The 70,330-nt window shown below is 45.6% G+C and overlaps 3 protein-coding genes and 2 non-coding genes across 5 annotated transcripts; all 5 read right to left on the bottom strand.

Moving 5' to 3' along the window:
* Positions 1–4,604: 4,604 nt before the first annotated feature.
* On the bottom strand, positions 4,605–4,677 carry TRNAE-CUC (transfer RNA glutamic acid (anticodon CUC)). Its single transcript has one exon. It is a non-coding gene; the product is annotated as a tRNA-Glu (tRNA).
* Positions 4,678–20,364: 15,687 nt separating this feature from the next.
* Positions 20,365–21,616, bottom strand: LOC121031346 (small vasohibin-binding protein-like). Its single transcript, XM_040476460.1, has one exon. It carries the CDS (start codon positions 21,044–21,046, stop codon positions 20,846–20,848), a length of 201 nt encoding a protein of 66 aa, XP_040332394.1. The 5' UTR covers positions 21,047–21,616; the 3' UTR covers positions 20,365–20,845.
* Positions 21,617–35,733: 14,117 nt separating this feature from the next.
* Positions 35,734–43,404, bottom strand: EIF5 (eukaryotic translation initiation factor 5). The gene is made up of 11 exons (XM_040478306.1): positions 43,291–43,404; positions 42,134–42,413; positions 41,946–42,027; positions 41,501–41,673; positions 41,079–41,190; positions 40,114–40,256; positions 39,702–39,860; positions 39,016–39,177; positions 38,569–38,733; positions 38,166–38,300; positions 35,734–37,821 (listed from the first exon to the last, which is right to left on the bottom strand). The coding sequence occupies exons 2-11, from the start codon at positions 42,203–42,205 to the stop codon at positions 37,732–37,734; spliced, it is 1,293 nt and encodes a 430-aa protein (XP_040334240.1). The 5' UTR covers positions 42,206–42,413; positions 43,291–43,404; the 3' UTR covers positions 35,734–37,731.
* LOC121032520 (small nucleolar RNA SNORA28) lies at positions 40,624–40,747 on the bottom strand. The gene has a single exon (XR_005791342.1). It is a non-coding gene; the product is annotated as a small nucleolar RNA SNORA28 (small nucleolar RNA).
* Positions 43,405–56,083: 12,679 nt separating the features above from the next.
* On the bottom strand, positions 56,084–63,915 carry LOC121032420 (thioredoxin-like). The gene is made up of 2 exons (XM_040478450.1): positions 63,835–63,915; positions 56,084–56,589 (listed from the first exon to the last, which is right to left on the bottom strand). Exons 1-2 carry the CDS (start codon positions 63,913–63,915, stop codon positions 56,236–56,238), a joined length of 435 nt encoding a protein of 144 aa, XP_040334384.1. The 3' UTR covers positions 56,084–56,235.
* Between the last annotated feature and the right edge of the window lie 6,415 nt (positions 63,916–70,330).

Genomic DNA, 70,330 nt, shown 5'->3' with positions numbered 1-70,330 from the left:
GTGGGTCTCTGTAGCAGGTCTTCTCTCTTGGCCACTCCGCTCTAAGCTAGGAAAGCCCACTGTTTGGAATGCATGCAAAGGTCTGTGGACGCAATAGTTGCGGAAGAGAAGTGCGGACTCTGGAGTTTGAGCCTTGACTTATGACCCTGAATGCTGGGTGACCTTGGGCAAATCACGTCATGTCTCTCAAGGCCAATTTCTTAATTAGTCGAATGGGAATAATAGTACCTGTCACTCACTGTTGCTGTGGGGACCCACAGAGGTCATGCGCAGGGAGCAGCCAGCACATGTGTGCAGGGTTCACCCTTCCCGGGCAGCTGCCCTTCTCAGTTCTCCCCGGGATGAGCGCTGGAGGTCAGGGTCAAGTCTTCTTAGGCTACACATGGCTGAGAGGTCAACACTCACTCCTCCTACCAGGCTTCCTCGTCCAATCTTACCCACCTCACCGGGCACCTCATTATTGGAGGCAACGGATGCAAATGCCCTTGGTAAGAGGTCCGGCAACACAAGGGAAGCTGTTAGTGTCCATATCAATGCCTCTATTCGCATTCAGGAACATGGAGACTCCTGAAGAGTGAGAGGCTTGCTCAAGCTCCCCACGCAGAAAGTGGTGTCCTAGAGGGGCGCCTGGGTGGCGCAGTCGGTTAAGCGTCCGACTTCAGCCAGGTCACGATCTCGCGGTCCGTGAGTTCGAGCCCCGCGTCGGGCTCTGGGCTGACGGCTCAGGGCCTGGAGCCTGTTTCCGATTCTGTGTCTCCCTCTCTCTCTGCCCCTCCCCCATTCATGCTCTGTCTCTCTCTGTCCCAAAAATAAATAAACGTTGAAAAAAAAATTAAATTATAAGAAAGTAGTGCCCTAGATCCCAGGCTGGTGGTTCTGACATCATGCTGCTGCAAAGACAAGTGGGCGATAATAGACTAGGGGAGAGCCGGGAAGAGCGGGTGACGAAGATTCACGACCTCTCCCGAGACTGACACGTGCCGCCTCCCTTATGGATGACCTACGGAAGTAAGCACATCTCCCGATACAAATAATAACTTTTTCAGAAACAATTCTAAGCTCTTTTTGAGGAAAACATATTTCCTGTTACTTCAGTTCCTGTGCCATCCTTGGAACCAGCGGACCCCCATGAAAAGCCATATTTGCCTCTAATGGCAGCCCTCTCTCCCTGTCTCCTTTCTGTCCTTTGTTCTTCCCCTAACGAGTGTGTATCATGCACCCACTTTGTGTGAAGCAGTGTTTCAAGCACTAGGGATATAGCTTTGAACAAAGTTCTCAGCCAAGTGTCACAGGACACACATCAAGTAATTCATGAGTGATATAATTTAGGGCACGATAACTTATAAAAAATTAATGAGGGTAGAGTGACAGAGACTAAGCTCTTTGGTTTTAATTCAAATTGTATTCAATTTTTTTTTTTTTTTGTAATAGATGCACATGGTGCACAATTTACAAGGTGCAGAGGGATACACAGTTAAAGGAAAACTCTCCCTGGGGTGCCTGTGTGGCTCAGTCAGTTAAGTGTCCAACTCTTGGTTTTGGCTCAGGTCGTGATCTCACAGTTCATGAGTTCAAGCCCCACATCAGGCTCCGTGCAGTACGGAGCCTGCTTGGGATTCTCTCTCTCCTCTCTCTGCCCCTCCTCCACTCGTACATGCCCTCTCTCGCCCTCTCTCTCTCTCTCAAAATTAAAAAAAAAAAAAACTTTAAATTAAAAAAAGCAATATTCCATTTATGCAAAGCTCAGAAGCAAAAAAATGCAAAACCAACAACATATTGTCTAAGGATGCAAACGTATGGGATAAAATAATTCAGAAAAACCGAAGCAGATAATAAACACAAAAATCAGGGTAGAGGTTCAGTGGTTTGAGGAGACAAGGGTGGAAACAAGCAGCAGGTGTAGGAGCATTGGTATGTCACCATCCCTGACAAATACTTGACATGTTTTTAAAAACAACTCATTGAAGAAAATTCCCCTAACATGATATTAAGCATTTCAATTGAATAATTCAGGGGCGTTTAGTACATTTGAAATATTGTGCAACTACCAGTTCTGTCTAGTTCTAAAACATTCCCAAAGTAACACCCCTACCCACGCAGTAAGCAATTTCCCTTGTCCCCTTCTCTCCTAGCTCCCGGAAGCCACCTAACTGTGTCCTGTCTCTATGGATTTACCTATTCTAGATATTTCACATAAATGGAATCAGACAGTATCTGGCCTTCTGTGTCTTGCCCCTTTCACTTAACACAACGTTTTGAAGGCTCACCGACATTGTAGAATGTGGCAGTACTGCGTTCGCCTTCATGGCGGATGACAGGCCATCGTGTGGATGTACCAGCTGTGTTCGTCCATTCATCTGCTCGGCGACGTTTAGCTCCAGGAGCGGTTCTGCGTGCGGCACCAAGGGAATGCATGCATCTATGTGGGTAACTGCTTTCAATTTTTCTGGGTAAGTGTCGAGGAGGGACATTTCAGGTCCACCCAATTTTTATTAAAAAAATAAAATTAAAATAGTTAACAAACATCGGTCAAATATAAGATAAGAGGGCCCTCCGGCTAGATGTGGAGGTGTTGGGAGGAAGCTGTCGTGTGTCCAGGAGAGAAGGAGGGCTGGAGCTAGGGTTCACGCTGGTTCAGATTTGGGACAGCGTGTCCCAGTTGGGACTGCAGGGCTTGCTGATTGACCGGACACTTGGGAAGAGAAACAAGTAGGAACTGAGGCTAGCTCCTTGTACTATTTACTGAGATGGGAGAGACAGGGTTGGGGGAGGGGACTGGGGGTAACAGCGGAAGAAATAAAAAATTCAGTTCGGTTGTGAACGTGTTGTATCTGAGATGCCTATCAGACGTCACATGCAGTAACTCGGGACCTATTTTGTGTCTTAATTTCCATATAATAAAAATTGGGTGGTGGGAAGAAGAACAATAATACCTCTTGCAATCCTACTATATTATTGTAACTACATTTGTTGTGGAATATAAACTCAGTAGGTGGTGTGAATATAAATCTATTTTTTGGCCCCCTGTTTTCAATGGTGTTCTGTTGAATCCACTTCAGGTTGTTCTCTAACTTTCTGGACATTCACAGTTACTGAAAGTCCTGCCCAGTTTAAAGCTGCCAGATCAAACTCAGTGTAAGACTGGGACTTCCTGATCCCCTGCTGCAGTCGGGCCCCTGGTGGAGGAAGGGGGTGCCCCCTTCTGGGCTGGAGCCCCTGGTGGGGAGGGGCACACAGTGGGTGGTCAGAGGACCCTGAGAGTCAGAAAAGCAGCGACAATTTACCCAGAGCCCATTCAACACACCCTGTCCAACGCCCACAGACACCCTTGTGCCCCATGGAGGGTCACCCTTTCCTTCTACATCCCTGAATATCCCAAAGGAAGTGCTCCTGTGGGGAGTCTGGACCCATGTTCTTCCAGGCACCCCCAGACCCTCCCTGGGCCCTCAGCCCCTCCTTCCTTGGCACCTTCTCTTTATGTATAGACCCTTTCACCAGCCACAAACAGTTGCCTCTCTCTGTATTCTAGGGGACCCTCAACTCCATGTCCTCACCCCCACTTTCTTCTTCTCTTCCACTCTCTGCTGAGGTCAGACTTGTGATCTGTGACACTATGCCCCGCCCCCCCAACAACTCCTGAGTCGCCCTCTCCTATAGCATTTCCAGCTTCATCCTCCCTCAACTGTTTGGTATCTTAGAAGCCATGGGCCTGCCTGTCTTCCTTCTTATCTCTCTGTAATGTATGAGTTCCCATTTTCCAGATGAGAAAACTGATACTCCTAAAGGTGAGGAGGTTTACTGAGCTCCCTCAACTGGTAAATGGTGACACCAGGCCTCTGCTGCAGGCCGTTGACTCCATGTTCTGTGCCCTGCAGACTTCTCAGGGTCTGGAGAGTATCTGAGCTCACCAGCAAAGTAGGGCTCCTGGCCCAGGTCACACGCCCAAACACCAGCCTGCCCAGGCACCAGTGGGCTCACACAGACTTAAGGACCTGGTGCCCCTGAATGTTGGGTGGTGACAAAACGAAAACGAATGATGAGTGATTGACGTATCGGTCAGAACTGGAAGGAGCCTCGGAGTTTTGCCACTCAGTATTTATTTTGTCACTCCCCCTAGCTGATCAGGAGAGGCTGAGGCCGGGCATTGTTGGGGGCAGAGGTTCTGGAGAGGCTGCCTGCCAGGCCTGGGCTTCTTAGAAAGCTCGCTCTGACAGGGGAGGGAGCATCAGCTGGATCTGGCCAGAGGCAAATCCCAAGAGCCCACAGGGCAGAGCAGCTGCTGTAGGTTTCCCACGGGGACCAGGTATACTCCTCCTGGGCTCAGCGTCTGTTTCCTCTGGCCACTGTAACAAATGACCACAGGCCATGTGGCTGGAAGCAACGTAAGTTTATTCTCTCAACTTCTGGAGGTGGAGGACTGAAATCAAGGTGTAGGTGGGCCACACTTTCTCTGGGGGCTTTAGGGGACAATCTGTCCTTTGCCTCTTCCCGCGTTGGTGGCTGCTGGTATTCCTTGATTTGTGGGCACATGGTTCCAATGTCTGGTCACACTGCCATCTCCTCTTCTGTCTTTGTGTCATATAAACACATTTCAGCAGGCTCCATGCCCAACTTGAGGCTTGAACTCATGACCCTGAGATTGAGAGTCACATGCTCTACCAACTGTGCCAGCCAGGCAGTTGTGTCTTTGTGTCTTTGTGTCTTGCTCCCTTCTGGCTGGTTCTCATCACACTTGTGATTACATTTAGGGCCCGCTCCGATAATCCGGGATGATCTCTCCATCTCAAGATCCTTAATTTAACAACATTGGCAAGATCTTTGCCATATAAGGTAACATCCACAGACTGCAGGGATCAGAACCTGATATCCTGGGGGCCACTGTGTAGCCTAGTACCCTTAGACTAACTAACTTGCCCACAGTCACCAACTTAAGTGAGAAAATGATCAAGAAAGTGTGGCTAATATATTCAGGACATTTATATTGGCTATTTTTGCAGTTTTTTTACCACTTGCTGGTAATGGATTTAATTTTATCTTGAGGTCAATGCACTAGGCACAATTAACAGTGACTGACTACCTTTCTGTTGCTCAATATGTAGGAGCCTTGTAGGAACCTGAAAGGGAGTGGTCATCAAGAGAGGAGGTTCACCCTGACTAAGACCCTTCCTGCCCTCCCTGCACTTCCCTTTTCACGACCATGATTCTGATGCTTCATCCTGTCCCCTAGCACACATCAACCAGGAAAGTGGCTGTCACGGTTGCATTTGGAAAATATTTGTTACCAGTGAGTTTGATTCCAGGTCAAAGACAAGGGCAGAATTGAAAGAGTAAAACCCTCAAAGGTCTAACTTTTCCTGATTAATAAATCCCTGACCTCACACACGGAACCCGTTGAGTTGTTAGAACAAGATTCTGTTCCGGCGGGTGTAACCTCAGACGTGAGCTGTCCAGGGCTGGCCTTCTGAGTCAGCCTGAGTCCCACCTACATGCGCTCCCCTGGGGCTGCTGGACTCAAAGGCTCTTTTCACGAAGAGAGCAGGAAACAGATGACTCGATGTGCGTGGCACATCCAAGCCGGAGGGTAACTGATGTGCTTGAATATTAATAAGAAAGAACTGGCTTCTGTAGCCTGGGAACCCTAAAAGAGATTCTGTTAAAGCATTTGAATCTAGACCTACAGCAGGCAAGCAAACGCACAGGTAATTTATAGACCAAATGAATCAAGAAGAAAAAAGTAGAATTGAATAATGTAAAACTTTTACTCATCAAAACTTTGGGGATACAACAAAATGGTATTTAGAGAGAAAATCACAGCCTTATATGCTTAAATGAGAAAAGAAGAAGGGCTAGAAATTAATGAGCTATGGGGGCGCCTAGGTGGTTCAGTTGGTAGAATATGTGATTCTGGGTTCTGTGAGTTCAAGCTGCATATTGGGCATAGGGCTTACTTAAAAAAAATTATGAGTTATGCATTAATATTATGTAGTCAGAAAAAGAATACATTATACCCAAAGAAAGTAAAAAGGACAAATGGAAAGCAGAATTTAATAAAGACAAAATGAGATGGGAGCCTGGGTGGCTCAGTTGGGTGGGCATCCGACTTTGGTTCAGGTCATGATCTCGCAGTTCATGGGCTCGAGCCCCACGTCAGGCTCTGTGCTGACAGCTCAGAGCCTGGAGCCTGCTTCAGATTCTGTGTCCCTCTCTTGCTCTGCCCCTTCCCCACTCATGCTCTCTCTCTCTTTCAAAAATAAATAAACATTTAAAAGTTAAAAAAAAAAAAGATAAAATGAGATCAGTAAAGCCAAGAAATAGTTCTTTGTTGGGAGAGAGGGGAGGGTGGGTGATGGGCATTGCAGAGGGCACCTGTTGGGATGAGCACTGGGTGTTGTATGGAAACCAACTTGACAATAAATTTCATATTAAAAAAAAAGAAATAGGGGCGCCTGGGTGGCGCAGTCGGTTGGGCGTCCAACTTCAGCCAGGTCATGATCTCGCGGTCCGGGAGTTCGAGCCCTGCGTCAGGCTCTGGGCTGATGGCTCAGAGCCTGGAGCCTGTTTCCGATTCTGTGTCTCCCTCTCTCTCTGCCCCTCCCCCATTCATGCTCTGTCTCTCTCTGTCCCAAAAATAAATAAACGTTGAAAAAAAAAAAAAGAAATAGTTCTTTGAAAAGCCTAGTTAAAAAAAAAAAGGCAAAACTCTAGCCTGCCTAATTAAGAATAAAGGAAAGAAATGGGGAGTGAAGTATTAGAAAATACAAGGTAGGAAACGACCACAAATGTTACAGAGGTTTAAAAAGTAAGGAAATACCATCAACAAATTTGTGTCAATAATTTTGAAAGCTTATACAAAACAAATTAATTCCTAGAAACCATAACATCATGAATAACCAAGAATAAATAGAAAATGAATAGCTCCATAACTGGTAAAGAAATTGGGGGGCATCTGGATGGCTCAGTCAGTTAAGCATCCGATTCTTGATTTCAGCTCAGGTCATGATCTCACTGTTTATGAGATTGAGCCCCACGTCCAGCTCAGTGCTGAAAGTGCGGAGCCTGCTTGGGATCTCTCTCTCCCTCTCTGTCTCCGCCCTTTCCTGGCTCGCTCTCTCTCTCAAAATAAATAAATATTTAAAAAAAAAATTGAGGGGCGCCTGGGTGGCTCAGTCGGTTGAGCGTCTGACTTCGGCTCAGGTCACGATCTCGCAGTCTGTGAGTTCGAGCCCCGCATCCGGCTCTGTGCTGATGGCTCAGGGCCTGGAGCCTGCTTCCGATTCTATGTCTCCCTCTCTCTCTGCCCCTTCCCTGCTCATGCTCTGTCTCTCTCTGTCTCAAAAATAAATAAAAACATTAAGAAAAAAAATTTTTTTAAAAATTGAAGCAAGCGCAAATAGCTTCACAGGCAAGTTCTACTGAACTGTCAAAGAACACATTATTTCAGTTTCACACAAATTCTTTCATACAAGAAGAAAGGCTGAAAATCCAAGACCTAAGTAAACATCTCAAAAAGCTTGAAAACAGTAAACCAAATCCAAAGAAAGTGTAAGAAAGGGAATATAATAGAAAGAATCAACAAAGCTACAAGTCTCAGCGCTGGTGAAACTGATCGTGGTAAGAGAAGCACAGGAAACATGGTCAAGAGTGAGAAAAAGACGTTACCAGAGATCCTTCAGACATTAAACAGCAGTAAGAGAGTATCACGAACAACTTCATAAGAACACATTAAAACTTTTAGATGATATGGACAAATTTGTAGAAAAATACCTTACCAAATTGGCATGAGAATAAATAGAAAGTCTAGATAGTACCTTAACAATGACATTGAACCTGCAATTCAAAACCCTCCCGAAAGAAAACCTGAGAGAGACCCTGAGGATTTCACTAGGTGTTCTCCCAGCATTTAAAAGGAAATAACACTAATTTCACACAAACTCTTCTACAGAAAAGAAAAAGAGGAGACACATGTTTGTTTTAGTTGGACACTGTATGTAGCCTTTTTCCCAAGTCTGACGAGGACATTATGAGAAAAGAAAATTACATGCCAATATTATATTGCTCAGGAACGTAGATAAAAATAACTCTAAAGAAAATATTAGTAAGTCAAATCCAGTGATGATTGAAAGATAAAACGTCACAACCAAGTTGAGTTTATCTAGGAATGCAAACTTGGTTTAATATTCGAAAATCAATCAATGTAATTCACCAAAGTAGCAGAATACAGGAGATAATAATCATACAAACACCCCAATACCTGCAGAAAAACAACTGATTCAATATTCCTAGCAAACTAGGAATAGATTGGATTCTCCTTGATCTGTTAAGAATATCTCAACAAATCTGCAGCAAACATTGTCATCCCTAACTTTACAATGTTTCCAGCTTTCTCTTTGCCATCAGGAAAACACAAGGGCACCCACTTTTGCTGCTTTAACTCAAGATTGCACTGGAGCTCCTGGTAAGTGCAGGAAGAAAAGAGAAATAAAAGATAGAAGGATTGAGGGGGTTCTGGGTGGCTCAGTCAGTTGAGTGTCCAACTTCGGCTTAGGTTTGTGAGTTCGAGCCCTGCGTCAGGCTCTGTGCTGACAGCTCAGAGACTGAAGCCTGCTTCGGATTCTGTGTCTTCCTCTCTCTCTGCCCGTTTGCACTCTGTCTCTCTCTCTCTCAAAAACAAATAAACATTAAAAAAAAAGATAGGATTGGGAAGGGATACATAAAACTGTTATTATTTGCAGATGATATGCACATAGAAAATCTAAAATAAATATATGGATAATGATTAGAATTAATAAATGAGTTTAGGGAGCACCTGGGTGGCTCAGTCAGTTACCAATCCGACTCTTGGTTTTGGCTCAGGTCATAATCTCACAGTTGGTGGGATCAAGCCCCGTGTGGGGCTCTGTGCTGACAACATGGAGCCTGCTTGGGATTCTCTCTCTCCCTCTTTCTCTGTCCCTCCCTGCTCACTCATGCACTTGCTCTCTTTCTCTCTCTCTCTTAAAATAAAAAAAAAATAAACTTAAAAAAAAAAAAGAATGACTTTAGTAAGGTTGTTGGGCATAAGATCAAAGTACAAAAAAGAATTGTATTTCTGTAAAGTAGACACAGGAGCTACAGAATGAATTTTTGTAAAAGATACTGTTTATATATAGGATATACAAGGCAGCTACATAAAAACTAAAGAAAATTATAAGAAATCAAAGAATAGGGGCATCTGGCTGTCTCAGTTGGTGGAGCATGTGACTTTTGACCTCAGGGTTGTGGGTTCAAACCCCACATTGGGTGTAGACATTACTTAAAAAATAAAATCTTAAAAAAAAAAAGAAATGAAAGAATAAATAAAAGGTGGAATATACTGTGTTTTTTTGTCTCAGAAGAGTCATTATTATAACATATTCATTCTTCTATAAAATTGGTCTGTATGTTCAATGCAATCTCACAAAAAACATGCCCAAAGGGTTGTGTGTATATATGTTACAATTCTGTGTAACTTGACAAGCTGATTCTAAATTTCTATGAAAACGTGAAGGACCAAGAATATCCAAAGTCTTTTTTTTTATTATAAAGCCAGCTTTTATTTATTTATTTATTTATTTATTTATTTATTTATTTATTTACTGTTTATTTTTATTTTGAAAGAGAGTGAGAGAGAGAGAGCAGGGGAGGGGCAGAGAGAGAGGGAGAGGGAGAGAATCCCAAGCAGGCTCCAGGCTGTCAACGCAAAGCCTGATGCAGGGCTTGATCTCATGTACTGCGAGATCATGACCTGAGCCAAAATCAAGAGTCAGATGCTTAACCCACTGAGTCACACAGATGCCCCTTATTTAATTTAAAAAATTTTTATTTTAGAGAGAGAGAGAGAGAGAGAGAGAGAGAGCACTAACTGGGGAGAGAGGCAGAGGGAGAGAGAGCAAGAAAGAGAATCTTAAGCAGACCCACCCTCAGCATGGAGCCCCACATGGGGCCTGATGCCATGACTCTGGGATCATGATATGAGCCAAATCAAGAGACAGACACTCAACCGACCAAGCCACCCAGGCACCCCTCCAAAATCTTTTTATTTATTTAATTAATTAATAACTAATTAATGTTTAAATGTGGTTTTTTTTAATTTTTTTTTCAACGTTTATTTATTTTTGGGACAGAGAGAGACAGAGCATGAACGGGGGAGGGGCAGAGAGAGAGGGAGACACAGAATTGGAAACAGGCTCCAGGCTCTGAGCCATCAGCCCAGAGCCCGACGCGGGGCTCGAACTCGCCGACCGTGAGATCGTGACCTGGCTGAAGTCGGATGCTTAACCGACTGCGCCACCCAGGCGCCCCTAAATGTTTATTTTTGAGAGAGAGAGAGAGCACATGCGAGCCAGAGGAGGGGCAGAGAGAGAGAGAGAGAGAGAGAGAGCGCATCCCAAGCAGGCTCCAAGCTGTCAGCGCACAGCCTGATGATGGAGCGCTTGATCTCACGAACCATGAGATCATGACCTGAGCCCAAATCAAGAGTCATTTGCTCCACCGACTGAGTCACCCAGGCAGCCCAAAAATCTTTTTAAAGCAGAGGAACAAGATAAGACAATGGCTTCACTGGATATCAAGCCTTATTATAAAGGATGGTAATTAAGGCACTGTGCTGGTAGCGTATGAATGCAAAGATAACCCAGTGGAATAACAAAACTCCAGAAGGAGACCAACACGTTGTAGATACCTGGTTTTCAACAAAGGAGCTCTTGCAGAGCAGTGGGGGAAAGAACAGTCTTTTAAATAAATGGTTCTGGAACAATGAGATATTCCCATAGGAAAGAAAAGAGAAAACCACTTGATCCTTACTTTGAACCATATGCAAAAATTAATTATGAAATAAAAATATAAAGCTTGTGGAACATAAGGAATATAATATCTTCAGGAATTTAGGGTAGCAAAAATTTGTTAAGTAGGCATAAAAATAAGCCTGAAGGAAAAAAAAAAACCTGATAAATTTAGTTACAGGAAAATTAAGAACTTCTGTTCACCATAAGACATCATTCAAAGAGTAAACAAAGAAACAAGAACAAGCAAATATCCAAGGAAAGATATTTGTAACACATATAACTGACAAAGGCTCATATTAAGAATATTTAAAGAACTTGTACAATATTTAAGAAAAAGCCAAACGAAAATTAGAGACTTGAAAAGGCACTTCACAAAAAGACTGGCAAATGGCCAGTAAACATATGTAAGCGACATTTAATTTGTCAGCAACCAGGAAAATGCAAATTAAATCCATTTTATATTAAAGGCATCATAAAGAAAGGGAAAAGACATGTACAAACTCAAAGAAGATAATTTCATGCATACAATTAACAAATGACTAGTGTTGTCTGGAATATATAAGGAATTCTTGTAAGGCATTAAGAAATAGCAAACAACACAAAGCAAAATAGCAATCCATTGTATGTGGATACGGTTTTATTGATCCATTCATCAGTTGGTGGACATGTGGGCTGTTTCCACTTTCGACTGTTAAAAACAATACTGCTATGGCATTCATGGGCAAGTTTTTATGTGGACACATGTTTTAATTTCTCTTTATTACTAAGGAGTGGAATTGCTGGGTCATATGGTAACTCTACTCTTTTGAGGAACTGCAAGCCTGTTTTCCACAATTGCTGTACTATTTTATATTCCCTCCAGCAGCGTGTGTATGTGAAGTCTCCATTATGTCCACATCCTCACCAACGTTTGTTATTATAAAGTCTCTTTTTATTATGGCCACTTGTACTAGTATCCTGGGGCTACGGTAACAGAGTACCACAAACCCGGGAGGTTAAAGAAACAGAAATTTATTTCCCAGTTCTGGAGGCCAGAAGTTCGAAATCAAGGTGTCAGGATGGCTGTGCCCCCTATGAAGGCTCCAGTAGAGATTCTGTAGCATTCTCAGCTTTTGGCTACATCACTCCAATCTCTGCTTTTGTCTTCCCATGTCCCTCACCTCTTGGTGTTTCTCTCAACCCCACCCCCACCTCCCCTTTCCTGTAGAACACATGTGGCTGCATTTAGGGTCCGCTCAGAGAATGCAGGATGAGCTCCCCCTCTTAAGGTCCTGTCTTCCTCATATTTGTTGCCATATAAGGTAACATTCACAGGTCGCAGTGATCTGATGTGGCTATCTTTTGGGGTGTCATTTTTTTGGCCTCACACATCTTCCTAGCGGGTATGGAGTTGTATTTCAATGTGGTTTTGGTTTGGATTTTTCTGACGGCTAGTGGTGTTGAGCATCTTTTCATGTGCTTCTTAGCCACTTGGATATTTTCTCTGGAGCAATGTCCATACAGATCCTTTGCCCAATCAAAAAAAAATTTTTTTTTACTTTTTTTCATGATTTTTTTAAATGTATTTTTCAGTGAGAGATAGAGAGAGATAGAGAGAGACAGAGCATGAGCTGGGGAGGGGCAGAAAGAGAGGGAGACACTGAATCCAAAGCAGGCTCCAGGCTTCTGAGCTGTCAGCACAGACCCTGACATGGGCTTGAACTCGTGAACCATGAGATCACAACCTGGGCTGAAGTCAGACGCACAAGTGACTGAGCCACCCAGGTGCCCCTAAAAATTTTTTTGTAATGTTTATGTATGTATGTATGTATATTTATTTTTGAAGGAGAGAGAGACAGAGTGTGAGCGGGGAAGGGGCAGAGAGAGAGGGAGACACAGGATCGGAAGCAGGCTCCAGGCTCTGAGCTGTCAGCACAGAGCCCGATGCGGGGCTCAAGCTCATAAAGTGTGAGATCACGACCTGAGCTGAAGTCCACTGCTTAGCCCATTGAGCCACCCAGGGGCCCCTGCCCAATTTTTAATTTAGCTATTTCTCTTTTTATTATTGAATTGTAAGAGTTCTTTATATAGCAGTAACATCAGGGAAGACGGAGCAGGAAAAGCCAGGAATCTGTGTCCCCACCTAGACAACAATTGTACTGTCAGAGTCATCTGTTGTAACTCCTTTGAAGCTCTGGGGTCTATTGGAAGACCCATTTTCCGGGGGAAGTCTTGGGTGGTGAGCCCTGATTACTTTTGGATGATTTGATCTCTTAGGATGATAATAGCTACCCATCCCCCAGTGTCCCTTTGCCCGATAGCAGGGAGCCATGCCCATGTCCTCATACTGGCTTGTGGGAGCCCAGGTGGGCAATAAGGACACTCTTCTCCAAATATCAGGAATCTGTGTCCTGATCATGGATCACTGCTTGTGACCACAGGAGTGCAGACACAGAGGTGGCTCCCAGGGCTAGACCCACCAGCTAAAGTGACTTCCAGGGAATTTAAAGATACAGATTCTGTTTTAATTTTTTTGGTTTTGATTTTTAGCCTTCATTTCCTCCTTTTCCGCTTTTGGGAGCCAGATAATTAAGAATCAGACATTCAAAAGCAACCACATATACAGGGGAATTTGGAAAAGTCACTGCATATGCCCAAGAAAAAACCTGAGAAGACCTTAAGTTTACACCTCAGGCTGATCCTCACCACAAAAATACCCTACAATAATTATTTTTAAAATGCTGGGAAGGAAGATAATCTGATTTCCAGAGTTACCACACTGTAAAATTCAAACATTCAGTTTTCAACGACAACAACAATGAATCACAACAGATGTAAAAATACAGGGAAGTCTGGCCTACTCAAAGACAGAAGCCTAGTCATCTAAGGAAGAGCCCATGGTGGACTTGCTAGAAAGACTTGAAAACAACTGTCTTAAAGATAATTCAAAGAGCAGGGTGCCTGGGTGGCTCAGTCAGTTGAGCGTCCGACTTTTGATTTTGGCTCAGGTCCTGGTCTCGGGGCTCGTAGGGTTGAATGCTGCATCTGGCTCTGCAGTGGCAGCACAGAGCCTGCTTGGGATTCTCTCTCCTCTCTCTCTCTCTTTTTGCCCCTCCTCCACTCACATGCACTTGCTCTCTCTCTCTCTCGAAATAAACAAAAATAAACTAAAAAAAAAAATAATAATTTGGGGTGGCTGGGTGGCTCAGTTGGTTAAGCGCCCAACTTTGGTTCAGGTCATTCTCTCACAGTTTGTGGGTTTGAGCCCCAAGAGCCCCAAGGTGGTCTCTGTGCTGACAGCTCACAGCCTGTAGCCTGCTTCAGATTCTGTGTTTCCCTCTCTCTCTCTCTCTCTTAAAAATTAATAAACATTTTTTAAAAAGATAATTCAAAGGAGTACATGGACAGAGTCAAAGAATGATATATTAACAAATTGGAAATATCCATGAATTGATGGAAAACGTGAAAAGAATCAAAAGGAAATTCTGGATCTGAAAAGTATAATAACTTAAAAAAAAAAGAATTTAGTAGAGGGATTCAAAAGTGAATTTGAGCAAGCAGAAGAAAGAATCAACAAACATGAAGATAGGATAATGGAAATTAGTCTGAGAAGCAGAAAGAAAAAGTTTGAAGAAAAGTGAGCAGAACCTAAAGGACCAACATATGCACTGTAGGCTCTCAGAAGGACAAGAGAGAGGGGGTGGGCAAAGAGATTAATTGAAGAAATCATGGTGACAACTTCTCAACTTTGATGGCAGACATGAATGGAAACACTCAAAACACCCTCACCAAGACGCATTATAGTAAAAATTTCAAAACACAAGGGCAAAGAGAATCTTGAAAGCAACAAGAGAGAAGCAAGTCGTCATACGCAGGGATTCCCAACAAGATTATTGGCAAAATTACCAAAAATCTTGGAGGCCAGGGGCACCTGGGTGGCTCAGTCAGTTGAACATCCGACTCTTGATTGTGGCTCAGGTCATGATCTCACCGTCATGGAGCTCTGTGTTGGGCTCTGTACTGAGTGTGGAGCTTGCTTAAGATTCTCTCTCTCCATCTCTCTCTCTCTCTCTCTCTGCTCCTTCCCTTCTTTTTCTCTCTGCCTCCAAAAACAAACAAAAACAAACAAACAAACAACCCTTGGAAGCCAGAGGGCAATGAGTTGATATATTTAAAGTGCTAAAGGAAAAAAAAAAAAACCTGTGAAGCAAGAATCCTATATCTGGGAAAACTGTCCTCCAAAAATGAAGGAGAAATGAAAATACTCCTTGATTTAAAAAACAAAAACAAAAACAAAAAAACCTGAGGAAGTTTATTACCATGAGACCAGCTCTACAAGAAATGGTGAAGGGAGGGGCACCTGGGTGGCTCAGTTGGTTAAGCATGCAAGTTCATGCTTAGGTCATGATCAGCTCAGGTCATGATCTCATGGTTCATGAGTTTGAGCCCCATGTCAAGCTCTGTGCTGACAGCTCATAGCCTGGAGCTGTTTTGGAATCTATGTCTCCTTCTCTCTCTGCCCCTTCTCCCTGCTTGTGCGCTCTCTCTCTCTGAAACATAAAATAAACATTTTTTAAAAATTAATTTTTTTTAACGTTTATTTTTTTTTGAGACAGAGAGAGACAGAGCATGAATGGGGGAGGGTCAGAGAGAGGGAGACACAGAATCTGAAACAGGCTCCAGGCTCTGAGCTGTCAGCACAGAGCCCGACATGGGGCTTGAACCCATGAACCGTGAGATCATGACCTGAGCTGAAGTCAGACGCTTAACCGACTGAGCCACTCAGGCGCCCCTGGAATATAATCCTAAATAACTACTTGCTTTGGATAATATTGACATCTTAACAATATTAATTCTTCTAATCCATAAACATGGAATGTGTTTCCATTTATTTTTGTCTTTAATTTCTGTCAGCAATATTTTGTAGTTTTCGTTGTACACGTCTTTCATCTCCTTGGTTAACTCCTAAGCATTTTATTCTTTTGGATGCTATTGTAAATGGAATTGTGTTATTTCCTTTTCACATTCTTCATTGTTAATGTATAGAAACTATATTGTTGAGATTTTTTTTCACTAAATTATTTAATTTTTTCCATTTTATTTAATCTAAAAAAAAAAGTTCACCCATTTTTCCCCACCCCATCTCTAGCAACTACTATTATCTGTATCTATTAGATTTTTTAAAGATTATATATATAAGAGAGATCATATGGTATTTGTCTTCCTCTGACTTATTCCACTTCACATAATGCCCTTGTGATCCACCCATGTTGTCATAAATGGCAAGATTTTTGGGCACCTGGGTGGCTCAGTCAGTTAAGCATCCAACTTGATCTCAGGTCATGATCTCACGGTTCATGAGTTTAAGCCCTGCATCCGACTCTATGCTGACAGCTCAGAGCCTGGAGCCTGCCTCAGATTCTGTGTCTCCCTCTCTTTCTGCCCATCCCCTGCTCGCACTCTGTCTTTCTCTCTCTCAACAATACACATTAAAAAAATTAAAAAATAAATAGCAAGATTTTCTTTTTTATAGCTAAATTGTCCATTGCATATATCTATACCATAATTTCTTTATTCATTCATCCATTGATGTATACTTAACATTGTTTCCATGTCTTGGCTATTGTAAATAATGCTGCAATAAACATGGGAGTGCATATGTCTTTTCAAGTTAGTGTTCTTGTTTTCTTCAGATAAATACCTAGAAGTGGAATTGCTGAATTGTATGGTAGTTCTGATTTTACTCTTTGAGGAACCTCCATACTGTTTTCTGTAGTGGCTCCACCAATTTACATTCCCCTTGACAGTGTATAAGGGTTCCCCTTTCTCCACATCCTCACCAACACTTTTTATTTCTTACCTTTTTGATAATCACCATTCTAACAGGTGTGAAGTGATATCTCATTGTGGTTTTGATTTGCATTTCCCTGATGATTCATCATATTGAGCATCTTTTTATGCACCTGTTAGCCATCTGTATGTCTGCTTTATAGAAAATGTCTAGTCAATCTTTAATAGGATTATTTGTGGGTTATTTTTGTTATAAAATTGTATGAGTTCTTTATATATTTTGCATATTAGTCATTTATAAGATACATGATTTGGAAATATTTTCTTCCATTCAGTATGTTGTCTTAAAGAATTTTTAAAAATGTTTTATTATTTGTTTTTGAGAGAGAGACAGAGAGAGACAGAGAGAGCAGGGGAGGGGCAGAGAGAGAGGAGACACAGAACTGGAAGCAGGGTCCAGACTCTGAGTTGTCAGCACAGAGCCCGACGTGAGGCTCAAACTCACAAACTGTAAGATCAGGACCTGAGCCAAAGTCGGACACTTAACCGACTGAGCCACCCAGGTGCCCCAGTAGGTTTTTCTTTTCATTTTGTTGACAATTTCCTTTGCTGTGAGGAAGCTTTTAGTTTGATGCAGTTCCACTTGTTAATTTTGCTTTTGTTGATTTTGCTTTTCATGTCAGATTAAAAAATGATTTAAAAATATATCATCAAAATCCATGTAAAAGAGGTAACTTTTCTTCCAGGAGGTTTACGGCTTCAGGTCTTATGTTCAAGTATTTAATCTATTTTGAGTTAATTCTTGTGTATGGTGTGAGATAGTGGCCCAGTTTCATTCTTTTCCATGTGGCTGTCCGATTTTCCCAATACCATTTATTGAAGAGACCGTCCTTCCTCCATTGTATATTATTGGTCTTTTGTTGTAAATTAATTGACCATATATGTGTGGGTTTATTTCTCAGCTTTCTATCCTGTTGCATTGATCTGTATGTCTGTTTTTATGTCAGTACCATACTATTTTAATTACTACCACTTCATAATATAACTCGAAGTCTGGAATTGTGAAACCTCCAGTCTTGTTTTTCTTTTTCAAGATTGTTCTGGCTATTTGAGGTATTTTGTGGTTCGGTACAATTTTTAGGATTGTTTGTTCTAGTTCTGTGAAAAATGATGTTGCTATTTTGACAGGGAGTGCATTAAATCTGTAGATTGCTTTGGGTAGTATAGGCATTTTAACATTTTTCTTCTAATCCATGAGCATGGAATGTCTTTCCATTTCTTTGCATTGTCTTGAATTTCTTCAGAGTACAAATCTTTCACCTCTCTTGTGAAGTTTATTCCTAAATATTTTACTGTTTTTGGTGCAACTGTAAATAGGATTGTTTTAATTTCACTTTCTGCTGCTTCATCATTAATGTATACAAATGCAACAGATTTCTGTACATTGACCATGTATCCTGCAACTTTACTGAATTCACTTCTCAGTTCTAGTGTGTGTGTGTGTGTGTGTGTGTGTGTGTGTGTGTGTGTGTGTGTGGTTGGTTTTTTGTTTGTTTGTTTGTTTTGGTGGAGACTTTAGGGTTTTCTGAAAATAGCAAGAGTTTTACTTCTTCCTTACCAATTTGGATGCCTTTTCTTTATACTGCTTAATTGTTGTGGCCAGGACTTCCAGTATTACGTTGAATAAAAGTGGTGAGAGGGGACATCCTCGTCTTCTTTCTGACCTTAGGGGGAAAGCTCTCAGCTTTTCTTTTTTTTTTTTTTTAATTTTTAACGTTTATTTATTTTTGAGACAGAGCATGAACGGGGGAGGGTCAGAGAGAGAGAGAGAGACACAGAATCTGAAACAGGCTCCAGGCTCCGAGCTGTCAGCACAGAGCCCGACGCGGGGCTTGAACTCACGAACCCGCAAGATCATGACCTGAGCCAAAGTCGGACGCTTAACCGACTGAGCCACCCAGGAGCCCCATCTCAGCTTTTCAACATTGAGTATGATGTTAGCTGTGGGTTTTTCATATAAGGCCTTTATTATGTTGAGATATGTTCCCTCTAAACTTACTTTATTGAGGGTTTTTGTCACGAATGGTGTTGTACTTTGTCAAATGCTTTTACTGCATCTATTGAAATGATCATATTCTTTCCTTTCTTCATGTGACATACCATTGATTTTTTGCAAATATTGAATGACACTTGCATCCTAGGGATGCACACTTAATAGAGGTACTAGATTTTTTTTTAAAATGTATTGTTGAATTTGGCTTGCTTATTTTGTTAGGAATTTTTGCATCTATATTCATGAGAGATATTGGCCTGTAATCCTTTTTTTTTTTTTTTTTCCCCTTTTTGTGGTGTCTTTATCTGGGTTTGCTATCAGGGTGATACTGGCCTCATAGAATGAATTTGGAAGTTTCCCTTTCTCTTCTATTTTTTGGAATAGTTTGAGAAGAAAAAGTATTAACTCTTCTTTAAACTTCTGGTAGAATTTGTCTGTGAAGCTGTCTGGTACTGGACTTTTTGTTTTTTGGGAATTTTTGATCACTGATTCAATTTCATTGCTGGTAATTGGTCTGTTCAAATTTTCTATTTCTTCTTGCTTTTTTCTTAGAGGGTATATGTTTCTAGGAATTTATCCATTTCTTCTAAGTTATCCCATTTGTTGGCATATACGTTTTATTTTCATAATATTGTTACAATTATTTTGTGTTTCTGTGGTGTTGACTGTTATTTCTCCTCTTGCACTGGTGATTTTTAAAAAACAATTTTTAACATTTATTTATTTCTGAGAGACAGACAGAGCACCAGTGGGGGAGGGACAGAGAGTGAGGGAGACACAGAATCTAAAGCAGGCTCCAGGCTCTGAGCTGTCAGCACAGAGCCCGACGTGGGGCTCAAACTCATGAGTGGTAAGATCATGACCTGAGTGGAAGTCAGACACTTAACCGACTGAGCCACCCAGGCACCCCTTTCACTGGTGATTTTAACTGCATTGTCTCTCTTTCTCTCTCTCCTGGTTTTATGTATGTATGTATATATGTATGTATGTATGTATGTATGTATGTATGTATGTATTTATAGTTTTTATATCATTTATTTCTGCTCTAATCTTATATTATTTCCTTCCTTTTGCTGGGTTTGGGTTTTGTTTGTTTTTTTCTTTAGCTCCTTTGGGTGTAAGATTAGGTTGTTTGTGGTTTTCTTGCTTTTGAGGTGGGCCCATGATGCTACGAACTTCCCTCTTAGAACCACTTTTGCTGCATCCCGAAGACTTAGGATGTTGTGTTTTCATTTTCATCTGTTTCCATGTAATTTACTTATTTATTTATTTTGATTTATTGGTTGACCCATTCACTGTTTAGTAGCATGTTATTTAAACTCCATGTATTTGTGGTCTTTTCAGATTTTTTTCTTTTTCTAGTTTCATAGCGTTGTGGTCAGAAAAGATGCATGGTATAACTTAGATTTTTTTTTTTTTTAATTTGTTGAGACTTGTTTTGTGGCCTAATATGTGATCTGTTCTGGAGAATGTTCCATGTGTACTTGAAAAGAATGTGTATTCTGCTGTTTTATGATGGAATGCTCTGAATATGTCTGTTACATCCATCTGTCCAGTGTGTCATTCAAAGCCACTGTTTTCTTGTTGATTTTATGTTTGGATGATGTGAGTGGTGTGTTAATGTCCCCTACTATTATTTTATTACTATAAATTAATTCCTTTATGTTTGGTATTAACTGTTTTATGTATTTGGGTATTTCCATGTTGGGTGAATAAATATTTACAATTATTATACCCTCTTGTTAGATTGTCCCCTTTATTAATAGTGCCCTTCTTTGTCTCTTGTTACATTCATTGTTTTACAATCTATTTGTTCCAATATAAGACTTGCTATCCTAGCTTTCTTCTGGCATCCATTTGCATAATGAATGTTTCTCCATGCCCTCACTTTTTTTTTATTAGTATTTTATTTATACTTTCGGAGATCTACAGTTTCACAAGAAACACTGATTTTTCTCAAACAATGGAAACATATAAAAAATCTATTGTCTAAGAAGAATAAAACAAGTCTCTTCAGTAAGTACTGGGATAATTCAGACTGGAGGAATCAGTGAAACCAACGTTACATGCAGTAAGTTCAGATTTATCTGGTTTTAGGGATAACACAAATGTCTTCCTGTCTAGTTCTGTACGGTTCCAAATGAAGCATCTCAGCCTAAAACCAGTAACAAGCTAACAGACAAAGCCTCTGGGGTCCCATCTAGTTTGAACAAGGAGTGGCTCACTCTCCAGACGGCTGCATCTGTTTACAGAACTCATTGAACTCTTGCTGCTCTGGTTCTGTCATGACTCTGTTGAGGTCATAGATCTCTGCTTTTTGTCTTTGCTTCAGCTCCTGCTGGGCTGATTTCTGCTTGGCCTTCTCAACTTTGCTGACAGGTTGTTTAACTTTGGAATTTTCTTTACGCATAGGTGGATCCATGACTTGGGTTCTGAACACTTCTTAGCTCTGACGTCCAGGCCTGGAGTCATGAGCCTGCTGTGCCTCTGATTGGGTGGGGCTCCATCCCTTCACTTTCAATCTGCAGATGTCTTTCAGTCTGAAATGAGTCTCTTGTATACAGCATATAGATGGGTCTTTTTTTGGGGTCTTGTTATTATTATTATTTTTTTAATCCACTCTGTTGTCCTGTGTCTTTTGAATGAAGCATTTAGCGCATTTACATTCAAAGTAATTATTGATAGATATGTATTTATTGGCATTTTGTTACTTGCTTCATGGCTGTTTTTGTAGTTCTTTGTTCCTTTCTTCCCTGGCTCTCTTCTCTTATGATTAGTCAGCTTTTTTTTAGTGATATACTTGGATTCTTTTCTTTTTATTCTTTGCATATCTATTACTGATTTTGGATTTATGGTTACCATTAGGGTTGTGTATAGCATCTTCTGTCTATATCAGTTTGATGGTTGTGTTAGCTTGAGCTCATTCTTTACTCCTCTCCCCACCACCTTTTAGGTATATGTTGTCATATTTTATATCCTTTTATTTTATGAATCTCTTGACTGATTTTTACAGAAATACTTATTTTTACTGCCTTTGTTTTTTTACTTTTCATACTCTCACTTATGGTCTTTCCTTTCCACTCAAAGAGTCCCCTTTAATATTTCCTCTAGGGCTGGTTTAGTGGTCATGAACTCCTTTGGTTTTTGTTTGAGAAATTCTATCTCTCCTTCTATTCTGAATAGTAGCCTTGATGGAGAAAGTATTCTTGGCTGAAATTTTTTCCCTTTCACCTCTTTGAATATATCATGCCACTCCTTTCTAGCCCGTAATGTTTCTGCTGAAAAACCCACTGATAGCCTTATGGAGTTTCCTTTGTATGTAATTGTCTTTTTCTCACTTGGTGCTTTAAAATTTTTTATCACTGTTTTTTTTTTTTTTTTTTTTTGTCATTTTAATTACTGTATGTCTTGGTGTGGACCTCCTTGGGTTGAATTCTGGGGGATCTCTGTGCCTCCTGGATGTGGATCTCCATTTCCTTTCCCAGATTAGGGGAGTTTTCAGCTATTATTTCTTCAGATAAATTTTCTACCCCATTTTCTCTCTGTTCTTCTTCTGAGATCCCTATAATACAAATGTTATTATACCTGATGGAGTCACTAAGTTCCCTAAGACTATTCTCAATTTGTGTAATTTTCTTTCCTCTCCTTTTTTCAGCTTGGTTACTTTCTAGAATGTTGTCTTCAAGGTCGTTAATTCATTCCTCTCCTTCATCTAGACTGCTATTTATTCCATCGAATGTATTTTTGATTTCATTTATTGTGTTCTTGATCTCTGATTTTTTTTTTTTATCTGTGTTAAGGATCTCACTGATGTCCTCTACTATCTTCTCAAGTCCAGTGAGTATCTTTATGATCATTACTTTAAATTTTCTATCAAGTGTATCTCTTATATCCATTTAGGTCTCTTGCTGCGGTTTGGCCCTGTTATTTCATTTGAGACATATTTCTCTGTCGCCTCATTTTGTCTAACTCCGTGTCTGTTTTTGTGTTAGGAGAGTCGGCTACTTCTCTTGCTCTTGATAATAGCTTTATGAAGAAAAGTTCTTGTAGTGCCTTGCATTGCAGTGTCTCCCTGTTCCCCCGGGCCTGGTGCTTCAAGGGGTGTCTCCTATGTGTTGTGTATGCTCTGCTATTGAATCTTGGCCTCTTTTTTCTTCTGTCCAATTGTCTGCAGAGGCTCTCTTTGCCTATTGTGTGTAGTGTTTGGTCCCCAATAGGGGTGGGGTATGCTTTAACAAGGTGTGCAGTGGTCTGCTCGCAAAATGTGATCTACTCCCACAACCATCAGAACTGAGGTCCACAAAATGTGCAGGTCAGGAGATGTGGTGTTGGCAGAGTTTGTGACTGTCCTCTGGGGAAGGGGGCCTGCAGTGCTGGAACTAAGGGGAGCGTGACTGGGAAGGGCAGATCCGCTGAAGCTCAGGGGGTACACGGGACTTGGTGTAAGCAAGTTAGGTAACACGTGTTGATGCTGCACTGGTTCCCACAGATGGCTGTTGTTTATGGTGAGGGGTGGGGGAAGGGAAGTGGCACCTGCCAGCTCCTTTGTTTCTGAAGTGGTCTCTCTATGATCCCTGTCTCTTAGGGCTACACTCCAGGTTGAGCAAATTACTGTCTCTCCTGTCTGCCCCTGGCATTTTTCAAACTGCTGGTTGTACACTGTATCTGCACAGGCTGTTTGTTATGCTGTCTCTTTAAGGGTAGGGACTCCACTTCCTAACACCCTCTGAGCTCTCCCAGAGCTGAGTTCACCAATTTTTAAAATTCCAGGGTTTAAGTCCCAATGGTTGTTAAGAACTCAATGAAATTTGGCCCCTCTCTCAAAGACAAATGTTATGGGGATTCATCCTCCCCATTTCTGGGTTTCCTGATGTGAAACTCTGTTTTTCACCCTTTTCTACCACCAGCTCCCTCCCCACCATGGACCAGTATAGTCCATTCACTCTCAGACTGTGTCTTCACTCTTCCTACTTTTCTCCATGTGACCTCTCCTCTACCTTTAGTTGTGGAGTTTGTTCTGCCAGTCTCCAGATCATTTTTTGGACTATTTATACCAATATGAGTGTTATCTAGTTGTATCTGTGGAATGGGGCAAACTTAGGGTCCCCCTACTCTGCCATCTAATTACTATAGCTTTGTAATATAGTTTGAAGTCAGGGAGTGTGATGCCTCTAGCTTTGTTGTTCTTTCTCAATATTGCCTTGGCTATTTGAGATTTTTTGTGTTCTATACAAGTTTTAGGTTTGTTCTGTTTCTTTGAAAAACGCCATTGAAATTTTGATAGAGATTGCATTCATCTGTATATTGCTTTTGGTGGTATAAACATTATAACAATATTCTTCCATTCCATAAGAATAGGATATCTTTCCATTTACTTGTATTTTCTCCAATTTCTTTTGTTAATGTCTTGTAGTTTTTCTTTTTTTTAACTTTAGAGAGAGAGTGGGGGAGAGGGGCGGAGGCGGGGGGGGAGAGGGGGAGAGAGAGAGAGAGAGAATATCTTAGTCAGGCTCCACACTCAGGACAGAGCCCAATACAGGGCTCAATCCCTCAACCCTGGGATCCTGACCTGAGCCAAAATCGAGTCAGATGCTCAACCAACTAAGCCACCCAGGTGCTCCTTGTAGTTTTTAATATACAGGTCTTTCGCTTCCTTAGTTACATTTATTCCTAGGTATTTTATTCTTTGATGCAATTGTAAATGGGATTGTTTTCTTAATTTTTTTGATAGTTACTAGCATACAGAAATGCAAACAATTTTTGTATAATGATTTTGTATCCAACTTTACTGAATTTATTAGCTCTAATAGTTTTTTGATAAAAATTTTAGGGTTTTCTATATATACTATCATGTCATCTACAAATAGTGGCAATTTTAGTTTTTCCTTTCCAATATGGATGCCTTTTCTTACCTAATTGCTCTAGCTAGGAATTCCAATACTATAGTGAATCAAAGTGGCACGAGTGGGCATCCTTGTCTTGTTCCTAATCTTACCATGTTTGGTGCATGGAGTATGATGTTAGCTGTAGGTTTGTCATATATGGCCTTTATTATGTCAAGATATATTCCCTCTATACTTGCTTTTTTGAGTTTTATCATAAGTGGATATTGAATTTTGTCAAATGTTTTTTCTGCATTGAGATGATTATATGATTATTTCTTCTGTTGAGGTGGTGTATCAATTGACCAATTAGTGGATGTTGAACCCTGGGTCCTTGCATCCCTGGAATAAATCCCACTTGATCATGGTGTATGATCATTTTAATGTATTTTTCAATTCAGTTTGCTAATATTTTGTTGATAATTTTTGCATCTGTATTTGTTAAGAGATATTGGCCTGTAATTTTTTCTTGTGGCATCCTTGTCTGGTTTTGGTATCAGGGTAATGCTGGCTTCATAAAGTGTTTTGAAGAGTTCCCTCTTCTATTTTTTAGAAGATTTTGAGAATGACTGAGATTAATTCTTCTTTGAATGTTTGATAGAATTCACCAGTGAGACCATCTAGTCCTGGACTTTTGTTTGGAGGTTTTTGATTACTGATTCAATCTCCTTACTAGTAATCAGTCTGTTCAGATTTTCTGTTTCATTACAATTGGTAGGTTGCATGTTCCTAGAAACCTACAATTGGTAGGTTGCATGTTTCTAGAAACGTATCCATTTCTTCTAGGTTGTCTAATTTGTTGGCATATGATTGTTCACAATAGTCTCTTATGACCCTTTGTATTTCTATGGTATCAGTTTTTATTTATTTGTAATTTTTTTAAACGTTTATTTATTTCTGAGACAGAGAGAGACAGAGCATGAGTGGAGGAGGTCTAGAGAGAGGGAGACACAGAATCCGAAGCAGGTTCCAGGCTCTGAGCTGTCAGCACAAAGCCCGACTTGGGGCTCGAACTCACAGACCGCGAGATCACGACCTGAGCCGAAGTCGGATGCTCAACCGACTGAGCCACCCAGATGCCAAGTTTTTTTTTTTTTTTTTTTTTAAGTTCATTTCTTTTCCTAAGTTCATTTATTTTGATGGAGAGAATGAGCAGGGGAGGGGCCTAGAGGGAGAGATAGAGAATCCCAAGCAGATTCCACACTGTTAGTGCAGAGCCCAATGTGGAGCTCAATCTCACGATGATATCATGACGTGAGCAGAAATCAAGAGTCTCACGCTTAACTGGCTGAGCCACCCAGGCGCCCCATCTGTGGTATTAGTTCTAATATATCTTTCATTTCTCATTTTATTTGAGTCCTTTTTTCTTGGTGAGTCTAGCTAAAAGCTTGTCGATGTAGTTTTATCTTTTTCAGTGAACCAGCTCTTACTTTCATTGATCTTCTTCATTGTCTTTTTAGACTCCATTTATTTATGCTTTGTTATAGCTTTCCCGCTCTTAACTTTGGGCTTCATTTGTTCTATTGAGGTGTAGATCTCAGTTGTTATGACACATTTCTTGTTTCTTGAAGCCAGCATTTATCACTATGAATTTCTTACAATTGCTTTTGTTGCATCCCATGAATTTTGGTATACTTGTTTTCATTTGTCTCAAGGTGTTTTTAAATTTATTTCCTCTTTGACCCATTGGGTTGTTCAGTAGCTGTTTTAATCACATATTTGTGAATTTTCCAGTTTTCTTCATAAAATTATATATATATATATAATTTTATGAAGAAAACTGGAAAATTCACAAATATGTGATATATATATATATATAATGTGTGTGTATATATATATATATATGTATATATATATATAAAATGTTTGTTTATTTTTGAGAGAGAGAGCGTAAGCGAGGGAGGGGCAGAGAGGGTGGGAGACACAGAATCCGAAGCAGGCTCCAGGCTCCAAGCTGTTAGCATAGAGCCCGACTTGGGGCTTGAACTCCTCAAGTGCAAGATCATGACCTGAGCCGACTGAGCCACCCAGGCACTCCTTCTTCATAAAATTAATTTCTAGTTTCATACCATTGTGTTTGGAAAAGATGCTTGGTATTACTTCAATCCTCTTAAATTTATTAAGACTTGCTTTGTGGTCTAATATATGACCTACACTGGAAAATGCTCCATGTACACTTGTGAAGGACGTGTATGCTGTTGTCTTTGGATGGAATGCTCTGTAAACATCTAAGTCCATCTGGCCTAATATGTCATTTATGGCTAATGTTTCCTTACTGATTTTGTCTGGATGTTCTATCCATTGGTATAATGGGACAATAAAATCCCTTATTATTAGTGTAGTGCTATTTCTTCCTTTAGGTCTTTTAATATTCATTTCATGTATTTTAGTGCTCCTCTGATGACTGCGTAAATACCCCTTTATCATTATGTAACACTGTTGTCTTTTTTTTAGTCTTTGTTTTAAGCTCTATTTTGTTTGATACAAGTATAGTTACTCCTGCTTTCATCTGGCTTCCATTTGCATAGAATATCTTTTGGTTTATTGACTTTTCTCTATTATTTTTCTACTATTTCATTTATCTCTAGTCTATTTTTTCCTTCCTTCTGCTAGATTTGGGTTTATTCTTCTTGCTCTAGTTCCTTAAGTTGTAAAGTTGGGTTGTTGATTTGAAATCTTTGATTTTTAATGCTAAGCATGTATAGCTTAGCACTGTTTTTGCTCGGTCTCTTTTGTTTTTGTTCCTATTCATCTCAAAATATTTTCTAATTTCCCTCTGATTTCTTCTTTGATTCATTGTTTAATAGCATTTTAATTTCTACTTTTTTCCCCTAGTTCTCCTGTAAAAATAATTTTTTTTTAGTGTTTATTTTTGAGACAGAGCACAAGCTGGGGAGGGCAGAGAAAGAGAGGAGGAGACACAGAATCCAAAACAGGCTCCAGGCTTTGAGCTGTCAGCACAGAGCCTGATGCAGGGCTCGAACTCATGAACTGTGAGATCATAACCTGAACCGAAGTTGGATGCCCAACCTACTGAGCCACCTAGGCACCCCTCTAGTTCTACTGCTTTAAGAAATATGTAGATTTATTTATTTATTTTGAGAGAGAACGCATGAGCAGGGGAGGGCCAGAGAGAAAGGGAGAGAATCCCAAGCAGGCTCTGCAGTTAGTGCAGAGCCCTACATGGGGCTCAGCTCAGGTCGAGATCACGACCTGAGCTGAAATCAAGAGTTGGATTCTCAACCCACTGAGCCACCCAGGTACCCCTTAGTTTTACTTTAAAAAAAATGTTTGAGACACTGCGCGTGCGCGTGAGTGTGGGTGGGGGGGGGGGGGGGGGGGGCCACAGAGGATTCCAAGTGGGCTCTGCACTGACAGCAGATAGCTGGATGTGGGGCTTGAGTTCATGAACGAGATCATGACCTGAGTTGAAAGCAACTCAGTCACTTAACCAACTGAGCTACCCAGGCACTCCTCTGATCTTTTACCTATACTGAGACTTACTTTATATCCTAATGGATAGCCTATTCTAGAAAATGTCCCATGTGCACTTGAAAAGTGTGCGCTGCTGTTGTTGGGTGGAACGGTCTGTAAATTTCACTTAGATCTAGTTGGTTTATGTGCTGTGTTAAATCCTTTATTTCCTTACTTTGGCTGTTCATTCTATTATTGAGAGTGGGGTGCTAAAGTCTCCATCTACTACCGTAGAACTCTACCTTCAATTCTTTGTTTTCCCTTCACATAGATTTTTTTTTTTAATTTTTTTTTCAACGTTTATTTATTTTTGGGACAGAGAGAGACAGAGCATGAACGGGGGAGGGGCAGAGAGAGAGAGAGAGACACAAAATCGGAAACAGGCTCCAGGCTCTGAGCCATCAGCCCAGAGCCCGACGCGGGGCTCGAACTCACGGACCGTGAGATGGTGACCTGGTTGAAGTCGGACGCTTAACCGACTGCGCCACCCAGGCGCCCCCTTCACATAGATTTTTATTTATTTTGAGAGTGAGTGAGCGAGCTGGGGAAGGGCAGAAAGGGAGAGAGAACCCCAAGCAGGCTCCACATTTGTCAGTGCAGAGCCCCAAATGGGGCTCAATCTCATGACGGTGGAACAGGAGATCACAACCAATCTGAGCTGAAATCAAGAGTCAGACACTTAACCAAATGAGCCACCTGCACACCCCTTCCTTCATAAATTTTCCTGGTCTGTTATTAGTTGTGCCAATGTTTATAATTGTTCTTTTTGCTGTATTGGCACTTTTATTAATATATGTCCTTTTTTCTTTTATAACCTTTATTGTTTTAAAATCTATTTTGTCTGATATTAGCATAATCATCCCCTACCTCTATGGGTTACTATCTGCATGGAGTATCTTTTGCCATTCTTTCATTTTCAATCTATTTGGGCTTGGATCTTGAGTCTCTTTTTATAGCATGTAGTTGCCATCATGTGTTTTTATTCTGCCAATCCCTCTTTTGATTAGAATTTAACCCATTTACGTTTAAATTAATACCGGTAAGGACAATTTTGTCATTGTGCCGTTTTCTGTATACCTTAAAGCTCTATTGTCCCTCATTTCCTGCATTACTGTAATCTTTTGTGTTTAGGTGATATTTGTAGCTAAATGTTTAAATTATTTTCTCATTTTCTGTTGTACATATTCTATATATTTTTTGAGGTTACCACAGAGATTACATTTAACGTCCTAAAGTTGTAACATTCTAATTTGAATTAATACCAGCTTAAATTCACTAATTTACAAAGACTGTTTCTCTCCCTACCCCGTCAATTAACAACTGTCACAAAACTACATCTTTATGCAAAGTAGTGTCCAAAAACAAAGTAATAATCCTTGAAAATTCATTAGTTTCTTCAATTATTTAGAAAAAAGGGGCACCTGACTGGCTTGGTCGGTCAAATGACTGACTCTTGATCTTGGCTCAGGACACGATCTCATGGATTCCTGGGTTCAAGCCCCATGTTGGGATCCAGGGATCCGTACTGATAGCACAGAGCCTGCTTGGGATTCTTTCAAAATAAATGAACTTAAAAAAATTATGCAGGAAATAAAAATTGGAGTTAGAAAACAAAGTTACAGTAATACTAGTTGTTTATATTTTTGAGAGTGCAAGTGGGGGAAGTGCAGAGAGGGAGGGACAGAAGATCTGAAGTGGGCCCTGACCCTGACAGCAGCATACCAGACTCGGGGCTTGAACTCGCCAACCAGATCATGACCTGACCAGAAGCTGGATGCTCAATTGAAGTCAGAAGTTCAACCGAGCCACTCAGGTGCCCAATTAATATTTTTTAAATCTATTCTCTTAAACCATGTAGAAAATAAAGTGGAGTTACGAGTCCAATAGTTTTTGTAATTCCCATTTACCTTATTTAAAAAAAAGACTTTTATGTCTAGTATTCTTTCACTTCACCCTACAGGCATCCCTTGAGCATTTCTTACAGGGCATGTTTGGTGGTTAACAAACCTTCTCAGCTTTTGGTTTTCTGGGAATGTTGGATTTCTGCCCTCACTTCGTAACTACAATTTACTTTCTCTTTTAGTACTTTGAATGTATCAACCTTCTGGCCTACATTGTTTCTGATGAGACATCTTATGTAGGTGGTGGTGGAAATGATCCCTGTATCTAGGAGTCCCTGTTCTCTTGCTTTCGAGATTCTCTTGTTTTTTGAAGTTTGATTATAACGTGTCTCAGTGTGGGTCTGAGTCTCTTACTTGGGACTCTGCTGAGCTTCTTGGATGTTTGAACGTCATGTCTGGTTCACCTTGGGAAAACTTCAGCCAGCATTTCTTCAAATATTGTCCCTTTCTCTTTTCCTTCTGAGACTTCCACAATGCATAGGTTGGTCCTCTTACTGGTGTTCCACAGGTCACTTAGGCTCTGTTCAATTTTCTTAGATCTGTTGGTTGTTTTGATTCAATAATTTCTTCAGTATTTTAAGCTTGCTGAATTTTTCTGCATGCCCACATCTGCCTTTGAATCCCTGTAGTGAATTTTTCATTTGTACTTTTTGGCTCCAACATTTTTTTAGATTTCTTATCTTTAATGATATTTCTATTGTTTAGAAACTGTCTTGACTTTCTCTACATTTTCCTTTAGTTTTTTTGAGTATCTTTAAGATGGTTAAATACTTTGTTCAGAAGATCTGCTATTAGGTCTTTTACAGAGATTGTTTGATTTCTTTAACCTTGTGAATGGGACATACTTTCCTGTTTCCTATTTCTTTGTATACCTTGTAAGGTTTTTGTTGTACGGTGGATACTTGAATCTAACCAAGTGTTAACTCTGGAAATCAGATTCCTTTCCATCCCCAGGGCTTGCTGGGTTGTTACCATTTCAAATTACATGTTATGTTCAGTTATAGATGGTCTCTGTGCCAAGGGTCATCCTGAGGTATAAACTTTTTTGAGAGAAAGTGTGTGTTTGAGCACAAGCAGGGGGCAGGAGCAGAGGATCCCCAGCAGGCTCTGTGCTGTTAGCTGGGAGCCCGAAGTGCGGGGCTTGATCACACGAACCACAAGATCATGACCTGAGCCGAAATCAAGAGTCAGATACTTAACCAACTGAGCCACCCAGGTGCCCCTAACGTATAAACCTCAGCTCTTTTCAGACCAAGCTTTTCCCTGAGCATGTACACTTTCTATTTTTCCCTTGTAAATTCAGTTGCTTTCATACATCAGTCTTTGTTATCTGGCAAAAAAGGGGCAAAGATGAGAAAATTGAAGGTGGCGGGGGTACTCTCTCTTTACATCCCCTGTTAAGTCATGTTAGCCTGAAGAGGAGGGGCTTGCAACAATGAGGGGAGGTACAACAATGGCCTCTCTCTGCACTCTGACCAGAAGCTGCAATCCTAGAACAGATCCCTGCTACTTGGAGGACAGGGTCCTTTTGGCCCACCCTGGCTCCCCTATCAGATATGAGATCTCTGTGGCAGGGCCTGTAGCCTCTTCTCAGGGTACGTTCACACAAGGGCAGCGTCCACTTGCCATTTGGTTAACTGCTTAGATGAGGCAGCAAATGTCCTCAGTAGACATCCTCGGAACCTGCTAGTAATGGAGGAAATGGATTCCAGTGAAAGGCAATGTATCACAGAGGTCCCGGAGGACTCCCAATCACCATCCCCTATTGTAAAGCAACCTCCGGGAGCCACATTTCAAATCCCTTGTGACACTCTGTCCTCCCTTAGCCACAGTAAACTGGAGCTGCCAACAGAGCCTACAACAGCTGCAAGTGAACAAACCTGATAGAAATGTTGAGAAGCTGTGGAGTGTATCAGACACAGCCTGACAGGAATTCACATCGGGTTTAAGAACTGAAGGAATAGAAGCTTCACGGGCACAGGGCACCACGAGAAAGCCAAGTCACGAGGAGTACAGTTCTAGGGGACCAGGAAACTTACGGGCACTGGACAGAAAAAGAGAAACCCAGGGACGCAGACAGGTGGGCAGCACCCTGGAGGGATGCTGTCTTGCGCAGCTGCCTGGAGCCCTGACTGCTACAATATGTCCACAACGCCAAACTGCAGCAATCTCTGGGTCCTCAGAAGTCGAGACTTGTGTGACATTCCCAATACCATTATCATGTGACTCCTTGGAAAACCATCCTCCACGTCTGGGCAAAGTTTTCAATCAAAACCGCTTGTAGTTACGTCTAGAAAATTTTCTTCAGTGTTGGAGGTCCCCAACCCTGCCACTAGAGAACAATCCTTGACCTAGCAGCCACAATATAAAAACTGTGTCCACTCAGGCCCTGACGCTCCAGGGACCTCCTGCTGGGTGTGGGCCTTTATCTCAACTCCGAATGGGAAACCTGGTCTAAGGAGGGTGAAATTCTAGCATTCACGGGTGCTCTGATTCTGCTCCCTCTGGGAAAGGGGTTTGGGCCTGCTCTCTCCAATCTGGGGCACTGAGACTCAACAGGCAAGGCTGTTTGGAGACCCCAAACTTCCCAGGATAAATAAAAGTGCATCCTTGTCTGACCAGTCTTCCACTGCTGGGTGTCAGCCATGGGACTGCCCTCCACTCTCTCCTGGACTCCCAATGGCTTAGCTGCCCCTACAGGAGAATGCAAATAGAATTGTTCCTGCAGCCTTATAAAGCTTCAAGGGCTTGACGTTGCAGATGTCCCACTGCTTCCAGCCTCATCTGCTGCAGTCCCCTTCCGGGAAGGGCCTTCCCTTCCACATTTCTACTCATACTCATCCTCAGCGATGCTGCTTTTAATTTCAGACAGTCAAGTCCCCAGTCATTTTCCCTCTCAAGTTCTACCCCTCTCCCGTGTGTACTTTGGTCTGGGAACTCCTCCAGGGTCGGGAACAATGCAAGCTTGCCCAAGGTGTGACGCAGGTCAGGGGCTAAAGGATCTGCTGGGGTACCTGAGGGAATGGTGCCCTTCCTTTGGGAGACTGCTTCTGATGGCTCTAGTCCATTCAGTGTAAATTTCAATCAACGTCAAGCAATCTGTCATCTTGTCTTCCCTGCACAAACCATCTTAAGGAACAAAGTTCCTCCTTATCTCTGCATTAAGTCCCTCACAGTGCAACAAAGACCTGAAAGCTGGATAGGACACAGTTCACTTAGGCAGAAATGTTGGGGTCCAGCTTGTGTGGGTATGCCACAGGACCTCAGGACAGTTCTCTACTCTCCGGGCTTATTTCTTCCTATGAGGTGCATGTTAATACCTGCGCTACCAACCCCACTGGATACTTTGGAATGACGCTTCTTCCTCCAGTTAAAAGACTGCTAGTACTAGATGTGGCCCAGCTTTACCCACTGGCCCTGAACTCCTCAGTCCTGTTCACCTCGGGCTGGGGGCTTAAATGTTGCCGGCACCAGCTTAGTGCTACCCCATGACAGTGCTGATGGGAGATGCTCCACTCACTCTGTTCGGAGAGGTGACAGGCTGAGCTAGCTACTGGTTCAGGGTGCTGTCTGCAGTTGTTACAGGATCCCAGGAGGCCCAGGAACTGTCCTCAGCCATAGACTTGGCTTGGTCGGAGTACCACTGCAGAATAAATGTTGCTCGTAGTAATCACCTATGGCACACTAATGGCTGCTTAACCACAGGGCTTCCCTTCAACTGTTCAGTAGCTTAAAAATAACTTCTAGCTACCCACTGCTCTCCTCAGTCTACTCTGATCCCTGCTTCACATGTCTGGAGATCCCAGCACACACACTACCCTTCTATCCCCTTCCTCCAGACAAGACCAGTTTTCCCTATCTGCCCCAGCCCAGCAAGAATCCCTCCACTGATATTATTAGGCTTCCATCAGAATTTTAAGTGCTGCATGGTGGAGTTACCATCTCTACTCCGGAGAAGTCTCCCAGAGAGGCCCAGGCTGGAATCCAGGTCTGAATCCAAAGCCCACGTGAATATGCCCCTTAAAAAGAGCTCACTGGGGTGCCTGGGTGGCTCAGTTGTTAAGCATCTGACTTCAGCTCAGGTCATGATCTCATGGTTCATGAGTCTGAGTCTCACACTGCATAAGCTTAAGGCCCACTTTTCTCTCTGCCCTGTGCTCACTCACACCCTCGAAAATAAATATGGAAAGAAGTATAAAAAAGCCTCATTGAATGAATAGTATCCCAATAGCAGGCACTGGAGCAACTCGGACCCTTCCCATGTCTGTTTTGAGATCCTAACACTATTCCCCCAGTCTAGGTTCTGAGGAAAACGTCTCTGCAGGTAGCTATTCTCCCTATATTCTAGTACACAGAATGATTCAGTTTTCTGGCTGTAAACCACCAGGTATTAGGGCTGGAGTACAGAGTCCTACTGCAGGTGGACATAAAACCTGAGCCCCCAGCCTTCTAAGAGCAAAGACTCACAGGGTCAACTAGAGACTGCATAAGCCAGCCTCGAGACCTTTGCCAAGTTATTTGCCTATATCACTCTGCTTTATCTTGTCATGTTTTCAAAAAAGATTTTGAGAGCGAGTGAGAGACAGGCAGTGAACAGGGGAGGAGCCAAAGAGAAAAGACATAGGATCCGAAGCAGGCTCCAACCCATGAATTGTGAGATCACACCTGAGCAGAAATTGGACACAAGCCACCCAGGTGCCCCTATAGTCTGTCAATTAAAAGTCAAAGGGGACGCCTGGGTGGCTCAGTTTAGCATCCGACTCTGGCTCAGATCATGATCTTGCAGTTTGTGAGTTCAAGCCCCGTGTCAGGCTCTGTGCTGACAGCTCAGAGCCTGGATCCTGCTTCAGATTCTGTGTCTCCCCCCTCTCCCCGCCCCCCTCCCCACGCTCTCTCAAAAACAAACATAAAAACCAAAAACATCTTTAAGAAACACAAAATGCAGCACGAAGTCTCTTTTTGACCAGTACCCTTCTATATTTTCCACTTTTAAGAAGACCAGCTTTTATTTCAAAGTTCTCTTCAGATCAAAGGCTTTTACTCAGTGCTTACTGCCCTGGAGTAAATGAGGGGGGGGCGGGGACGACTGCAGCATAGCCCAAGATGGAAAGCACTGTATTAAAAGAATACCTCTTTCCCTTCTCAAACCAGAGGTTCATCAATTCCAGAAAGGACTTGTTTAGAGAAAAATCTCCTCTATGTCCCTTTCTTAAATTCTTTAACGTTTATCCATTTTTGAGAGAGAGAGACAGAGTGCGGGGGTGATGGGACACAGAATCCGAAGCAGGTTCCAGACTCCGAGCTGTTTAGCACAGAGCCCGACTCAGGGCTAGAACTCATGAGCCCTGAGATCATGACCTGAGCCAAAGTTGGCCACTTAACCAACTGAGCCCCCCAAGCACCCGTTTCCCTTTCTTAACTAGAGATAAAAAGTGTATCCAGTTACAGGACTATACACTTAACACCTCAATTCCCCAAAGTAATTGAAGAAATTTCAAGAACTCAGATTAAGGCAGAACTTTTCAGTTTGTAATTACTTTGGGTTACAGGACAGGAATACAAGACCTAGGGAAAGTCACTGACCCACAGTAATGAGGCAGTGTGTGTTTTGTGAGTGGGACTTGCAACCATGGAAGTAAAACATCCCAACACAAATCCAAACCAGCAGCTACAAAACAGGGCAGAGTTCAATGCTCCAATCATGTAAAATAAAAATCTAGACTAATTTTAATATTAAAGCAAAGACAAAATATAATTTCAACATTGTTTTAATCAAGTAATGTAGCTGTTTAAAACAGGAAATTTTAAAACCGTTGAATAGATTAAAGCAAGGATTAACTTACTAAGATAGCTTCTATGGGTAAAATTTTTATTATGTGGATTTGAATTCCATTCTAAGTTTGGCACCAGACTGAATACTGGTCTCAGCCAAAATAGTGTTTAGAAGCCCGAATGGGTTTTCTTTCAGATTAAAAGAAGGAGGGTAGGGGAGAAGAAGAAAGCTCCATAACAAAACCCGATTAGCTTGACATTGGGTATGTTGAATGCAACTTGGCCTAAGTCACCACCAACTCCTACAGAATTTCAGATAATGAAAGCAAAATCGCCTATGGCAAAGAATTGTAACCTATGTAAGATACAAGTTTGCAAAAATCTCATCTCTTTGGTGTGACAGAGCACATTCCCTCCTGGTAGGTGCTTCTTCACTCAATATTGACTGAAAGGCAGAGAGAGACCAATTTGCAGATAGATTACTTGATTTTACTTCCTTAAAACATCAAGCTAACAAGATTTTATTATACCAAATGTTTATATAATTTCCAATGTGAAAAATTCTTAGATACATTTATTAAGGTCTCATTATAATCTGTGAAGATGGATCACAGAAAAAAGCGATGTAAGACAGTGCTCCCAACAAAATTAACCCTTTGGATTTTTGATTCCTAGTGTACTTTGTGGAAAGGAATAAATGGAACAAGTTTCTCCCCTGAAGAGAATTTCTGATATAGCCATAACCCATGTCAAATGAGTTTGACCAGCTAATTGAGCCAAGAATTCACCAGCAAGTTATTTCCAAATCTAAATCTCAGGATGGGCTGGGTCAGGCCCCAGTAACCTGCATTCAGTGACCATCATCAGACTTCTTGGGTGTCTGGCTATATTCAACATGAAATAAAAAACACCTTAAGTCTTACACCAAAATATAGGCTTTAACTGGAAGTATGCTCTTAGCTTTTTTTTAAATAAAACATTTTTGGGGGGGAAAAATCATGTTTGAGACACAGTAACACTTATTTTGGCAAGATAGCAACCAAAACCTAAAAAGCATTAAGCTACTAAGTATCCACATGTAAAAGGCATTAAACAAACCATATTATCAGGAGGAAATCCACAATGAACAAAAGACACAGTATGCCTAAAACATTTGAAATTATAATTAAACCCTAAGAGTTGAAAAATTATGCTCATTTTGCTAGAGATTAAGTGCACCTTTTCCTGCTTCCCCCAAATAAAGTCATAGCTTACTATATAACCACACCTTAGTTTCAAAATTTTCTCCGTATAAAGCAACAGCTACATACACGTAAAATGCTTATTTGTTAATGTAATAATTCCCCTGGCTCATCCAACGTGCAATGCACATGACTCCAAAGACTACAATTTGGGGTAAGTATACACGAACTGGAAAAACACAATTCAAGTTTCAAAACCTGCTCTTAAAATTATTTATAGGACACTCAGGTCATTTTTACTTCTCAGTAAGATAAAGATGTCACGCTGCCATTTGATTATCAGTCCACCTTGGCATGAGAAGAATGTACATTACCAGATGCCAATTTGAGGGACTGAACACTCAGAAAGTACTTATTTCTCAATGGCTGCAGAGAATTGTAAGTAAGCTTATGTTTACATTCTGCTGAAGACACCTTTACAGTCTCAGCATCTAACAATATCTAACAGGCTCCAAGAGTCCTATCAGGTTAATGATGGTGCAGTATTTTAAGGAGCCATTTCAGCGTAAGTCATTCAGAGCCAAAATCTTAAGAATGACCAAAATCAAATCTTTATTTTTTAACTGTATAAATGTGATCCAAATGTGTCCACCACTAATTTTTCAAAAAGAAACATGCTATAAATAAGCAAACTATATCTGCTCACTGATATGTGTATGGACTCCCTAGATGTCTTGTTGGGCTTAATTACAGACCACTCACAGCAATACATTTTTAGTAGAAAGTGTAGCATGATGTTAAGCCATTTTAGCTTTTGCACATACATGTTGCACTTCTGGCTGATGATGCAGAAAGATTTGCAGCATTACACTGTTAAGCTGGGCTGCACCCACCCCTTTAAATGGCATCAATATCAATGTCATCATCCTTGTTGTCAGACTTCACAGCTTCAACTTTAGGTACACTGGCAGTCTTCGAATACACCACCTGATAAAACAAATTTTTTGTTTACTGTAAATTTTTATCCCAATAAACCTATTTATAAAAAGTAATAATGGTAGTACAAATCGATGGTCAATAAGGAAAAAAACAACTACCCAAACACAGCCTTTATTTTTTCTAAGTTTTTGTCATGTGAAAACCAAGTTCTCTCTCTATGGCCTAACATTTTAATTTTCATACACAACTAGCCCCTCTATACTCAACCTGTTACCTTTGAGCATGCATAGATTATTGCCAATCAAATCGAGAGATTTCACTTACCAAAGATTTTCAGTTACCCAAGACTGCCATTCTAAACTTCCCAAACCCCCACCTCTATCACTATTTACCTCAATATTCTCATCTTCATCTTCTTCTTCACCACCAGAAGATTCCTCCTCTGCTTCCTTCAACCATTTTATAAATGGTTCCGCTTTGACACGAATCTCTTTGGCAAGGTCTTTTGAAACATATTTCTTAGACGCCTAAAAAACGTTCAATACAATTTCCTTAGTTGAGGAATCTAAAAAATAATTTTTGAGTCACTCATAGAATTGCCCACATTCAGCTCTTTGAAGGGACTGGGTCACATCCTAATGTGGACTCAACGCCAGGTGGGAATCACCTACGGGTTATCCCAGGGACAGTATTTCAAAGTAGAAGTATTAGAAGTTACTTCTTCCAAAAGAGCCCCCCAACAGCGGTCGACACCTCTCATCTTGAAGAGACTGTTTATGTATCTACACTCCCCACCTTTTCTGACCAGCTGATGATGACTTCTTCTTCCAACAGATCTGCATCATACATCTCCTTCAAGATATGGGGAATCTTGGAAATGAGCTGAGCTTGATGCATTGCTACCACACACTCCAAACCGTGAAGAAGGTACCGTTGAGCTTTTTTGTTGTTGTGACAAAACTGGAAATAAACACGTTGGCATTAACAATTTTTCAAAGAAGCACTACAAGTACATTAATCGTCCCAGTATCATTCCTTAAAGCTCTGGCCTTCAACAGTGATTCAGTCAACCCTTAAAGATCTGTGTGTTATTTTATCTACAAGGGGCTATGTACAGCATTTTCCAGATACTCCCGTGCTTGTGAGGTAGGTCAATCATTTCCATTTTTAGTATGACAGAGAACAACGTTCCCAGGTCACCCAGCTCTCATCTTATTTGTGAACCTAAAATAATTTGCTTACTCGTAGGAAATGGCGCCTGTATTTCTTAATTTGTTCTCTAATCTTCTCGTTAAAAAGAACTTCAGTCAAAACAAGAGGGCCCATGGCTTTTACATCCAATCTTTCTGCTTCAGCAACAATTTCTTTGTCTGATGAGTCAATAATACCTTCTTCTTTCTTTTTCTGCAAACAAAAAGGAAGCAGTTCAGTGCACTGGAGACATATCTTGCTCCAGAGATGCCAGTTAGTAGTTCCAACTGTCAAGGACCTTTTTCCTAATTTATTATAGTTGCAGGACTTACTTATTCACATTTTAAAAATTTATCTACTTTGAGAAAGTGCAAGCAGGGGTAGGGGGAGAGAGACAGAGACAGAATATCTCAAACAGGCTCTGCACTTGAACTCATGAAAAGATCATGACTTGAGCTGAAGTAGAACGCTGAACTGAGCCATCCAGGCACCCCAGTTTCAGGACTTTTCAATGATTATGTGCACGCCAAAGATAGTACCTGGAACCACCTTCAAGAAGTTTTTGAGCAAAACATGGAAAAAATAAACCTGGCACCGGAGTATTCAAAAGACAGCTTGAGAAAAAATTACTCGCCAAGTAACCAGCTTAGTCACAGATACCTTAAAACCCAAGGCTGGAAAAAATTGATTTCTTGATCGTGTAATTGTTTAACTGCTCTTGAAGCAACTTGCTTTACCTTAACAAAATCAAACAGGATATTGACCCGCTCTTCAACAGTCCTTTCCAAATCATCACTGAGTGTCAGAACTTTCGCATGGTCACTGATTTCATCCATTCTGCGTCTTTGAGCTTCCTCAGTTGTATCCTCCCCCCAATCATCATCCTCCTCTTCTTCCTGTTAAAAACAAGTATGGTTGATCAAGTACCTTAAAAATACAAAAAAAAAATGCCAGATTTCTAGTCATGTTAATGGCATCAGGTTCATTTTCCACAAACACACATCAGGCTTTTTTAACCACAGGATCAGGAACCTAACATACTGTTGCAATGTTATAACTATGACTAGTTTCATTCTCTTTGCCCATGTCACCCAAGCATCGTATTTTACACAACTTTAGCGCCTACCACACCATCAACTGTGCACTCACCACAGCGTGTGGAGGAGGACTGATCTCATTTGGTGGTGGTGGTGGGGGGGTCTCACTGCTGGACATGGAGCCATTTTCCTTGTCTTTGCCCTTCCTGTTTTTCTTTTCCTTTTCTTTCTTTCCTGTACCACTGTCACTATTCTCTACAGGAAAACCAAAAAGGAAGTGAAAAATTAATACTACAGTGTGTACAACACTTCATGGTGTCTCCTGAACATTTAAAACCTTGCCCCCTTTTGCTTTGGAACGTTCCCCTCAGAAAACCATACACAAACACAATGCTACTTAATAATTCTAAAAGGACTCATAAACCAAGTTCATCTACCATTATTTCATATGTGAAAACAGTCAGGGTAAGAAGAGAATGTCCCCCAAATACTAGAAAAGATTAAGATGTAGTGCCTCAGAAAGAATAGGTAATTAAGTGAAAGTTGGCACTCCTGACCCTCTCTCCCCCCACGAACCTGAACAAAGGCTTATCTCAACCGCACTTTAGTTAACGGTTAGAACGCTGTTTAAGTCTATATAACAGTCGGTCTCACGGAAGAGACCACTGGAATAGGTTAGACTTTCTTGCTATAGCAAGCTCAAATTGCATCAAACAACTTCGATCATCTGACACAGAGTGTTGCTTGCAACGTTCTAAAGCCACTCAAGCTTAAAAAGCAAAGACCCCAGTTCACAAAACAGTATTCCAGAAGTAGATCTTTTGCTGGGATCCCAACAGTTTGTTTTATAGTATCTACTTCTCCCGTTCCAAAAGAACAGATCTTAAAAACCGACAACAACAAACCGAACAAAGAGTTTAACTGGCAGTCTTTCAAACTCATAGATTCCACGTAACACGGTACAAAGATTAGAAATCCCTTATATTTTAATTTTGTAACAGCAAGAAAGCTTCAGTTTTGTTTCCAACATCAGTTGCTTTTAAGCTAAAATCTTAGAAGTTCATCATGAACACTTACCAGGTGGGTTTTTGAGAATGAACGTGCAGAGTTTATGATGTGTGTCAAGCATGCCTCGATAGCCACAGGCTTTACAAGAATTACCTATTGTTTGCTTCTTTGGATTGACATGCTGCCAGAAAGGAAACAAAGATTAAAAACAAGTATGTCATCTATGATAAAAAAGCAAAAATTCTTCAAGTAGCAAGGTGTTGAAGTATCTGATGGTAACTCCAGCTTAACATAAAAACAGTATCTTTTACGAAAATAATCTACGTAGAAGAGTATGAAAGTATTTTAAAAAAATGTGTTGCTTCTGGTTTTTACTTCCAATGAAGTTGTTTTGCCTTCTCGGGAACAGAACTTGGTGGAATCACAGAACTGATCAGAAAAGCAGATAGGTGACTTTTTCTCTTACTGACAAAACCCTCAAGAACACTCACCAGATCTGTTTCAGGATTCTCACACTCAGGACAGAGAACAAATTTTTTAATGAATCCATCCAACATGTCTTGCAGCTTATTCGCCTCATGAGATCCATTGACAATGTAACGGTCATTCTTAACATCAAACTGGGTCTGTGCTCCCAGCTCACAACCAAAATATTTGGTGGGATCTATGGGGGGAGGAAAAGTTCTGTTAACTAAATCTTTGGCTACTCACTCCTCCTTATACAAATGTCACTCTTTACACTTTTATGTGGAGTTAAAATGTGTTGCTTGGGTAATTTTATCTCCTAACAGCAACTAGTAAATCAGTTGTTTTTCACCCCCAGGATTCCACTTAACCCCGAAACTAATTAACATATAACTGAAACAAGACACCCACAAAGTTCGTCATTTCCAGATTGATGTTTTTTTCAGACTCCTCCTAAGAGGCATTACTTACACGTTGGAGGCCGATTAAGCGCCTTTGCAACGTCAACCATGTTGACTATAACTGTCTTGATACCATTTCCTTTGCCCTCAACCTAAAGAAAAAAAGAACTTTAATTCTGCATTATCTGCCCCAGAAGCTGCAATCATTTAAAATCTACAAAAAGAGCTCTCAGGCCTCATTACGAAGATCGGGATTACCTTGGCAATCAGACGGGGCATCTTGTAGCGATAGAACTGGTCTGACACACTGCGGTTGACATTGACAGACATTTTGGCTTATTAGTGGCTTTATCAATAAGATGAAGAGATCTTTGATTGCAACTTTTTGGTATCTTCTGTCTGGAGAAGAAGGGATGACATAAACGACTGCAAGAGTTCTCGGTCTCTGACATGAAAAAATTTTCGCCACTGAGGCTGTAAGCTTCTTGTTTGTATGCTATGTTTCCCCAATACAGGTACCAATGGCTGCGCAACAGCTCTGAAAGAGAAAGAGAACACACAACCCCCCCCCGACGTTTAACGGGATTCCCGCGCGAGGACACCTCCCTTCGCCTAATTCTGCTACATGAGCGCACCCAGCTCGCGTGGGAAGCGGCCAGCACCCCATCTAACACAGAACACCTGTGGCGGCATAGCAGGCCTCCACCTGGACTAGGGTGGGAGACGCCGCGCTGCTCCAGCGGCCGCGGGCTCGCACCACGCCGAACACACGGCCCGTCGGAGGTCCGCTTCCGTGCAGCGGCCATATTTCAACAACTGCCGGGAGACCGAACCGAGGCCTGCGCTCTGCAAACCTAGCCCGTCTCGCGAAGAAACTTCTCAGGTTCCCTCCCCCACCCCCCACGCCGAGACGGAAAACTACGGACTCGTCCTCCGGCACCGGGCGCTCGCTCCACCCCCACCGGGAAGCGCGCGCTCGCGGCCGTGCGCGCGGACTGCGAGGCGGTGACCGAGCGCGACCTCGACCTCTCCCCTCCGGCTCCGCTGCGGGCCCCGCCGGCCGCGCCGCCGCCCTGCCATGTGCGCCGCCCGGCCTCGGCGCGGCGGGGGAAACGAAACCGGCCGAGGGGCGCCGGCCCGGGCCGCCCCCGCCCCCGAGCGAGCGATGACTCATGAATGCAGCAATTAGGCCTGACTCAGCCCGCGCGGCGCGCTCCCGCGGGGCGGAGTGGGGGGGGGGGGGGCGAGGTAGGGGTGGGGCACCCGGGGGCGGCGGGGGGGCGGGGGCCGGGGCGGAGGGCAGGGCGCGGGGGCCGCGGGGGCCCGCCCGAACTGCGCCACACGCGCGCGGGTCACGCGGCGCGCCGCCATCTTGTGCGGCCGCCATCTCCCCGCCGGCCCGCCGGCGGACTCACCGTTTTCGTCAAATAAAGACATAAACCCAACGCTGCTCGCCCGGGACTGGGATGAAGTGAGGCGCGCGTGAACCCGAGTCCGAGGAGGGGCGGCGGAGGCGGCGGAGCAGCGCAGCGAGCAGCGGCCGGGCCAGGCGCCGCCGAGCAGCGGGGAGGGGCTGTCCCAGCGACGTCCGGGGTCCACACCCTTCAGCGCCCGGGGCCTGGCGACCTGGCGCGGAGAGACGGCGCCGTGAGCCGCGGGCGTCGGGGCGCCTTCCCCGCCAGCCAGCGGCCCGCGGGGGTCGAAGGGGCGGGGAGGACTGGGGAGGGGGCGCGGGGCCGCCGCCCCTCCACCGGACTCACCTCTGGAATGTTCTCGCTCTGACTGAACAACGCCGCCGCCGCGCTCAAGCTACCCTCGGCCCCTGCGCCCGCCCCCCGCGCCAGGCCGCACGGCTCATTGGCCCGAGGTGCGCCCGAGCTCGCTCGTCATTGGTCCACGTGCCGCGTCAATCGCGTCTTTCTCCGCCCCTCCTGCTTCCTGAGGCTCCGCTCGCCGCCTCAGCCCGCCCCCATCTCCCGGGTCCGGCGTTCCTTCCTCTGTCCTCCCCTCCCCCCGCCTTTCCCAGAGGTCTTCGCGGTCTCGCGAGAGCAGGCTGGCCGCGGCTGGGGGTTGGCCGCGGGGCCGCGCTTTGTCGGTTTGAGCGACGCGCAGGGGGAAGATGGCGGTTGACTCCCTTCCCCCGCCGCCCTGGCTTCGCGGCGTTCCCACCGAGTTCCCCTCGCGGCGGGCGCGCGGCCTCCCCAGTGGATTCCTAGCTGCCCTTTCGGTCCCCTGGGGACGCCCGTCGTCGGTCCTCGAGGGGGAAGTTGTTCCTCCTCCCTGCTCCTTTAGGCCTGGGCAGACGGTGATGATTGGGGGGCCTGGCTCTTTCATCCCAAGTGCTGTCTTTTAAGGTCCGATGCCGGGGTCCATGTACCCGCGGCGACGGTGACTCGCCAAGACACCATTACAGGGTCGTGCGGCCCGTAGCCCGCCTCTCTCGCTCACTCCACGGCTCCCCTCCCCGGCACCAAGCCTGCTGGGGCTAGGCACACCCGCACACCCGTTTTCTAAAGAGGGAAACACCAAATTAGTTCGTGACTCCGAGACCCTCCGGAAAGTGCGTCTCGGAGAGGTCTCCGTGTTCTCGTGCTCCACTATAACTTTGCTCCAAACGAGTATCACATTGGGTTACCACTCCCGGAATCCACTCCACAGTTTATAAATTGTGACTTCCTTGCTAAGCGAAGCGTAGCCCAAAGCAGGTGTTCCTAATGAGGTTCCAGAGCGGTCCCTCCGGAATGGCTATTTAGAGCCTCTCCTGTTTTCCTCCTTTTGAAGTGATTACAGAAACTCTCCCATTCTTTCAAAAACTTAAATTGTGCTTAAAAGTTTCAGTTGCTACTGTAAAAGCGATCGAGTCCATCCTGAAATTTGCAAACATAGTTGTTGTTAGCCAAGAGCCAAATAATGGAGCCACGGGCTCTAATCTGCTTTCTGTGGTCTTCCCCATCTGAATAAAGTAGCAATGTTGTTGAGGACATGGTGAGGTGGATAAGGGTCTGCCCTTTGTTACAGATCTGTCAAATATGCAAGAAGGTTGGCACTGAAAGGTATGTTGATTTTTATTAAAGTAAATCATGATTTACAAGCTTCATAAACCATTACAAAATTTTTTTTTAACATGTATTTAATTTTGAGAGAGGGAGAGAGAGGATCCGAAGCGGGCTCTGCACTGACAGTAGAGAGCCCAATGTGGGGCTCGAACTCACCAACCGTGAGATCCTGACCTGAGCCGAAGGCAGACGCTTAACTGACTGAGGCTTTAAAATTGACAATGTGGGTGAGGAGGTTAATAAATCAAAGGGAAGATCCAGAGTTGAGAGAAGTGATCTGTGTCCTTGGTGCCAGAGCTTCTGTTATAACCACCCGGTGTATATACATGGGGGTATGATTGTTAAAAGAAATGCATAATGCTTTATGGGTACCAGGTTTCCCATCAGGTAAATGGAAAAGGTAGATCCCAAACAAGCTGCTTCTGGTTCAACATGAAATATGCCTTAGCAGCATTGGAACATTGGGGTTTTTGCATAGCTGCACGCGCATGACATTATTTTAGAAACTGTTGGAAAAGATGGGCGTGAAACTAGTCTGAGTTAAGAGGCCTGCCTTCTCAGAAGTATTTTTTTTAAGTTTTTATTTTTTTATATTTAGTTTTGAAAGAGAGCGTGTGACATGAGCGGGGGAGGGGACAGAGGATCAAGCGGGCTCCCTGCTGAGAGCAGGGAGCCCGGATGTGAGGCTCCAACTCGGTGAGATTATGACCTTAGTTGAAGTCTGGTAGGTAACCGAGTCACCCAGGTAACCCTCAGAAGTATTTTTTAATAAAGCTAAATACGAAGTGATTGTCTTTTTTGCCATGTTTGATGGTTTCATATTTAATTTCATTAAAAAAAGTTTGTACTGGGGCGCCTGGGTGGCGCAGTCGGTTAAGCGTCCGACTTCAGCCAGGTCACGATCTCGCGGTCCGTGGGTTCGAGCCCCGCGTCAGGCTCTGGGCTGATGGCTTGGAGCCTAGAGCCTGTTTCCGATTCTGTGTCTCCCTCTCTCTCTGCCCCTCCCCCGTCCATGCTCTGTCTCTCTCTGTCCCAAAAATAAATAAAAAACGTTGAAAAAAATTAAAAAAAAAAGTTTGGGGGCGCCTGGGTGGCGCAGTCGGTTAAGCGTCCGACTTCAGCCAGGTCACGATCTCGCGGTCCGTGAGTTCGAGCCCCGCGTCAGGCTCTGGGCTGATGGCTCGGAGCCTGGAGCCTGTTTCCGATGCTGTGTCTCCCTCTCTCTCTGCCCCTCCCCCGTTCATGCTCTGTTTCTCTCTGTCCCAAAAATAAATAAAAAACGTTGAAAAAAAATTAAAAAAAAAAGTTTGTACTAATTTTAACTTTAATTTTTAGCAGGTGTACCACTCATTTGTATCTAATCAGGTACAGCTCTATTTTTATTTTTTTGAGAGAGAACAAGCGGGGAAGGGGCAGAGAGAGAGGGAGAAAGAGGATCCAAAGCAGATTCTGTGCTGACAGCAGAGAGCCCAATGGCGGGGCTCGAACTCATGAACTGTGAGGTCATAACCTGAGCTGAAGTCGGACACTTAACCAACTGAGCCACCCAGGTGCCCCCTGTATTTTTATTTTCTCACTAGGCTCCACACCCAATGTGGGGCTTGAACTTATGACCCAAAGATCAAGAGTCACGTGCTCTACTGACCAAGCCAACTGGGCACCCCAGAATTTTAGTTTATTTTTTAAATTTACTTTTTAAAAAGTAGGCTACATGCCCAACATGGGGCTTGAACTGGGGATAACTTTTTAAAATTATTCTTGGGGTGCCTGAGTGGCTTGGTTGAGTGTCCAACTCTTGATTTAGGCTCAGGTCATGATCCCAGGGTTGCATGATCGAACTCCAAGCTCAGCGTGGAGCCTGCTTGTGATTCTCTCTCTCACCCTCTTTCTCTCTCCCTCTCCCTCTGCCCCTCCCCCACTCACTAGCGCTCTTTAAAAAAAAAAACCAATTATAAAATTATTCTTAACCATACCTTTGAATGCTTCTTAGAGCCTAAGAATTTGCTAAGTGCTTTGGATACACTATCTTAGTTACTTCTTAGTCCCTATGAAGAATTTTTGTCCTTTTTTAAAGAGTTTTTGGTTTTGTACTCGATACAAGATACCTTTCCTAAAATTTTTTTTAAGTTTATTTTTTTTTGGGGCGGCCGCCCCCCCCCCCCCCCCCCCCGGGGGCGGGCGGGGGGGGGGGGAAGGAGAGAATCTGAAGCAGGTTCCTCCCATTCAGTGCAGGGCAAACTGAGGCTTAGAGGAAAAAATTTGCCCAAGATCATATACTAGTAAGTGGCAGAGCTGGAAATTAAACTGAGATCTGTCTGACGCCAGAGTCTGTTCCCTTAACCATTACATGACACAGCCTTCCCAGGTAAATACAAACATACACAAAACTAGGCAATTTACATGTGAAGTCCCATTTAATCCTTTGACAATCATGTGAAGTAGTGTTGTTATTCCCATTTTACAGATGAGGAAACAGAGTCAGGAAGGTTAATTTTCTCCAAGTCACCTGCCTAGTAAATGGGGGACAGCGTTTGAACTCTAGCTTGACGCCAAGCTCATTGCACAATTCTGCCTCCTCCTTCTGGCTCTCCGCCTCATCTGGCTGTATTTACCCCAACCAGGTGCTCGCAGTTTGCTAAGTAATGGGCAGCCGGTGCCTATGAAATCTTTGTCAAATGAGTGCCTGAATGATGCCTCTCAGCACTTGCCTCGAAGGGCAGACATGAATAGCTGCTGAGAAGGTAAATTGGTAAATTGGCCTTGTGGTTGTTCAGCTATGGGTGTCTGTTTTGTTTAGCGTGAATTTGCCCCTCGAGCAAGATCAAGTCTGCACGGACCAAGAACCTTGGTGTTTCTGAGCTGTGGGCCACTGAGGGGCCCAGGACATTGCCCTCTGTGATGAGCCATCTGGTTGGACGGTGGGCCTCTATGACATCCTGCTCTCAGCTATCTCTAGCCTCCATCGCAGAGCTTAGTTAGGCAAGTTCCTGTCTCCCCTGCTGGAGTAGGAGCTATAGGGGATTATGCATTGTTTTTCTTCCGGCAATAGCCTGTCACAGGGGTGTGCATAGAGCAGACATTCAAAGCTGCTAGGAGGGAACTGAAGGTTATCTGATGAGTACAGAGGTGGTAAAGGCGTTGGCTACGTTGAAAGCTAGTGTCCCAAACCAGGGTAATCTAAGGCGCCCAGGTTAATAAACATTTCTGAGTTGCTGGGATACAGGCCCCGCCCACATCACAGGCCCTGCCCAGGGGCCTTATGTAAACAAATAGCAGCTCTCTGACTCCCACTGAAGCTCGTCCCCACTCCTGAAATCTCTGACCCTCTGGGCAGGATGTCTCCCTGCCTTTGTGACAGGCCCCTCCCACCCAATACTTCCACCGCACCTCTGGCTTTCAGATGGCACTTTGTTGCATCTGCCTGTTTACTGGTCTGCCTCCCTCATTAGGCTGAACAGCTTGTGGTCAGGGGACCTGTCCTTGAGGAGCGCACGGAGTCAGCTACAAAGGGGACAGAGGCAGGAGGCAGAGGTGTCTACGAGGAAGAGAGGAAGTGAGGTGTCACTGGAGACAGACATGATGTCGTCTTGCTCCCGAGCATCTGACTCCAAGCGGAGCCTATCTTCTGTCGTTCCTGGAAAGAGAGAAAAAAGTACACGATTGTATTGATTCAGTAGATGGCGGAGAAATGTGGATGACTTGGAGAACAGGCTCTGCTCTTGGGTTGCCTGAGTCTTGGTCGCCGGGGAGCCACACACAGTACAGGGCGGCAGCTATGCTGGTCTCGTCTGGCTTGCCTCAGGTCCTGTCTTCGGGGAAACAAAGTGTTTGGCTACCTAGCTGCACCCTCACCTGCTCAAGTCTGGTGGCTGCAGGAAAGGCCTTTGCTCAGACTTCGGGCCCTGCTGTGGGAGGGCACCACAATAAAAGGCCTGGGGGAGGCCGAGGGGCGTCCTGCGGCCAGTTGTCCCGCCGGAGACCTTGCGATTCCCGCTGACTCCTGACAGCTGTTTGCAAGCCTTTGTGAGGGGGCATCTTTGCATGTTCCCACCTCTGCCACACACTGTCCTCTTTAGTTGTGAATCTGGCACATCTTTTTTTTTTTTTAATTTTTAAAAACGTTTATATATTTTTGAGACAGAGAGAGACAGAGCATGAGCATGGGAGGGGCAGAGAGGGAGGGAGACAGAATCCGAAGCAGGCTCCAGGCTCTGAGCTGTTAGCACAGAGCCCGATGTGGGGCTCGAACTCACAAACCGCGAGATCATGACCTGAGCCGAAGTCGGACGCTAAACCCACTGAGCCACCCAGGCGCCCCGAATCTGGCACATCTTATCCACCCAGGTGAAGCATCCACATGCCAGCCAGTTAGCTTGCTGCTGACCTGTGGGTTGTGGCCTCGAAGTGGAGCGCTAGACCCACACCAGCAGGAAGCACAGCTTGCTATGCGCTTAGCAGAATCAGCTGGCACGTTGGGTGGAGTTGCCTTCTAGACCTCCTTTTTTTAAAGTAGGCTTTACACCTAGCATGGAGCCCAATGTGGGCCTTGAACTCACAACCCTGACATCAGGACCTGAGCCGAGATCGAGTTGGACACTTAACCGACTGAAGCAGGCAGGAGCCCCTGGATCTAATTTTTGAGTACAGATGATCTATCCTACGTTCCAGACTCTGTATTTTTTTATTAAAATTTTTTTTAATGTTTATTCATTTTTTGAGAGACAGAGTGTGAGTGGGGGAGGGGCAGAGAGAGAGGGAAACACAGAATCCAAAGCAGGCTCCAGGCTCTGGATGGACAGCACAGAGCCCGATGTGGGGCTCGAACTCACAAACTGCCAGATCATGACCTGAGCCAAAGTCGGACACTTAACCCCTTGAGCCACTCAGGTGCCCCCTGGACTCTGTGTTTCTTAAAGGATGCCTCTCTTGCTTATCTATGCAGGACTTGGTTTCCCGAAGCCCGTGGTTCTCAAATAGAGGTAAGCATCAGAATCTCTGGAGGGCTTATTGAAACACAGACTGCTGGGCCCTCCCCAGAGTGTGAGAGAGTAGGTCTGGGTGGGGCCCAGAATTTAGATTTGGAACCAGATCCCCTGGTTCCGCAGGTGCTGCTGGTCCCCGGACCACCCACAGCCCTAAGGCCAGGGGACCACATGACTTTGGAGCTCAGGTACCTCTTTTCCTTCACCATGGATTCAGCAGCTTTCTTTTGAGTAATCCCCCGAGCCCTCATTCAGACAGTCTGTCTGGGAATCAAAGTCAAAAAGAACAAAATCGGCGTCCCAGTGACTGTGTTGCAGTTGTGGTGCCCAGGCCGCTCGGAGAAGTTTCGGGGCCGGCTGTCGGAGACTTTGTGTTGTATGCACCACGGCCAGGGGCCTCACAGTGGTTGTCCCAGTGACGCTGTGCCGCTGTCACAATGCGCCCACCCGTGTGCTCTCACTGGCGTGCCAACACCTCATGCTGTCCCCTCCTCTTACGGTTGGGGAAACCAAGGCTTAGAGGGAGGATTTGTCTCAAGGCTGGGGCTGGGGTGCTGATGTCCAGCTGTAGGGTTTTTCCCACTGTCTAGGACCTCATTATCCTGTTTGGCATATCCCAGTTCTAGAGTTTGCTCCCCTTCCTTTGCTGGATTTTAATTGCTCCAATGCTCCTTTTTAGACACATGAGAGGAGGCGGGACCCAAGGGCTGAGGGTGTATCTCCTCAGGACGCTGACCTGCTTCAAGCAACCACTGTGTATCGCGCCTGCGGCCGAGCAGGACATTAGAGACACAGGGGGCCCCTGCAGGTGCTGTACCCACTTGTACGCGTATGGTTGTTTGTGGGCGCTGGGGAGATGTCACCTGAAAGCCTAGATTTCTGATTCTGCAGGAAATAGGAAGCCCTGGCAATGCTGGGATATACCCGTACGTGGCCACACCTCTGTCATTCAGAGCTGAAGGTGGGGCATGAGTGCTCGCAGATGGCAGCCACCGTGTCTCTGTGCAGGCGTGCACGTGGCCCATACCTGTCCCGTTCACTCCCGTTGCCTGCCTCACCTCCGCGCTGGCGTTCACGCCTCTGCTCGTTTCTTTCTTCCTCCAGCGAACGTGCATCAAATGGCATCTGTGTGCCAGCTCGAGGGAAGTTAGACGTTTGAGACCTTGCCCTAGTGTTCTAGGGCCGCTGGAACCAAGTAGCACAGACCCGATGTGAGACAATAGGTTTCTTCTCCCCTGGTTCTGGAGGCCAGAAGTCTGAAATCAAGGTTCCGGCAGGGCTGTGCCCTCTCTCTGTGCCTGGCGATGGCCAGCCGTCCTGGATGCTCTTCCACTTGCTGTTGGTTGGACGCAAGCGCTGTCTCTGGAAGGTGACCCTCTTCCCTCTGCGTTGTCGCGGGGCGGTCTCTCTGCGTGTGCCTGTCTGTGTGTGTCTTCTCAGAAGGATGCCAGACATGTTGGACGTAGGGCCCGCCCTACACCCTGGCCCAGTATGACCTCCTCTTAACTTGATTTCATTCGCAGAGACCTTGTTTCCAGATAAGGACTCATTCACCTCATTCAGGATCCGGACTTCCATGTATCCTTTGGGGAGATAGAGTTGAACTTGCGGCTGACATTTAAAGAAGGACCCCAAACAACTCCAAATGTAAAACCTGGCCCTGGCTCGTCACTCATGTTTGGGAGACAAGACTCCCGAAGTGTCAGCAAGGACCCGGTGGCCGTCTGCCTTCCTGGAGCACGAACAGTGAGAGAGTCCCGTGGCCTCAGTGCTTCATGCACACCGACCACTTAATCCCTAACACAGCCCTCCCAGGGAGATTCTGTTGGCCAGTGGACTTTGCAGATGAGGTAACTGAGGTGCAGAGAGGTCATACAGCTTTGCCAAAGTCCCTGGGGAGCAGAGCTGGGTGTGTGTGTGTGTGTGTGTGTGTGTGTGTGTGTGTGAACGACAGCGAGTGCCAGCAGGCTGTTTGGCCCTTGTGATAGGGACAGGTGAGGCTAACCTTTGTCTCAGCTGCCATCACAAAACCCAGTGCTTACCTCCTTTATCATCCCCCTGGGGCGTGTGCTGCTCTGTGACTTCCCAGGGCGATTGCAGGGGGCTTTGGGCATGATGTAGAAAAGGTCTGATTACTTTCTTGATCCCTAAACTCCCACTTGCACAAGATTTAGTCCCATATTTAGGGTCAGTTTCCTACATCTACTGGCAGATGGAAGAGCCTTCCAGAACCCATAACAATATGCTCTAAATAACGTTTATTTTGTGGTACTGATCCATCTGAGTAAATATAGTTAGTACCAGATGGGACTTTTGCAATCTAGAGTTCTGAAGGCAAGAAAGGATTCGTTTTGAGTTTCCTTAAATTAGGTGAGCAGTTTTTTTCTTGGGCTATCAACCCCCACGTTCAACATTCCCAGCGTGACATTTTGTACTGTTATACTTGGTAAGTAAAGCTTAGCTATTCTGAGGTTTATGTGCCAGGAGCCTGTGCTCAGAGTTCCCTTTTTAGTTGCGCTCATAAAGGCTGCTCACATGTTCGGGTATTTCATGCAGAAAGAAGTCTTTCGGGCTAGGTCATTCTCGGTTAGATATTTACAAAGTTCACGGCTATTTTTAACACACACCTCTGCTGCCTTAAAACCACAGTCAGCGTTTAAAGCCATGACTGGCTTCTCTCACTTGGCATAATGTCTGCAAGGTTCACCCATTGTGCTAAGTGAAAGAAGCCAGTCACAAAAGGACAAATGCTGTATAAGTCCACTTAGATGAGGTTCCTAGGGTAGGCAGATTCATGGAAGCAGAAAGTAACAGGGTGGATGCCAGGGGCTGGGGGAGGGGGTAATAGGGAGTTAGCGTTTCACAGGGAAAGAGTTTCAGGTCGGGAAGGTGGAAACATTCTGGAGATGGATGGTGGTTTTCTAACAATGTGACTATACTCAGTGCCACTGAACCGTATACATAAAAATGGCTAAAACGGTAAATTTTATGTTGTGTATGTTTTACAAAACAAAAAAAACATCCTATAATAACCTAAGCAACTCTATGTAAATGGATACAAGTGATACAATTGATAGAAACCTCACATGCCTGCGATTAAATATGGTCCGTATCATAAATACTGACAATCATGCATATTTATATGAAGTTTCTTTTCTGTTTTGTGCTTTTCTTTATTTTTCAATTGAAAAAGTTCCCCAGAAGATATAAATTTTAGCTAACTCTGTGACACTGAGCCCGTCTTAACATTTTGAACTGCTATTCTCCTGTAAAACAGGTGGGGGGTGGGTTAAAGACAAGAAATTTACTCTGCGGAACAGTAGAAACCAAAGTAGATGGAAGTCACCCCTCAGTAAGATTCAAGTGGTAACAGAATCAAGTGCAACACCGCCAACTCCTCAGCCTCCCAGGGCAAGAGTTGTCAACCCAAATCCTCCCAGGGCAAGAATCCTACACCCACATCCTCCCAGGGCCCTCCAGCCACCCCCCCTCCCCCCTCAGGTGATCACAGCAGGGCTGCAGGGCTGTGAGAGGCACTGAGGAACCACAGGGACTCCGGGAATAGAAATATAAAGGCATCCACATTCAACTAAGGAAACAAAACAAAACCAAACTCCATGCAGACCAAACAAAACTCAAAGGGACTGTGTCTGGCCTGTGGGCCACCAGTTTGCAATTTCTGCTTCAGAGTGAGAGACTCTTGGATCTGGGAGGGACACTGGACGACTTTTTGTCCTCATCCCTGCTTTTCCAAAGAAGAAACCGTGATGAAGTTATGCATTGCTTTAGAAAGAACTGGCCTAGAATTAGCCACATCTTAGACAACAATTTTAGGGCTCTCTTCTTCCTCAATGCTGGCTAGAAATTTTTTTTTCTCATTTCTTTATTTCAAGTTTTTATTTTTGAGGGAGAGAGAGAGAGAGAGAGGATGTGCATGTGAGTCAGAGAAGAACAGAGAAAGAGAAAGAGAGAGAATCCCAAGCAGGCTCTGCACTGTCAGCACAGAGCCCAATGGGGGCTCGAACACATGAACAGTGAAATCATGACCTGAGCTGAAATCAAGAGTCAGATGCCTAACTGACTGAGCCACCCAGGCACCCCATTTTTCCCCCCAGATAGTATATCATTCCAAGTTTGAATTTGAATCTTTTCCTTAAACATAGATAAATTGATTTAATTTCATCTTACTGCACAAATGAAGTTCAGTGCCTAGTATTTTTCTGTTTGAGTGATAGCTGCCACTTTCCAACAAACTCCACCACTTAATGGCCGGCAGAAATTTTGATATGCATACTACGTGTCTCCCAGCCTTTTCAAAATTGCAGTTATTTGCGTGTGGGCCTTTGGATAAAAATGCCAAGGGAAGTTATCAGTGGACGTTTTCATATATCTGATACTGCTGACCTTCTAAGATATATAACAAGTTTTGAGAAGGTAGATTTTTCTTTGGCTCTCTTGTTAACATCCGTTGTGAGAATTTGGATTACGTTAGGAGAGCTCTACACCAGGGCCATGAACTCGCAGACCTAGGATGAATACGGCCCCTGTAGATGTGTTATGCTTTGATCATCATTGTTTTGGGAGGAGGGGGATGAAATGGCTTTAGGTCATCATGTGCTCTGGAAGCTCCCCCAAGTAATGACATCTTCCTCTTTGGGGAACATACAGCCCCTTCCTGGCCATTGAAGACATATGAGGTAGCGGTCCATCTTATTTGAGGGAGATCACAGTGCAGTGCTATCAAAATGAGGTTCTCCGGGACACGTGTTCAGAAGTTGAGTGTATGGGGCACCTGAATGGCTCAGTTGGTTAAGTGTCCGACTTCGGCTCAGGTCATGATCTCACAGTTCGTGGGTTCAAGCTCTGCGTCGGGCTCTGTGTTGACAGCTTGGAGCCTGGAGCCTGCTTCGGATTCTGTGTCTCCCTCCCTCTCTCTCTCTCTCTCTCTCTCTGCCTCTCCCCCTCTCATTCTCTCTCTCTCTCAAAAATAAATAAACATTAAAAAAATAAAAATAAATAAAAAAAGTGTTGCCTGACCGTGCCGGGTTAGCCACGTGTGCGGTCAGCAGACTCTTCCCTTTGGAGAGGGGATAGGCCTGTTTAGCTGCCCTGCGTCTGGCCACGTGCAGGAGTGTCTTGTGGCCCTTCAGCCCAGAACATTGGGAAGCCATGTCCTTGTGGAAGGGGTGAGCCCTGATGAATGGCAGAGGAGACCCCCATACATCTAGAAATGGAATTCACAACCATACCAGTCCAGCCCAGTAAGCATACGTGGAGACACCCCCACTGGCCCTGCGGGAGTCATCACTGAAAGTGATGATAAGGACACCATAGTCTATTTGTCCAGCATCTGCCAGGCAGCAGGTTCTGAGCAAAGTTCTCACGGGTAGGAGGTCAGAGGCCGTGTTACTAACAAGCGCTGGCTCTGAGGGGGAGTTCGGGTGACCCCCTCGGCCCAGTTTGCTCAGAACCTCCCTGGTTTTAGCAGTGAAAATCCCTTATCCTGGGAAACTTCTCAGTCGCAGGCAAACTGGAACAGTTTGTCACCCTGGGGAGGGGCACACGTTTTACCTAAATTACTTGGTATAATATAAAGTGGGATGGGGAAAAATGTGGGCCAAAAGGACTATTGAGATCAAGTTCTGGGAAGTGCTGTCCACCCTCCAGGCAGCAGCCAGAGAGCATTTGCTTAAATTTTACTTTTTATGTCTCTCTTTTTTTAAGATTAAAAAATGTTTAGGGGCGCCTGGGTGGCGCAGTCGGTTAAGCGTCCGACTTCAGCCAGGTCACGATCTCGTGGTCCGTGAGTTCGAGCCCCGCGTCGGGCTCTGGGCTGATGGCTCGGAGCCTGGAGCCTGTTTCCGATTCTGTGTCTCCCTCTCTCTCTGCCCCTCGCCCGTTCATGCTCTGTCTCTGTCTGTCCCATAAATAAATAAAAACGTTGAAAAAAAAATTTAAAAAAAGATTAAAAAATGTTTATTTAGAGAGCGAGAGAGCACACACATGAGGGAGGGGCAGAGAGAGAGAGAGGGAGAGAGAGAATCCCAAGCAGGCTCAGTGCTGTCAGTGCAGAGCCTGACGCGGGGCTCGATCCACGAACCGTGGGATCATGACCTGAGCAGAAATCAAGGGTTGGATGCTTAGCAGACTGAGCCAGCCAGGTGCCCCACTTTTTTTTTTTTAGAATTAATATTTTATTGTCACTTATAATCAGATGGCAGTTGGGTATATAGTCTTCATACTTGATCTTTCCTTTTTGTAAATAAAAAAATATCACAAGTTGTCAACATCCAATGACTGGTTATGTTTTCAGAAAACATAATTAGATGAATTCATTAATGGTAGCTTCAAGTTTTTCCTTATCAGCTCCAGAAAATTCACCCACCTTCTCTTCCTTTTTTAAAAACGGGAGGGTTGGCTTCACACTCTGAAGCAACCTCTGACAGTCACCCACGTCTACTTCAAGGCACACCACGTTGGGATCCTTCTCAGAGAGGGCATGAGAGATGGACTTGACCATTGTGCAAGGCCCACACCCTGTGGCAGAGAAGTCAACTACTAACGTGTTCCCCTCACTGTTCAAGGCTTCCTGAAAAGCACATTTGCTCTTGATCTGCTTCACTATTTTGGCGGCTGGGGTCTGACAAACGACCGTAAGGACCAATGGAAGTGGATCCTAAACACGGCCAGAGCTCCAGGCGCCCCACGTTTTACCTTTCGGGAGCAGCTTTAGACTCACAGTGAAACTGAGCAGAAATTAGAGATTTCCATCATGCCCGCTGTCCACACACAGGCACGCCTCTCCCAGTGGGACATCCCACCAGGTGGGACATTTGTTACAATTAATTGATGAGCCCATATCGACGTGTGGTCATTATCCACGTAGGCCGTAGTTCGCTTTGAAGTTCACTCTTGGGGCACATCCTACACAGAAGAGCATTTTTAAAAAGTGAGACGCAGCAGAAGGACAGAGTGACCACAGTCCTGTTCTGTGAGCTGCATGTGTGCACGTACTGGCTGTCACGGAGAGCGCTTCCCTAATTGGCCTGGGGTGACGAGTGGTCACGAGACTCTGCTTGGGTGTTGAAGGGACACGTTGCGTGTCAGTTTGGAGAGAACCCAAGGGCTTTGTGGGGTTGTAAGGAAATCCGAGATTGAATGGAGAGTCAGGAATATGGCGGGAGGCCCTGGGCCTCCTGCTAAGGGACACTTGGCTCTTTCTCTCTCTTGCCCAGTGGAAGTTGCCCAAGGTGGTCCCAGCACGGCGTCAGGATGTCTTCAGGAGTCAGGCTCTGCCCTTGGCCACTTTCTCTCTCTCTGTTTGTTTGTTTTTTTAAGTTTATTTATTTTGAGAGAGAGCCAGATCCAGGGCTTGAACTCACAAACCATGAGACAGACCTAAGTTGAAGTCGGACACTCAACCAACTGAGCCATCCAGGTGCCCCAGCCACTTTTTCTTTTAAACCCATGGAACACAAAGTGACCAGGTGACATCATTTTGGCTGGTTGAGCTTGGTTGCCTTGGATGGGGCTGCCGCCCTCCCGAATACAGGATCTCTGCTGCCCCCTGGTCCGGCCTGGATGCCGTGCATTCTTCCGATGACGTTGTATGCTGTCTCTCTGGCCTGCTGTCCCTTCCTGCTCTGGCCATGTCTCTCCTGGAAAATGCCTACACCCCATCCCCTCCCCTCCAATGAACCTTCTTTTTGTGCCTGTTTATGGCCTGTCTTTGGGGAGCCCCACACCTGCCTGGTGGTTTCCTGCTGTTCCTTTGGGAAACACAATTGCTGATTACCCTCCCAGCCGGAACACTAGAATTTACTGCTTCGAGAGACGCCTACCTTGGAAAACAAAAAAGCCTATTTGTCGTGCTTTGCCCTCCCAAGGGCAAATAGGGTAACAAAGGAAAGGAAGGACCTTCTGCATCTTTAACAGGTTGCTCTGCCCTGCTTGCGTGCCCTGCAGCCAGACTGTTGGCTCTTTGTGACCAAACGCTGCGGCACCCAGCTCCGTTTCCTGCCCACGTTGGCACTTTGTCGAGTGATGAGTGTTGATGAGGTTTTGGGGTGATGGTGGGGGGTCCGGAGCTGACGACGTAGAGAGAATTCTTGAAGACATCTTTGGTGCAAAAAAGGTGATTTTATTAAAACGTGGGGACAGGATCTGTGATGTGCTGAGGAAGACTCCTAAGATGCCTGAGGCCTTGCTGTTGTCCAGCTCAGGTGGTTTTCCCTCTAGTAAGGCGTTAGCATCAGGATGTTCGCAGGTGCCTGGAGAAACGTTCTACTCTGTCTTGGTCTGAAGTATCTGTCAATGGGCTGCAGGTTATGAGGAAATTTAATTTTATCTGCCGTTTCCTTCTGGCCTTTGTTTCCCATGTCACTATGGAGGGGTGATGTTGGGGCTCCTCTGAGAAGCAGCGGGGACTAAAGGTTTGCACGAGGGAGATGTCCGTGGGGGAGGAAATAGGGGTGCAGGTGCCGAGGGCGGGAAGAGCGGGGACAGCCATGCACATTGGACTCCGGGGTAAGGAGGGAAGGCTGGTGACTTGGAGGGCCTGCTGCCTCAGCAAGGTCTGGCGCGGCCATCAGAGGAGGCCTTGTGTCCTAGGAGCGGGCCTGCCCGCACATCCTTGCTGCGCTCGGTCACGGCTGGTGGCAGCCATGGGAAGCTTGGATCTCAGAGCTCGGCAGCTGTGCTCTGGACCAGTCACCTTCCCTGGATCTCAGGGTCTGCGTCCTTACGGCCACCACATTCTTCTGGGCATGACCGGCCTGGACCTGTCCCCTCGCCCCACCTCCGTGATTACAGATGCAAAGATGAAGGGGAACGGTGCCCCTGACCGACGCGTTTGTCACAAGCCCCCGCCTGCTTCTGTGCCTGTGTCCTCTGCTTTGGAGGTCAAGCCCCTGTTTGACGGGTGTTGGGGCTAAAGAGAAGGTGGTTCTTTTGCTGCCGTGTGGGTCCCAGCAGAGAGAAAATGGAAAATCAGGTCATGAGATCTAGGAAAGAATGTAGGTCAATTAAAGTTTAAAGCAGAGACGTTTCTGCAGTGGCTCCGTGAGTCAGCATCGAGTCTGGGGGAAGTGCCACAGGCACCTGAAGGCTGATGGGGTCTCGCGTGGGGCCAGGGCCTCCGGCGAGTGCCGGCAGGGCAGCGTTGTCCCCACTGGAGGGAGCAGCCCAAGGTTGCTTGCAAGTTTTCATGCTTTTAAGCCGAGTTGAAATTCATCACCGAACACCCTTGACTGCCTGGGGAGCGTCCTAACTCAAGCTGGGAATCTGGGCCAGCTGTTTATAAGAACAGTATTCGCTGAGTGAAGCCAGCAGGGCAGACAGGGGGTGACTTCTCGGAGGGCAGGAGAGGGTGGGAGGGAAGGGATCTGGCCACGAGCTCATACTTTCGACAACCTGCTCTGTGCCGTGCCGTAATTTTTGCTCTCTGGCGCTGTGGAAGCCTCCCCGCGCCGCACAGAAGGGCAGCCCAGCTCTGCTCCCGGCAAGGCTTCCCCGTGGACAGGGCAGCATGGCAATGACTGGAACCCATCGCATGGGTGACTTAGCTGTCACCTGCAGCACTTGTGGCCAACCTCTGCCCCACCCAAAACACACAGAAACGCACAGGGACGATTTGTCTGAGCTGGGCCTGGGTTCTCCGCAGCGGCTCTGGGAGGCCCTGCTCCGGGCCACAGCCACGGCTCGGCCCGGGTTTGGGCTCTGCTGTGGGCTGGGCTGTGTTCACATCTACCAGGCTTTGGGACACCTCACGTCCTGGGACTGTGTCTTCTTTCTGTTTTTTAAGCACCAGCATCTATGTTATGGGCTGAACTACCTCCCTCCCCAGATGCACAGGTTGAAATCCTAACCCCCAGCACCGTAGAACGTGACTGTATTTGGAGATGGGGTCCACACAGGTGTGGTCAAGTTAAGAAGGGGTCATTAGGGTGAGTCCTGATCCAATAGGGCCGGTGTCCTTATTTGTTTATTTTTTTTAGTGCTTATTTTTGAGAGAGAGAGCACGAGCAGGGGAGGGGCAGAGAGAGAAGGAGACAGAATCCGAAGCAGGCCCCAGGCCCCGAGCTGTCAGCACACAGCCCGACGCGGGGCTCGAACCCACGAACTGCCAGATGGTGACCTGAGCCGAAGTCAGACGCTCAACCGACTGAGCCACCCAGGTGCCCCAGGACCGGTGTCCTTATAAGAAGCAGAGATCAGGACGCAGAGATCAGGACACAGACATGTACAGAGGCCACGTGAGGACATGGGGAGAAGATGGCCATCAACGTGCCAGGGAGAGAGGTGTCAGGAGCAAAGCCACCCTGCTGAGGCCCCGAGTGGATTTTTGGCGTCCAGAACCACTAGCATACGAACTCCTGTTGTGTAAGCTGCCTGGTCCGTGGTGCCTTAGGTCAGTCCTGGGAAACGAATGTAGCCTCCGTGTCTTGGGTAACTTAATGAGCATCCGTGGAATAAGCGAAGGTAGAAGTGATCTTGAGTAAAACTGCTCAATGCTGGGTGTCACTCTGTAGAGGAGGCCCTGGGGAGAAGTCACTCGTCCAACGTCAAACTTGACATTCACAGCAGAGCTCACGTCCGCGGGGACCCCCTCCTAGGCAGAAGCTTCTCCCCAGGTTTCTTTCTTCCCGGGCAAGGGAAAGACGTTGACCTGAATCCTTGCTTTCCACATCTCCCTCCAGTAGAAGTTCTGGTCTACGTTGTGGGGGGTTGGGGGGGGAGCGGATGTGTGTGCGTGAAATAATGGTGTCCTCACTCTCCATGACAGGTGTCCTCACCGTCTGCTAGCGCTTGGAAAGAAAGCACTTCTTCTGTGTGCCAGGACTGAAGAGTTACCGTATTACTGGGGGTTTTAAAAAAATTTTTATTTATTTTTTAACACACACACACACACACACACACACACACACACACACACAGTGTGAATGGGGGAGGGGCAGAGAGAGAGGGAGACACAGGATCTGAAGCAGGCTCCGGGCTCTGAGCTGTCAGCACAGAGCCTGACACGGGCCTCGAACCCACAAACTGTGAGATCATGACCTGAGCCTAAGTCAGACGCCCAACCAACTGAGCCACCCAGGCACCCCTATTAGGGTTTTTTAAAATTAATTTTTTAAAAAATATTTTATTTTTGATAGAGACAGAGCATAAGTGGGGGAGGGGCAGAGAGAGAAGGAGACACAGAATCTGAAGCAGGCTCCAGGCTCCCAGCTGTCAGCACAGAGCCCGACGCGGGGCCCGAACCCACGAACCGTGAGATCATGACCTGAGCCGAAGTCGGAAGCTCAACCGACTGCGCCACCCAGGCGTTCCTAAATTAATTTTTTAATTTGAGTGTAGTTGACACAATGTTACATTAGTTTCAGGTGTGCATGTCGTGACTGGACAACTATACATTATGCTATGCTTGGCCACCAGTGAGGCCACCTGTCACCGTGCAGTGCTATTACAACACCACTGACTACATTCCCTATGCTGTGCCTTTTATTCCTGTGACTTACTCATTTTGTGACTGGGAGCCTATGTCTCCCTCTCCCTTTCACCCATTTAGTCCATCTCCCACCCTCCTCTTCCTGGCCACCATCAGTTTGTTCTCAGTATTTGCAGGTCTGATTCTGCTTTTTGTTTGTTTATTCATTTGTTTTCAGATTCCACATGTGAGTGAAATCATATGGTATTTGTCTTTCTCAGCATGACTTACTTCACTTAGCATTATACCTGATAGATCATTCCATGTTGTTTCAAATGGCATGATGTCATCCCTTTTTATGGCTGAATAATAGTGTGTTTGTGTGTGTGTGTGTGTACATGCACGCACACCACACATCTTCCTTATCCATTCATCTATTGATGAATTCTTAGGTTGTTTTCATATCTTGGCTATTGTAAATAGTGCTGCAATAAATATAGGAGTGCATAGGCATTTTGAGTTAGTGTTTTCATTTTCTTTGGGTAAATATGCAGTTGTGGATTATTGGATCATACGGTATTTCTATTTTAATTTTTTGAGGAACCTCCATACTGTTTTCCCCAGTGGCTGTACCAGTTTACATCTACTAGGGAATGTTTTGCTTGTAATTATGCAATGGAAGTATTTACAGTAATTAAATGTATAGTTTTAAAGGTTTAAGAGTTTTTACTTGACCTCCCTTGTAAATGAGACTAAATACCAAAGACCCCTTGTGATTGTGAAAATTGACTGGATTTATTTAATTTATTTTAATTTTTTTAATGTTTATTTATTATTGAGAGAGAGACAGACACACAGAGCATGAGCAGGGGAGGGGCAGAGAGAGGGGGAGACACAGAATCCGAAGCAGGCTCCAGGCTCTGAGCAGTCAGCACAGAGCCCGACGCGGGGCTTGAACTCACAGACTGTGAGATTATGACCTGAGCTGAAGTCGGTCACTCAACCAACTGAGCCACCCAAGCGCCCCTAAAAACTGACTGGATTTATAAACAGCACAATAAGATTTTTAAACTGTTTATACTCAAAAACCAGGTTTTAAAATGTAGTATTTTAGCACATTGAATATTTGTTTAAAAAGCAGAGTAATTGTGCCTAGTCATGTGTGTGCACCACAGTCATCTTTAAAAACTCCCAAACCTTTTGCGATGGTGTGCCCAGGCCATTGGTGGGGGAAGTGGCTCACTGCAGCTAAGGTGGGGGGGGGGGGTGGGCCTTGGCAGGGGAGGGGTGGTGGCTGTCCAATTTGGGTACAAATTCTTCCACTGACTTTGGTTTCCCTGCAGAAGGAAATGCTTCTGGCCCTGTCACCTAAGGCAATGTCTTCAAACTGGGGCCTCTGACTCATTAGCAGGCTGTAATATTGGGTTGCAGTATTGTAACCAGCATTAAACAAATGGAGTAGAATTAAGGTTTCCAAGCAAAATACAGGACACCCAGTTAAATTTCAATTTCAGTTGCAAAACAAATAATTTTTTTAAATGAAAATATACCCTAAATATTGTGTGGGATGTACACATACTAAAAAAAAAAAGTCATTTATTTATCTGAAATTCAAATATAACTGAGATCCTATATATTTTTTTTAATTTTTTTTAACGTTTATTTATTTTTGAGACAGAGAGAGACAGAGCATGAATGGGGGAGGGTCAGAGAGAGGGAGACACAGAATCTGAAACAGGCTCCAGGCTCTGAGCTGTCAGCACAGAGCCCGACACGGGCTCGAATCCATGGACCGCGAGTTCATGACCTGAGGCAAAGTCGGCTGCTTAACTGACTGAGCCATCCAGGCACTCCGGTCCTGTATTTTTTTTTAATGGGCCAAAGATCTTTTTTATTTATTTAAAAATTTTAAAAGTGTTTATTAATTTTTGAGAGAGACAGAGTGGAGCGGGGGAGGGGCAGAGAGAGAGGGAGACACAGAATCCGACAGGTTCCAGGCTCTGAGCTGTCAGCCAAGAGCCTGATGCGGGGCTGGAATCTGTGAACCACGAGATCATGACTTGATTTGAAGTCAGATGCTTAACCGACTGAGCCATCCAGGTGCCCCTTGGGATCCTGTATTTTTAAATGTTTATTTGTCTGTTTATTTTGAGAGAGGAAGAGAGAGTGGGGGGGGGCGGCGCAGAGAGAGAGAATCCCAAGCAGGCTACATGCTGTCCGTGCAGAGCTGGATACGGGGCTCGATCTCATGGCCTGAGCTCAAATCAAGAGTTCGATGCCCAACAGTCGCCACCCAGGCACCCCTTTTTTTTTTTTTTTATTTTTTTTATTTTTTTATTACTAAATCTGGCAACCCTAAGTAGCATGGAGTAGAAAACACGAAAAGGGGCCATATACATATATATAGGCAAGTATTGGGACACATTGGAATGTAGTTCTTCCTGTGAGCTGGAGCCTGCGGTGGGAAAGCCCTGTCCCGGCACTTGTGCGTGTTACCTGCGGGACAACCGCAATGGCGTTTAGCAGGGCCTGCTGTGTAAGAGGGGGCACCTGGGCTGCTATAATGACCACCGTCATTCTGTGCTCTGCCTCTTTTTTTTTGGAAAGGATTTTTCTTGAAAGAACTCAGAGCCTTCAAATGTTTATGGAAACATTACTCAGAAAATGTCCCCCGTTGATCAGGCTCTCACCTGTCTTCTGAGGGGAAGATCTCAGTCCCGCTCTCCGGGTCTCACCTGGGTCGAGTCGCCACCAGGTGGGCAAAGCGCCAAACGCCAGCGGACGCTCCCAGCCCTGGCCACCAGGTGGCGGCACGCGGCCGCCGTCTCGGCGGAGATCGGGTGTCCGCAGACTTAGCTTCCCGCTCGTGTCTCCGGTATTAGTCGCGGCGGCCCGGGGCCGAGGCCTTTTCTCATCCGGATTCTGCAGCCGGCCCTGCAGCGGCCCCGACGTGTTCCCGGACCCGGGAGGGAAGCGCGGTGGGGGGGCGCCAGTCCCGCAGGTGCGGCCGCGCGGCCGCGGCTCCCGGGGAAGCCAGCGGCGCCGCACTCGCCAGCCCGAGCCCGGCGGCTGCGGCCCGCGACAGGTGGCGCCCCGCGGTGCCCAGGCCCGGAGGGCCTCCCCGCGCTGCGCCCTCGCCCTCGTTCCGAACCCGCCTCCGAGGGTTCGCAGCTTCCTCCCCACCCGCCGCCCCTTTCCCTTGACCTCACTTTTGAACTTCAACTCTTCACACGGTTAGTGGCCCCCAAATGGGTAGACTCCTCGACACTGCCGAAGGGGGTCCGTCTCGACGTAACGTTGTGCTTTTTGCCCCGGGGAAGAGGCCATCGCCCCTTCCTCGTCTCCTGAGTATGGGGTCCCAGCCTCCCCGCCCCCCCACCTCTCCTCCCCCACCCCCCACGTCCTCTCTCCTGCCCTGGTGATGAGTGTCAAAGCTGTTGCACTGTCTCCCAGTGGAGGAAGAGGAGGTGGGGGGCTTCCGGGGTGGGTCTGTGCGGGTGCACTTCGAGGCTGCTGGGGACCAGGAGTGGACACTGCGCCCGGGGGAGGCCACAGCCTGCGCCCACACCGGCCCTCTTGGGGGCTCCACAGGCACGGACAGCGAGCTCTTCCTCCCGGGAACGAGGGTGGGTGAGGACCGCAGCGTCTGTCCCTATCCTCTGGGCCCCACGCTCTGTTTCTTTAGGGTTCTAGGAGAGAGACCAGGCGTTGCCGTAGCCTCCGGCCGCAGGGCCTGAGCCGGATCCGTCGGAGTCAGAACAGTCGAGGGAGAGCTTTCTTACTCCAGGTTGGACAGACTGATCCTGGGCTCTGTGGGGTTACTTCCTGTGTTCCCACATGCACATGGCCTCCTCTCCCCCCAGCCAGCTGCTCACGCGTGGCCCCCTCGAGTGGCAAGTGGCCGGCCCACCTCAGTCAGCAGACCCCTGGAGGGGAGGGAGGGGGGACAGACACAGGGGCAGGTTCTGAAAGGGCAAGTGGGCATCTCGATGAATAGGAAAATTTTACAAAGGGGACGCGTTGCCCGATTTTGCCGGCTTCCTGGGAATTTAGGATGTGGGAGAGATTATCCCAGCGTCATTCTGCTTCTGTGGACAGTGGGGCTCCAAGGGGCACCTGAGGGAGGGAAGACCCTTCTCTCCTGGCCCCAGCCCCGCTTAGGCAACACCCATGGGAGCGACCCACCACGAAGCTTCGTTTTTTTTTTTCATGGAACTATGATTGCTCACGGGGCAGAGGTGGACATCGCTGGTCAGGCCCACTGCTCCAGAGAGGGGGCAAAGCCTGGGGAGTCGCCCAGCCCCAGAGGCAGAAGGGCTTGAGGGGCCCCGGCCCGGCCCCCACTCCAGCAGGAGAGGTGCTGTGGGAAGGCACACACCTTAAGAGGGGCCTCGGAGACTCTTTGATCCACATGTTCATTCATTCATTCATTCATTCATTCAGCCAGTCTCTGCTGAACTCTGAATGCACGAGGCCCTGCCGGGCAACAGGACTCAGGAGCCAACCCAGGCCCGATCTCATGCAGAAGTCTTTGGGAAGAGGGATGCTGAACAGGTAGAGGTAGAGGTCAGGGGCCACGAGGCACACATCTGGCTCTTGCGCTCTTGTCTTGGGGGCCTCCTGGAGGAGGAGGGGGAGAGTGAGGGAAGGGGGCGGGCAGGAGCTGTGTGGCTGCAGCGCCGAGGGGGGCAGGTAGGCAGGGAGGTGGGATGGGCCAAAAGGTCTTCAAGACTTCAGTCCTCTAATAAATGTGACTGAGTCCTTGGGCGACAGGAAGCTGGCTGAGTAGGGGTGAGTTGACCAGATCTGCATTTGAACACCAAGACCAGCCCTGGAAGGGAGCAGGAGAGAGCCTGCCTGCTGTCACGGATCTGCAGTTAGGATGCTTGGATGGGGCAGTGGCAGGAACAGAGGCAAGCAAGCAGATTTCATACGCTTTGGGAGGGAGGATTTTTTTAAGTTGTATTTATTTATTTTGAGAGATGGGTGGGGGGGGGAGGGAGAGAATGAGCCGGGGAGGGGCAGAGAGAGAGGGAGAGAGAATATCAAGCAGACTCTGCACTGACAGCTTGGAGCCTGAGGCAGGACTTGAACTCATCAACCATTAGATCAAGACCTGAGCAGAAATCAAGAGTCGGGTGCCTAACCGACTGAGCCACCCAGGTGCCCCGGGAGAGAGGATTTTGTATCAAGGGGTGTGATTAGCAGCACTGGGGGCTGGCCGGCAGGGTATCTCTGTCCAGAGTCAGATGGGAGTGTGTTTCTGTCCTTGACGACACCCTCATCTCTAGGATTCCCTTCAGCACTTGTTTCGTCCTCTAGTGAAGTCTTTTCTATCCGGAAACCTTTATTCTGTGGGTCAGGGAGCCAGTGTAGAATTTGCTGCTTACTAAAAATATTTGTTTCAGCTGTATAATCAGTAGCTGGTAAATATTCAGGGGTGTGTTTGGGATTCCACTGGGCTTATAGTAAAGTGGATTCAAGAGAAAATTCCATTTATTTCCTCACAGAAGGGAACGGTTGAGTAGGCTGTGGTCCGTCCTTGGAGGGCTAAAGAGGATGTACCCACGAAAAGGAATGGGGACTCTCCCTGTAGATGACCACAAGCAGCCTTTAGGATGCACTGTTTTGGTTGGCAGAGTAATAACGGTCAAGGCGTAAAGATATTCTCGCCCTAATTCTTGGGACGTGAATGCGCGACACGGAGAAAGGGACGGTGCAGGTGTGATTAAGGGTGTCCAGTGGCATCATGAGTCCTTCAAGGTGGACAGCCTTCCCCACCTGTGGTCGGAGGGAGAGAGGTGATGACAGGTTAGGGATGCTATCCTTCCGGCTTTGAAGACAGAGGAAGGTGGGCCGCGAGCAGGCCGCCAAGGTGACCTCTAAAAGCTGTGTGTGCGCTGCCCTTGGCTCTTTTCCTTGAGTTGTGCGTCTCGAGATGAGCCTCGTCGCCATCAGTGGCTGTGGGAGTTCCAACTGGTCTGACTGCTGTAGACAGTTTATTAGGCTGGTTCCTTCCAGGTGCGTTCCAGCCTGTACGTGGCTTCAGCGTTTATAAAGGCGCTGAGGTCCGGGTTGTGCAGGGAATCTGGATCTGTTAGGATATTGAAGTTTTCGTAGTGGAATTGCTAGGGCTGGGGGTGCGTGCATTTAACACCTTCATGGGCCTGGCACATCCCCCTCGCCCCCCTGCATGGGAACCACGCGTGGATGGCTGGGTTCTAAGCTCCACCATCTGGTGCTAGAAAGGGAGGGGCGCATCGCTCCGATCTGTCTGGTGAAGATAGTTGGTAAAGGGAGAGAACAGGCTCGGGAGGGTTAGGGGGAAGCCCTCAGGCTCGTGGGGACGGCGCCCAGCTAGAGTTTTTGCAGCGGCTGCCGCACTCTGTCCTGAGCTCCCCTGAGCTGTGGCCACGCCGGTGGGGTTCTGAGCAGCTGGCTCAGGCTGGGGCTTTCCTGGGACCCCTTCGGGGTGGTGCCCTGCAGCGTGGAGGCGAGGGGACATCTACAGAAAGCCTGCCTCTCCCTCCCGGGGGTGCCAGTGTGAGCTGGAGTCCAGCAGGGGCCTGTGTAACCTGCCAGGCGCCCCTTGAACTAGAGAAGAGGGAGGGGACATTCCACTCGGGTGGGCAGCTGTGCTGGGACCCTGGGTAGTCTCGTAAGAGGCTGGAAACCCCATGAAGAGGGCGTTTGTTGCCTCACATGAACTCATCTACTAGGATGTGATTTGAGGGGGTGAGGGAGACAAAGGGAACTTCCAAATGGTTTCTGAGAAACTCCAGAAAAACAGGAAAAGCGAAACAGAAAGTGAAACTTTGGGATTCTTCGAGATTTCTCTCCAGCCTGGCAGACCCACCTTCTGTCCCCAGGAGGCTCCTAAGCTGGGAGTTGGTCAGTTTACGGACTTTGGTCAGTTTACGGACATTGTACGGACTTCCCTTCAGGCTGTGGGAGTATCTTTCTGGTTCTGGATGCTGGATACAGCATGCTTCATATTCAGAGCCCAAAAGTCTTTGCATCAGGAAAAAAAGGATTCTCTGGGAGCACCCCCCCCCCCCAGCATTTCTAGGAGGAGAAGCTCTGGAGTTGCCTGTGGGGCTGGCTCCCCCGTTCTAGCACCTTCCAGCTGCAGGGCCTCAGGCCATCTCCTTGTCTCACTGCATATCTATAAAGTAGCACCTGCCTCATGGCACCGGACAGGGGCCCTGTTTTGCAACACGTGGGGAGGGGGATATTGTGGTGTGTGTTTAGGGCAATGCCAACATCTCTGCACGCTCGCTGTGTTCTGTGAGCTCTGTGTCCCTTAGTTAAGTGTGGCTATGCGTGTGTTTCCGTCTCTGTGAGCAGGAAGTAGGAACACAGGGAATGGCAAATGAGCCAGATGGTCCTCGGAAACCAAGGCGCTGTCCTAGAAATGGAGGACTGTTCTAGAATGTTGAATTGAGTCCCTAAGGACAAGGCTCGTGGGAGTGTGCTGTGGAACCGGGTTCAGAGAAACATGGGACCCGTCCGACTGGGTGGGGGAGGGGACCTGAAGGGGCGAGGGCGATCCTGTCGCAGGGAAGAAAGAATTCTTCTCTACCTCGGGGATCTTCCAGCTGGACTCAAGACTAAGCTAACGTGAGATGGGTCAACGGGACAAAAAACCCAAAGTTTTGTTCTGTGTGCACGGAGGCCTAATATAAAACTGAGACCTAAGGAAGAGACCCAGACGGGTCTCTTTTAGACTTTCTGTACTTTTAGACAGAGAAGCACTAAATTTTGAGAAATTGGCAGGATAAAGAAAACAGGTGTTTGGGAGATTTATTTGTTTGTTTGTTTGTTTGTTTAAATTTACATCCATCCAAGTTAGTTAGCATATAGTGTAACAATGACTTCAGGAGTAGATTCCAGTGATCCATCCCCTACATATAACACCCCGTGCTCAACCCCACAAGTGTCCTCAATGCCCCTTGTCCATTTAGCCCATGCCCCCACCTACCTCCCCTCCAGCAACCCTCAGTTCTCTATATTTAAGAGTCTCTTCTGTTTTGTCCCCCTCCCTGTTTTTATATTATTTTTGCTTCCCTTCCCTTATATTCATCTGTTCTGTGTCTTAAAGTCCTCATGTGAGTGAAGTCATATGATATGTGTCTTTCTCTGATTAATTTCGCTTAGCATCATACCCTCTAGTTCCATCCACAAAGTTACAAATGGCAAGATTTCATTCTTTTTGATTGCCGAATAATACTCCATTGTGTATATATACCATATCTTCTTTATCCATCTATTGATGGACATGTGGGCTCTTTCCAGACTTTGGCTATTGTCGACAGGGCTGCTATAAACATGGGGGTGCCTGTGTCCCTTCGAAACAGCACACCTGCATCCCATGGATAAATACCTAGTAGTGCAATTGCTGGGTCGTAGGGTAGATCTATTTGTAATTTTTTTGAGGAACCTCCGCTCTGTTTTCCAGTGTGGCTGCCCCAGTTTGCATTCTCACCAGTGGTGTGAAAGGGTCCCTCTTTCAGGGTCTGGGAGCTTTGACTAGTGAAGAATTCTAAGTGGAATTTGGACCGAGGTACGAGATCAGCAGAACATAACATGGTTGTCGCTACGGCCTTCTTGGCTCTAGTTTTTCTGTCTCTGGTGATAAGGGTGTTGTTTTGCTTCTCAGTACCGACAGGACACGTTTCATGTGGGAGGTTTACATCCTGCTTTCTGGGGACAGGGGAGGGTCTCAGTGACCTTATACCGGAAGCTTCCCAAGCAGCTTCAATGTAAAATAATCAACACGCCATTTTGGCGGCCTGCCCTTGGCCACTAGAGCGTGGAGATGCTGAGTGCTTTGGGAAGTCACCCCGTGAAGCTGAGGAGAGAGGGGAGGCTGTTCCCAAGGGGGTGTGCTGTAGGCAGAATAGCGCCCCCCAGCGATGCCCGCCTGACGGCTCCCCCTTCCACCACAAAGGGGGAGCGGAGGATGCGACAGAAATAAGGTTGCTGATGAGCT

Source organism: Herpailurus yagouaroundi, unplaced genomic scaffold (genome assembly GCF_014898765.1).
Source record: "Herpailurus yagouaroundi ecotype Mexico unplaced genomic scaffold, PumYag 141, whole genome shotgun sequence".
Classification (NCBI taxonomy): Eukaryota; Metazoa; Chordata; class Mammalia; order Carnivora; family Felidae; genus Herpailurus; species Herpailurus yagouaroundi.
The sequence above is the reverse complement of the archived record's forward strand: the minus strand, read 5'-3'. Positions and strand labels throughout refer to the sequence as shown.

Coding starts and splice junctions, on each gene's coding strand:
- LOC121031346 (XM_040476460.1), bottom strand. CDS start 21,046: ATGGATCCACCTATGCGTAAAGAAAATTCCAAAGTTAAACAACCTGTC.
- EIF5 (XM_040478306.1), bottom strand. CDS start 42,205: ATGTCTGTCAATGTCAACCGCAGTGTGTCAGACCAGTTCTATCGCTAC. Junction 42,028..42,133: donor TGCCCCGTCTGATTGCCAAG/GTAATCCCGATC, acceptor TTTTTTCTTTAG/GTTGAGGGCAAAGGAAATGG. Junction 37,822..38,165: donor ATGAAGATGAGAATATTGAG/GTAAATAGTGAT, acceptor TTGTTTTATCAG/GTGGTGTATTCGAAGACTGC.
- LOC121032420 (XM_040478450.1), bottom strand. CDS start 63,915: ATGACGGTGGTCATTATAGCAGCCCAGGTGCCCCCTCTTACACAGCAG. Junction 56,590..63,834: donor CCATTGCGGTTGTCCCGCAG/GTAACACGCACA, acceptor GGCCGTGTTTAG/GATCCACTTCCATTGGTCCT.